Raw genomic sequence first — 71036 nt, 5'->3', positions numbered from 1 at the left:
AATGGCTGTATGTTTTAACTTTGTGAGCTGGTCTGTGCCGAGAGTGAGAGGGAGCTTGCGAATGTGTCTTGGGAGTGGTGGGAGGCAAGGCAAGGGGAGATTCTTAGTGTATGTTTGGCTGTGAAAGCACTGGCAAGGGAAGGTCAGAAACAGCAGGAGCTCTTAGGCCATAGAGCTCTGGTGTGGGAGAAATGGCTGTATGTTTTAACTTTGTGAGGTGGTCTGTGCCGAGAGTGAGAGTGAGCTTGCGAATGTGTCTTGGGAGTGGTGGGAGGCAAGGCAAGGGGAGATTCTTAGTGTCTGTCTGGCTGTGAAAGCACTGGCAAGGGAAGGTCAGAAACAGCAGGAGCTCTAAGCCCTTAGAGCTCTGGTGTGGTAGAAATGGCTGGATGTTTTAACTTTGTGATCTGGTCTGTGCCGAGAGTGAGAGGGAGCTTGCGAATGTGTCTTGGGAGTGGTGGGAGGCAAGGCAAGGGGAGATGCCAGGGGGGTGTCTGGCTGTGAGTGCGGTGGGAAGGGCAGTTGAATACAGCACCAGCTCTCAGGCCTTAGAGCTCTGGTGTGGGAGAAATGGCTGCATGTTTGCACTTTGTGAGCTGGTCTGTGCGAAGAGTGAGAGTGAGCTTGCGAATGTGTATTGAGAGTGCTGGGAGGCAAGGCAAAAGTACATCCGCAGTGTCTGTCTGGGTGTGAAAGTGCTGGCAAGGGAAGGTGAGGACCAGCAAGAGCATTAAGTCCTTAGAAATATCAAGAGGGAAACATGGCTGTATGTTTTAACTTTGTGAGCTGGTCTGTGCCGAGAGTGAGAGTGAGCTTGCGAATGTGTCTTGGGAGTGGTGGGAGGCAAGGCAAGGGGAGATTTTTAGTGTCTGTCTGGCTGTGAAAGCACTGGCAAGGGAAGGTCAGAAACAGCAGGAGCTCTCAGTCCTTAGAGCTCTGGTGTGGGAGAAATGGCTGTATGTTTTAACTTTGTGAGCTGGTCTGTGCCGAGAGTGAGAGGGAACTTGAGAATGTGTCTTGGGAGTGGTGGGAGGCAAGGCAAGGGGAGATTCTTAGTGTATGTTTGGCTGTGAAAGCACTGGCAAGGGAAGGTCAGAAACAGCAGGAGCTCTAAGCCCTTAGAGCTCTGGTGTGGGAGAAATGGCTGTATGTTTTAACTTTGTGATCTGGTCTGTGCCGAGAGTGAGAGGGAGCTTGAGAATGTGTCTTGGGAGTGGTGGGAGGCAAGGCAAGGGGAGATTCTTAGTGTATGTTTGGCTGTGAAAGCACTGGCAAGGGAAGGTCAGAAACAGCAGGAGCTCTAAGCCCTTAGAGCTCTGGTGTGGGAGAAATGGCTGTATGTTTTAACTTTGTGAGCTGGTCTGTGCCGAGAGTGAGAGTGAGCTTGCGAATGTGTCTTGGGAGTGGTGGGAGGCAAGGCAAGGGGAGATGCAGGGGGGTGTCTGGCTGTGAGTGCGGTGGGAAGGGCAGTTGAATACAGCACCAGCTCTCAGGCCTTAGAACTCTGGTTTGGGAGAAATGGCTGCATGTTTGCACTTTGTGAGCTGGTCTGTGCGAATGTGAGAGTGAGCTTGCGAATGTGTATTGAGAGTGCTGGGAGGCAAGGCAAAAGTACATCCGCAGTGTCTGTCTGGGTGTGAAAGTGCTGGCAAGGGAAGGTGAAGACCAGCAAGAGCATTAAGCCCTTAGAAATATTAAGAGGGAAACATGGCTGTATGTTTTAACTTTGTGAGCTGGTCTGTGCCGAGAGTGAGAGTGAGCTTGCGAATGTGTCTTGGGAGTGGTGGGAGGCAAGGCAAGGGGAGATTCTTAGTGTATGTTTGGCTGTGAAAGCACTGGCAAGGGAAGGTCAGAAACAGCAGGAGCTCTTAGGCCTTAGAGCTCTGGTGTGGGAGAAATGGCTGGATGTTTTAACTTTGTGATCTGGTCTGTGCCGAGAGTGAGAGTGAGCTTGCGAATGTGTCTTGGGAGTGGTGGGAGGCAAGGCAAGGGGAGATTCTTAGTGCATGTTTGGCTGTGAAAGCACTGGCAAGGGAAGGTCAGAAACAGCAAGAGCTCTAAGCCCTTAGAGCTCTGGTGTGGGAGAAATGGCTGGATGTTTTAACTTTGTGAGCTGGTCTGTGCCGAGAGTGAGAGTGAGCTTGCGAATGTGTCTTGGGAGTGGTGGGAGGCAAGGCAAGGGGAGATGCCAGGGGGGTGTCTGGCTGTGAGTGCGGTGGGAAGGGCAGTTGAATACAGCACCAGCTCTTAGGCCTTAGAGCTCTGGTGTGGGAGAAATGGCTGCATGTTTGCACTTTGTGAGCTGGTCTGTGCGAAGAGTGAGAGTGAGCTTGCGAATGTGTATTGAGAGTGCTGGGAGGCAAGGCAAAAGTACATCCGCAGTGTCTGTCTGGGTGTGAAAGTGCTGGCAAGGGAAGGTGAGGACCAGCAAGAGCATTAAGCCCTTAGAAATATTAAGAGGGAAACATGGCTTTATGTTTTAACTTTGTGAGCTGGTCTGTGCCGAGAGTGAGAGTGAGCTTGCGAATGTGTCTTGGGAGTGGTGGGAGGCAAGGCAAGGGGAGATTCTTAGTGTATGTTTGGCTGTGAAAGCACTGGCAAGGGAAGGTCAGAAACAGCAGGAGCTCTAAGCCCTTAGAGCTCTGGTGTGGGAGAAATGGCTGTATGTTTTAACTTTGTGAGCTGGTCTGTGCCGAGAGTGAGAGTGAGCTTGAGAATGTGTCTTGGGAGTGGTGGGAGGCAAGGCAAGGGGGGATGCCAGGGGGGTGTCTGGCTGTGAAAGCACTGGCAAGGGAAGGTCAGAAACAGCAAGAGCTCTAAGCCCTTAGATCTCTGGTGTGGGAGAAATGGCTGTATGTTTTAACTTTGTGAGCTGGTCTGTGCGAAGAGTGAGAGTGAGCTTGCGAATGTGTATTGAGAGTGCTGGGAGGCAAGGCAAAAGTACATCCGCAGTGTCTGTCTGGGTGTGAAAGTGCTGGCAAGGGAAGGTGAGGACCAGCAAGAGCATTAAGCCCTTAGAAATATTAAGAGGGAAACATGGCTGTATGTTTTAACTTTGTGAGCTGGTCTGTGCCGCGAGTGAGAGTGAGCTTGCGAATGTGTCTTGGGAGTGGTGGGAGGCAAGGCAAGGGGAGATTCTTAGTGTATGTTTGGCTGTGAAAGCACTGGCAAGGGAAGGTCAGAAACAGCAAGAACTCTAAGCCCTTAGAGCTCTGGTGTGGTAGAAATGGCTGTATGTTTTAACTTTGTGAGCTGGTCTGTGCCGAGAGTGAGAGGGAGCTTGCGAATGTGTCTTGGGAGTGGTGGGAGGCAAGGCAAGGGGAGATTCTTAGTGTATGTTTGGCTGTGAAAGCACTGGCAAGGGAAGGTCAGAAACAGCAGGAGCTCTAAGCCCTTAGAGCTCTGGTGTGGGAGAAATGGCTGTATGTTTTAACTTTGTGAGCTGGTCTGTGCCGAGAGTGAGAGGGAGCTTGCGAATGTGTCTTGGGAGTGGTGGGAGGCAAGGCAAGGGGAGATTCTTAGTGTATGTTTGGCTGTGAAAGCACTGGCAAGGGAAGGTCAGAAACAGCAGGAGCTCTAAGCCCTTAGAGCTCTGGTGTGGGAGAAATGGCTGTATGTTTTAACTTTGTGAGCTGGTCTGTGCCGAGAGTGAGAGTGAGCTTGAGAATGTGTCTTGGGAGTGGTGCGAGGCAAGGCAAGGGGAGATTCTTAGTGTATGTTTGGCTGTGAAAGCACTGGCAAGGGAAGGTCAGAAACAGCAAGAGCTCTAAGCCCTTAGAGCTCTGGTGTGGTAGAAATGGCTGTATGTTTTAACTTTGTGAGGTGGTCTGTGCCGAGACTGAGAGTGAGCTTGAGAATGTGTCTTGGGAGTGGTGGGAGGCAAGGCAAGGGGAGATGCCAGGGGGGTGTCTGGCTGTGAGTGCGGTGGGAAGGGCAGTTGAATACAGCACCAGCTCTTAGGCCTTAGAACTCTGGTGTGGGAGAAATGGCTGCATGTTTGCACTTTGTGAGCTGGTCTGTGCGGAGTGAGAGTGAGCTTGCGAATGTGTATTGACAGTGCTGGGAGGCAAGGCAAAAGTACATCCGCAGTGTCTGTCTGGGTGTGAAAGTGCTGGCAAGGGAAGGTGAGGACCAGCAAGAGCATTAAGTCCTTAGAAATATTAAGAGGGAAACATGGCTGTATGTTTTAACTTTGTGAGCTGGTCTGTGCCGCGAGTGAGAGTGAGCTTGCGAATGTGTCTTGGGAGTGGTGGGAGGCAAGGCAAGGGGAGATTCTTAGTGTATGTTTGGCTGTGAAAGCACTGGCAAGGGAAGGTCAGAAACAGCAGGAGCTCTAAGCCCTTAGAGCTCTGGTGTGGGAGAAATGGCTGTATGTTTTAACTTTGTGATCTGGTCTGTGCCGAGAGTGAGAGTGAGCTTGCGAATGTGTCTTGGGAGTGGTGGGAGGCAAGGCAAGGGGAGATTCTTAGTGTATGTTTGGCTGTGAAAGCACTGGCAAGGGAAGGTCAGAAACAGCAGGAGCTCTAAGCCCTTAGAGCTCTGGTGTGGGAGAAATGGCTGGATGTTTTAACTTTGTGATCTGGTCTGTGCCGAGAGTGAGAGTGAGCTTGCGAATGTGTCTTGGGAGTGGTGGGAGGCAAGGCAAGGGGAGATTCTTAGTGTATGTTTGGCTGTGAAAGCACTGGCAAGGGAAGGTCAGAAACAGCAAGAGCTCTAAGCCCTTAGATCTCTGGTGTGGGAGAAATGGCTGTATGTTTTAACTTTGTGAGCTGGTCTGTGCCGAGAGTGAGAGGGAGCTTGAGAATGTGTCTTGGGAGTGGTGGGAGGCAAGGCAAGGGGAGATTTTTAGTGTCTGTCTTGCTGTGAAAGCACTGGCAAGGGAAGGTCAGAAACAGCAGGAGCTCTAAGCCCTTAGAGCTCTGGTGTGGGAGAAATGGCTGGATGTTTTAACTTTGTGAGCTGGTCTGTGCCGAGAGTGAGAGGGAGCTTGCGAATGTGTCTTGGGAGTGGTGGGAGGCAAGGCAAGGGGAGATGCCAGGGGGGTGTCTGGCTGTGAGTGCGGTGGGAAGGGCAGTTGAATACAGCACCAGCTCTCAGGCCTTAGAGCTCTGGTGTGGGAGAAATGGCTGCATGTTTGCACTTTGTGAGCTGGTCTGTGCGAAGAGTGAGAGTGAGCTTGCAAATGTGTATTGAGAGTGCTGGGAGGCAAGGCAAAAGTACATCCGCAGTGTCTGTCTGGGTGTGAAAGTGCTGGCAAGGGAAGGTGAGGACCAGCAAGAGCATTAAGCCCTTAGAAATATTAAGAGGGAAACATGGCTGTATGTTTTAACTTTGTGAGCTGGTCTGTGCCGAGAGTGAGAGTGAGCTTGCGAATGTGTCTTGGGAGTGGTGGGAGGCAAGGCAAGGGGAGATTCTTAGTGTATGTTTGGCTGTGAAAGCACTGGCAAGGGAAGGTCAGAAACAGCAGGAGCTCTAAGCCCTTAGAGCTCTGGTGTGGGAGAAATGGCTGTATGTTTTAACTTTGTGAGCTGGTCTGTGCCGCGAGTGAGAGTGAGGTTGAGAATGTGTCTTGGGAGTGGTGGGAGGCAAGGCAAGGGGAGATTCTTAGTGTATGTTTGGCTGTGAAAGCACTGGCAAGGGAAGGTCAGAAACAGCAAGAGCTCTAAGCCCTTAGAGCTCTGGTGTGGGAGAAATGGCTGTATGTTTTAACTTTGTGAGCTGGTCTGTGCGAAGAGTGAGAGTGAGCTTGCGAATGTGTATTGAGAGTGCTGGGAGGCAAGGCAAAAGTACATCCGCAGTGTCTGTCTGGGTGTGAAAGTGCTGGCAAGGGAAGGTGAGGACCAGCAAGAGCATGAAGCCCTTAGAAATATTAAGAGGGAAACATGGCTGTATGTTTTAACTTTGTGAGCTGGTCTGTGCCGAGAGTGAGAGTGAGCTTGCGAATGTGTCTTGGGAGTGGTGGGAGGCAAGGCAAGGGGAGATTCTTAGTGTATGTTTGGCTGTGAAAGCACTGGCAAGGGAAGGTCAGAAACAGCAAGAGCTCTTAGGCCTTAGAGCTCTGGTGTGGGAGAAATGGCTGTATGTTTTAACTTTGTGAGCTGGTCTGTGCCGAGAGTGAGAGGGAGCTTGCGAATGTGTCTTGGGAGTGGTGGGAGGCAAGGCAAGGGGAGATTCTTAGTGTATGTTTGGCTGTGAAAGCACTGGCAAGGGAAGGTCAGAAACAGCAGGAGCTCTTAGGCCATAGAGCTCTGGTGTGGGAGAAATGGCTGTATGTTTTAACTTTGTGAGGTGGTCTGTGCCGAGAGTGAGAGTGAGCTTGCGAATGTGTCTTGGGAGTGGTGGGAGGCAAGGCAAGGGGAGATTCTTAGTGTCTGTCTGGCTGTGAAAGCACTGGCAAGGGAAGGTCAGAAACAGCAGGAGCTCTAAGCCCTTAGAGCTCTGGTGTGGTAGAAATGGCTGGATGTTTTAACTTTGTGATCTGGTCTGTGCCGAGAGTGAGAGGGAGCTTGCGAATGTGTCTTGGGAGTGGTGGGAGGCAAGGCAAGGGGAGATGCCAGGGGGGTGTCTGGCTGTGAGTGCGGTGGGAAGGGCAGTTGAATACAGCACCAGCTCTCAGGCCTTAGAGCTCTGGTGTGGGAGAAATGGCTGCATGTTTGCACTTTGTGAGCTGGTCTGTGCGAAGAGTGAGAGTGAGCTTGCGAATGTGTATTGAGAGTGCTGGGAGGCAAGGCAAAAGTACATCCGCAGTGTCTGTCTGGGTGTGAAAGTGCTGGCAAGGGAAGGTGAGGACCAGCAAGAGCATTAAGTCCTTAGAAATATCAAGAGGGAAACATGGCTGTATGTTTTAACTTTGTGAGCTGGTCTGTGCCGAGAGTGAGAGTGAGCTTGCGAATGTGTCTTGGGAGTGGTGGGAGGCAAGGCAAGGGGAGATTTTTAGTGTCTGTCTGGCTGTGAAAGCACTGGCAAGGGAAGGTCAGAAACAGCAGGAGCTCTCAGTCCTTAGAGCTCTGGTGTGGGAGAAATGGCTGTATGTTTTAACTTTGTGAGCTGGTCTGTGCCGAGAGTGAGAGGGAGCTTGAGAATGTGTCTTGGGAGTGGTGGGAGGCAAGGCAAGGGGAGATTCTTAGTGTATGTTTGGCTGTGAAAGCACTGGCAAGGGAAGGTCAGAAACAGCAGGAGCTCTAAGCCCTTAGAGCTCTGGTGTGGTAGAAATGGCTGTATGTTTTAACTTTGTGATCTGGTCTGTGCCGAGAGTGAGAGGGAGCTTGAGAATGTGTCTTGGGAGTGGTGGGAGGCAAGGCAAGGGGAGATTCTTAGTGTATGTTTGGCTGTGAAAGCACTGGCAAGGGAAGGTCAGAAACAGCAGGAGCTCTAAGCCCTTAGAGCTCTGGTGTGGGAGAAATGGCTGTATGTTTTAACTTTGTGAGCTGGTCTGTGCCGAGAGTGAGAGTGAGCTTGCGAATGTGTCTTGGGAGTGGTGGGAGGCAAGTGAAGGGGAGATGCAGGGGGGTGTCTGGCTGTGAGTGCGGTGGGAAGGGCAGTTGAATACAGCACCAGCTCTCAGGCCTTAGAACTCTGGTTTGGGAGAAATGGCTGCATGTTTGCACTTTGTGAGCTGGTCTGTGCGAATGTGAGAGTGAGCTTGCGAATGTGTATTGAGAGTGCTGGGAGGCAAGGCAAAAGTACATCCGCAGTGTCTGTCTGGGTGTGAAAGTGCTGGCAAGGGAAGGTGAGGACCAGCAAGAGCATTAAGCCCTTAGAAATATTAAGAGGGAAACATGGCTGTATGTTTTAACTTTGTGATCTGGTCTGTGCCGAGAGTGAGAGTGAGCTTGCGAATGTGTCTTGGGAGTGGTGGGAGGCAAGGCAAGGGGAGATTCTTAGTGTATGTTTGGCTGTGAAAGCACTGGCAAGGGAAGGTCAGAAACAGCAGGAGCTCTTAGGCCTTAGAGCTCTGGTGTGGGAGAAATGGCTGGATGTTTTAACTTTGTGAGCTGGTCTGTGCCGAGAGTGAGAGTGAGCTTGCGAATGTGTCTTGGGAGTGGTGGGAGGCAAGGCAAGGGGAGATTCTTAGTGCATGTTTGGCTGTGAAAGCACTGGCAAGGGAAGGTCAGAAACAGCAAGAGCTCTAAGCCCTTAGAGCTCTGGTGTGGGAGAAATGGCTGGATGTTTTAACTTTGTGAGCTGGTCTGTGCCGAGAGTGAGAGTGAGCTTGCGAATGTGTCTTGGGAGTGGTGGGAGGCAAGGCAAGGGGAGATGCCAGGGGGGTGTCTGGCTGTGAGTGCGGTGGGAAGGGCAGTTGAATACAGCACCAGCTCTTAGGCCTTAGAGCTCTGGTGTGGGAGAAATGGCTGCATGTTTGCACTTTGTGAGCTGGTCTGTGCGAAGAGTGAGAGTGAGCTTGCGAATGTGTATTGAGAGTGCTGGGAGGCAAGGCAAAAGTACATCCGCAGTGTCTGTCTGGGTGTGAAAGTGCTGGCAAGGGAAGGTGAGGACCAGCAAGAGCATTAAGCCCTTAGAAATATTAAGAGGGAAACATGGCTTTATGTTTTAACTTTGTGAGCTGGTCTGTGCCGAGAGTGAGAGTGAGCTTGCGAATGTGTCTTGGGAGTGGTGGGAGGCAAGGCAAGGGGAGATTCTTAGTGTATGTTTGGCTGTGAAAGCACTGGCAAGGGAAGGTCAGAAACAGCAGGAGCTCTAAGCCCTTAGAGCTCTGGTGTGGGAGAAATGGCTGTATGTTTTAACTTTGTGAGCTGGTCTGTGCCGAGAGTGAGAGTGAGCTTGCGAATGTGTCTTGGGAGTGGTGGGAGGCAAGGCAAGGGGGGATGCCAGGGGGGTGTCTGGCTGTGAAAGCACTGGCAAGGGAAGGTCAGAAACAGCAAGAGCTCTAAGCCCTTAGATCTCTGGTGTGGGAGAAATGGCTGTATGTTTTAACTTTGTGAGCTGGTCTGTGCGAAGAGTGAGAGTGAGCTTGCGAATGTGTATTGAGAGTGCTGGGAGGCAAGGCAAAAGTACATCCGCAGTGTCTGTCTGGGTGTGAAAGTGCTGGCAAGGGAAGGTGAGGACCAGCAAGAGCATTAAGCCCTTAGAAATATTAAGAGGGAAACATGGCTGTATGTTTTAACTTTGTGAGCTGGTCTGTGCCGCGAGTGAGAGTGAGCTTGCGAATGTGTCTTGGGAGTGGTGGGAGGCAAGGCAAGGGGAGATTCTTAGTGTATGTTTGGCTGTGAAAGCACTGGCAAGGGAAGGTCAGAAACAGCAAGAACTCTAAGCCCTTAGAGCTCTGGTGTGGTAGAAATGGCTGTATGTTTTAACTTTGTGAGCTGGTCTGTGCCGAGAGTGAGAGGGAGCTTGCGAATGTGTCTTGGGAGTGGTGGGAGGCAAGGCAAGGGGAGATTCTTAGTGTATGTTTGGCTGTGAAAGCACTGGCAAGGGAAGGTCAGAAACAGCAGGAGCTCTAAGCCCTTAGAGCTCTGGTGTGGGAGAAATGGCTGTATGTTTTAACTTTGTGAGCTGGTCTGTGCCGAGAGTGAGAGGGAGCTTGCGAATGTGTCTTGGGAGTGGTGGGAGGCAAGGCAAGGGGAGATTCTTAGTGTATGTTTGGCTGTGAAAGCACTGGCAAGGGAAGGTCAGAAACAGCAGGAGCTCTAAGCCCTTAGAGCTCTGGTGTGGGAGAAATGGCTGTATGTTTTAACTTTGTGAGCTGGTCTGTGCCGAGAGTGAGAGTGAGCTTGAGAATGTGTCTTGGGAGTGGTGCGAGGCAAGGCAAGGGGAGATTCTTAGTGTATGTTTGGCTGTGAAAGCACTGGCAAGGGAAGGTCAGAAACAGCAAGAGCTCTAAGCCCTTAGAGCTCTGGTGTGGTAGAAATGGCTGTATGTTTTAACTTTGTGAGGTGGTCTGTGCCGAGACTGAGAGTGAGCTTGAGAATGTGTCTTGGGAGTGGTGGGAGGCAAGGCAAGGGGAGATGCCAGGGGGGTGTCTGGCTGTGAGTGCGGTGGGAAGGGCAGTTGAATACAGCACCAGCTCTTAGGCCTTAGAGCTCTGGTGTGGGAGAAATGGCTGCATGTTTGCACTTTGTGAGCTGGTCTGTGCGGAGTGAGAGTGAGCTTGCGAATGTGTATTGACAGTGCTGGGAGGCAAGGCAAAAGTACATCCGCAGTGTCTGTCTGGGTGTGAAAGTGCTGGCAAGGGAAGGTGAGGACCAGCAAGAGCATTAAGTCCTTAGAAATATTAAGAGGGAAACATGGCTGTATGTTTTAACTTTGTGAGCTGGTCTGTGCCGCGAGTGAGAGTGAGCTTGCGAATGTGTCTTGGGAGTGGTGGGAGGCAAGGCAAGGGGAGATTCTTAGTGTATGTTTGGCTGTGAAAGCACTGGCAAGGGAAGGTCAGAAACAGCAGGAGCTCTAAGCCCTTAGAGCTCTGGTGTGGGAGAAATGGCTGTATGTTTTAACTTTGTGATCTGGTCTGTGCCGAGAGTGAGAGTGAGCTTGCGAATGTGTCTTGGGAGTGGTGGGAGGCAAGGCAAGGGGAGATTCTTAGTGTATGTTTGGCTGTGAAAGCACTGGCAAGGGAAGGTCAGAAACAGCAGGAGCTCTAAGCCCTTAGAGCTCTGGTGTGGGAGAAATGGCTGTATGTTTTAACTTTGTGATCTGGTCTGTGCCGAGAGTGAGAGTGAGCTTGCGAATGTGTCTTGGGAGTGGTGGGAGGCAAGGCAAGGGGAGATTCTTAGTGTATGTTTGGCTGTGAAAGCACTGGCAAGGGAAGGTCAGAAACAGCAAGAGCTCTAAGCCCTTAGATCTCTGGTGTGGGAGAAATGGCTGTATGTTTTAACTTTGTGAGCTGGTCTGTGCCGAGAGTGAGAGGGAGCTTGAGAATGTGTCTTGGGAGTGGTGGGAGGCAAGGCAAGGGGAGATTTTTAGTGTCTGTCTTGCTGTGAAAGCACTGGCAAGGGAAGGTCAGAAACAGCAGGAGCTCTAAGCCCTTAGAGCTCTGGTGTGGGAGAAATGGCTGGATGTTTTAACTTTGTGAGCTGGTCTGTGCCGAGAGTGAGAGGGAGCTTGCGAATGTGTCTTGGGAGTGGTGGGAGGCAAGGCAAGGGGAGATGCCAGGGGGGTGTCTGGCTGTGAGTGCGGTGGGAAGGGCAGTTGAATACAGCACCAGCTCTCAGGCCTTAGAGCTCTGGTGTGGGAGAAATGGCTGCATGTTTGCACTTTGTGAGCTGGTCTGTGCGAAGAGTGAGAGTGAGCTTGCAAATGTGTATTGAGAGTGGTGGGAGGCAAGGCAAAAGTACATCCGCAGTGTCTGTCTGGGTGTGAAAGTGCTGGCAAGGGAAGGTGAGGACCAGCAAGAGCATTAAGCCCTTAGAAATATTAAGAGGGAAACATGGCTGTATGTTTTAACTTTGTGAGCTGGTCTGTGCCGAGAGTGAGAGTGAGCTTGCGAATGTGTCTTGGGAGTGGTGGGAGGCAAGGCAAGGGGAGATTCTTAGTGTATGTTTGGCTGTGAAAGCACTGGCAAGGGAAGGTCAGAAACAGCAGGAGCTCTAAGCCCTTAGAGCTCTGGTGTGGGAGAAATGGCTGTATGTTTTAACTTTGTGAGCTGGTCTGTGCCGCGAGTGAGAGTGAGCTTGCGAATGTGTCTTGGGAGTGGTGGGAGGCAAGGCAAGGGGAGATTCTTAGTGTATGTTTGGCTGTGAAAGCACTGGCAAGGGAAGGTCAGAAACAGCAAGAGCTCTAAGCCCTTAGAGCTCTGGTGTGGGAGAAATGGCTGTATGTTTTAACTTTGTGAGCTGGTCTGTGCCGAGAGTGAGAGTGAGCTTGCGAATGTGTCTTGGGAGTGGTGGGAGGCAAGGCAAGGGGAGATTCTTAGTGTATGTTTGGCTGTGAAAGCACTGGCAAGGGAAGGTCAGAAACAGCAGGAGCTCTAAGCCCTTAGAGCTCTGGTGTGGGAGAAATGGCTGTATGTTTTAACTTTGTGAGCTGGTCTGTGCGAAGAGTGAGAGTGAGCTTGCGAATGTGTATTGAGAGTGCTGGGAGGCAAGGCAAAAGTACATCCGCAGTGTCTGTCTGGGTGTGAAAGTGCTGGCAAGGGAAGGTGAGGACCAGCAAGAGCATTAAGCCCTTAGAAATATTAAGAGGGAAACATGGCTGTATGTTTTAACTTTGTGAGCTGGTCTGTGCCGAGAGTGAGAGTGAGCTTGCGAATGTGTCTTGGGAGTGGTGGGAGGCAAGGCAAGGGGAGATTCTTAGTGTATGTTTGGCTGTGAAAGCACTGGCAAGGGAAGGTCAGAAACAGCAAGAACTCTAAGCCCTTAGAGCTCTGGTGTGGTAGAAATGGCTGTATGTTTTAACTTTGTGAGCTGGTCTGTGCCGAGAGTGAGAGGGAGCTTGAGAATGTGTCTTGGGAGTGGTGGGAGGCAAGGCAAGGGGAGATTCTTAGTGTATGTTTGGCTGTGAAAGCACTGGCAAGGGAAGGTCAGAAACAGCAGGAGCTCTAAGCCCTTAGAGCTCTGGTGTGGGAGAAATGGCTGTATGTTTTAACTTTGTGAGGTGGTCTGTGCCGAGAGTGAGAGTGAGCTTGCGAATGTGTCTTGGGAGTGGTGGGAGGCAAGGCAAGGGGAGATTCTTAGTGTATGTTTGGCTGTGAAAGCACTGGCAAGGGAAGGTCAGAAACAGCAGGAGCTCTAAGCCCTTAGAGCTCTGGTGTGGGAGAAATGGCTGTATGTTTTAACTTTGTGAGCTGGTCTGTGCCGAGAGTGAGAGTGAGCTTGCGAATGTGTCTTGGGAGTGGTGGGAGGCAAGGCAAGGGGAGATTCTTAGTGTATGTTTGGCTGTGAAAGCACTGGCAAGGGAAGGTCAGAAACAGCAAGAGCTCTAAGCCCTTAGAGCTCTGGTGTGGTAGAAATGGCTGTATGTTTTAACTTTGTGAGGTGGTCTGTGCCGAGACTGAGAGTGAGCTTGAGAATGTGTCTTGGGAGTGGTGGGAGGCAAGGCAAGGGGAGATGCCAGGGGGGTGTCTGGCTGTGAGTGCGGTGGGAAGGGCAGTTGAATACAGCACCAGCTCTTAGGCCTTAGAGCTCTGGTGTGGGAGAAATGGCTGCATGTTTGCACTTTGTGAGCTGGTCTGTGCGGAGTGAGAGTGAGCTTGCGAATGTGTATTGAGAGTGCTGGGAGGCAAGGCAAAAGTACATCCGCAGTGTCTGTCTGGGTGTGAAAGTGCTGGCAAGGGAAGGTGAGGACCAGCAAGAGCATTAAGTCCTTAGAAATATTAAGAGGGAAACATGGCTGTATGTTTTAACTTTGTGAGCTGGTCTGTGCCGCGAGTGAGAGTGAGCTTGCGAATGTGTCTTGGGAGTGGTGGGAGGCAAGGCAAGGGGAGATTCTTAGTGTATGTTTGGCTGTGAAAACACTGGCAAGGGAAGGTCAGAAACAGCAGGAGCTCTAAGCCCTTAGAGCTCTGGTGTGGGAGAAATGGCTGTATGTTTTAACTTTGTGATCTGGTCTGTGCCGAGAGTGAGAGTGAGCTTGCGAATGTGTCTTGGGAGTGGTGGGAGGCAAGGCAAGGGGAGATTCTTAGTGTATGTTTGGCTGTGAAAGCACTGGCAAGGGAAGGTCAGAAACAGCAAGAGCTCTAAGCCCTTAGATCTCTGGTGTGGGAGAAATGGCTGTATGTTTTAACTTTGTGAGCTGGTCTGTGCCGAGAGTGAGAGTGAGCTTGAGAATGTGTCTTGGGAGTGGTGGGAGGCAAGGCAAGGGGAGATTTTTAGTGTCTGTCTTGCTGTGAAAGCACTGGCAAGGGAAGGTCAGAAACAGCAGGAGCTCTAAGCCCTTAGAGCTCTGGTGTGGGAGAAATGGCTGTATGTTTTAACTTTGTGAGCTGGTCTGTGCCGAGAGTGAGAGGGAGCTTGAGAATGTGTCTTGGGAGTGGTGGGAGGCAAGGCAAGGGGAGATGCCAGGGGGGTGTCTGGCTGTGAGTGCGGTGGGAAGGGCAGTTGAATACAGCACCAGCTCTCAGGCCTTAGAGCTCTGGTGTGGGAGAAATGGCTGCATGTTTGCACTTTGTGAGCTGGTCTGTGCGAAGAGTGAGAGTGAGCTTGCAAATGTGTATTGAGAGTGCTGGGAGGCAAGGCAAAAGTACATCCGCAGTGTCTGTCTGGGTGTGAAAGTGCTGGCAAGGGAAGGTGAGGACCAGCAAGAGCATTAAGCCCTTAGAAATATTAAGAGGGAAACATGGCTGTATGTTTTAACTTTGTGAGCTGGTCTGTGCCGAGAGTGAGAGTGAGCTTGCGAATGTGTCTTGGGAGTGGTGCGAGGCAAGGCAAGGGGAGATTCTTAGTGTATGTTTGGCTGTGAAAGCACTGGCAAGGGAAGGTCAGAAACAGCAGGAGCTCTAAGCCCTTAGAGCTCTGGTGTGGGAGAAATGGCTGTATGTTTTAAATTTGTGAGCTGGTCTGTGCCGCGAGTGAGAGTGAGCTTGCGAATGTGTCTTGGGAGTGGTGGGAGGCAAGGCAAGGGGAGATTCTTAGTGTCTGTCTGGCTGTGAAAGCACTGGCAAGGGAAGGTCAGAAACAGCAAGAGCTCTAAGCCCTTAGAGCTCTGGTGTGGGAGAAATGGCTGTATGTTTTAACTTTGTGAGCTGGTCTGTGCCGAGAGTGAGAGTGAGCTTGCGAATGTGTCTTGGGAGTGGTGGGAGGCAAGGCAAGGGGAGATTCTTAGTGTATGTTTGGCTGTGAAAGCACTGGCAAGGGAAGGTCAGAAACAGCAGGAGCTCTAAGCCCTTAGAGCTCTGGTGTGGTAGAAATGGCTGTATGTTTTAACTTTGTGAGCTGGTCTGTGCCGAGAGTGAGAGTGAGCTTGCGAATGTGTCTTGGGAGTGGTGGGAGGCAAGGCAAGGGGAGATTCTTAGTGTATGTTTGGCTGTGAAAGCACTGGCAAGGGAAGGTCAGAAACAGCAAGAGATCTAAGCCCTTAGAGCTCTGGTGTGGGAGAAATGGCTGGATGTTTTAACTTTGAGAGCTGGTCTGTGCGAAGAGTGAGAATGAGCTTGCAAATGTGTATTGAGAGTGCTGGGAGGCAAGGCAAAAGTACATCCGCAGTGTCTGTCTGGGTGTGAAAGTGCTGGCAAGGGAAGGTGAGGACCAGCAAGAGCATTAAGCCCTTAGAAATATTAAGAGGGAAACATGGCTGTATGTTTTAACTTTGTGAGCTGGTCTGTGCCGAGAGTGAGAGGGAGCTTGCGAATGTGTCTTGGGAGTGGTGGGAGGCAAGGCAAGGGGAGATTCTTAGTGTATGTTTGGCTGTGAAAGCACTGGCAAGGGAAGGTCAGAAACAGCAGGAGCTCTAAGCCCTTAGAGCTCTGGTGTGGGAGAAATGGCTGTATGTTTTAACTTTGTGAGCTGGTCTGTGCCGCGAGTGAGAGTGAGCTTGCGAATGTGTCTTGGGAGTGGTGGGAGGCAAGGCAAGGGGAGATTCTTAGTGTGTGTTTGGCTGTGAAAGCACTGGCAAGGGAAGGTCAGAAACAGCAGGAGCTCTTAGGCCTTAGAGCTCTGGTGTGGGAGAAATGGCTGTATGTTTTAACTTTGTGAGCTGGTCTGTGCCGCGAGTGAGAGTGAGCTTGCGAATGTGTCTTGGGAGTGGTGGGAGGCAAGGCAAGGGGAGATTCTTAGTGTATGTTTGGCTGTGAAAGCACTGGCAAGGGAAGGTCAGAAACAGCAGGAGCTCTAAGCCCTTAGAGCTCTGGTGTGGGAGAAATGGCTGTATGTTTTAACTTTGTGAGCTGGTCTGTGCCGAGAGTGAGAGGGAGCTTGAGAATGTGTCTTGGGAGTGGTGCGAGGCAAGGCAAGGGGAGATTCTTAGTGTATGTTTGGCTGTGAAAGCACTGGCAAGGGAAGGTCAGAAACAGCAAGAGCTCTAAGCCCTTAGAGCTCTGGTGTGGGAGAAATGGCTGTATGTTTTAACTTTGTGAGCTGGTCTGTGCCGAGAGTGAGAGGGAGCTTGCGAATGTGTCTTGGGAGTGGTGGGAGGCAAGGCAAGGGGAGATTTTTAGTGTATGTTTGGCTGTGAAAGCACTGGCAAGGGAAGGTCAGAAACAGCAAGAGCTCTAAGCCCTTAGAGCTCTGGTGTGGGAGAAATGGCTGGATGTTTTAACTTTGTGAGCTGGTCTGTGCCTAGAGTGAGAGGGAGCTTGAGAATGTGTCTTGGGAGTGGTGGGAGGCAAGGCAAGGGGAGATGCCAGGGGGGTGTCTGGCTGTGAGTGCGGTGGGAAGGGCAGTTGAATACAGCACCAGCTCTTAGGCCTTAGAGCTCTGGTGTGGGAGAAATGGCTGCATGTTTGCACTTTGTGAGCTGGTCTGTGCGAATGTGAGAGTGAGCTTTCGAATGTGTATTGAGAGTGCTGGGAGGCAAGGCAAAAGTACATCCGCAGTGTCTGTCTGGGTGTGAAAGTGCTGGCAAGGGAAGGTGAGGACCAGCAAGAGCATTAACCCCTTAGAAATATTAAGAGGGAAACATGGCTGTATGTTTTAACTTTGTGAGCTGGTCTGTGCCGCGAGTGAGAGTGAGCTTGCGAATGTGTCTTGGGAGTGGTGGGAGGCAAGGCAAGGGGAGATTCTTAGTGTATGTTTGGCTGTGAAAGCACTGGCAAGGGAAGGTCAGAAACAGCAGGAGCTCTAAGCCCTTAGAGCTCTGGTGTGGTAGAAATGGCTGTATGTTTTAACTTTGTGAGCTGGTCTGTGCCGAGAGTGAGAGGGAGCTTGAGAATGTGTCTTGGGAGTGGTGGGAGGCAAGGCAAGGGGAGATTTTTAGTGTCTGTCTTGCTGTGAAAGCACTGGCAAGGGAAGGTCAGAAACAGCAGGAGCTCTAAGCCCTTACTAAGCACTTTCACACCCAGACAGACCTGCGGATGTACTTTTGCCTTGCCTCCCAGCACTCTCAATACACATTCGAAAGCTCACTCTCACATTCGCACAGACCAGCTCACAAAGTGCAAACATACAGCCATTTCTCCCACACCAGAGCTCTAAAGCCTAAGAGCTGGTGCTGTATTCAACTGCCCTTCCCACCGCACTCACAGCCAGACACCCCCCTGGCATCTCCCCTTGCCTTGCCTCCCACCACTCCCAAGACACATTCTCAAGCTCCCTCTCACTCTCGGCACAGACCAGCTCACAAAGTTAAAACATACAGCCATTTCTACCACACCAGAGCTCTAAGGGCTTAGAGCTGGTGCTGTTTCTGACCTTCCCTTGCCAGTGCTTTCACAGCCAAACATACACTAAGAATCTTCCCTTTGCCTTGCCTCGCACCACTCCCAAGACACATTCTCAAGCTCCCTCTCACTCTCGGCACAGACCAGCTCACAAAGTTAAAACATACAGCCATTTCTCCCACACCAGAGCTCTAAGGGCTTAGAGCTCCTGCTGTTTCTGACCTTCCCTTGCCAGTGCTTTCACAGCCAAACATACACTAAGAATCTCCCCTTGCCTTGCCTCCCACCACTCCCAAGACACATTCTCAAGCTCCCTCTCACTCTCGGCACAGACCAGCTCACAAAGTTAAAACATACAGCCATTTCTACCACACCAGAGCTCTAAGGGCTTAGAGTTCTTGCTGTTTCTGACCTTCCCTTGCCAGTGCTTTCACAGCCAAACATACACGAAGAATCTCCCCTTGCCTTGCCTCGCACCACTCCCAAGACACATTCTCAAGCTCCCTCTCACTCTCGGCACAGACCACCTCACAAAGTTAAAACATACAGCCATTTCTCCCACACCAGAGCTCTAAGGCCTAAGAGCTGGTGCTGTATTCAACTGCCCTTCCCACCGCACTCACAGCCAGACACCCCCCTGGCATCTCCCCTTGCCTTGCCTCCCACCACTCCCAAGACACATTCGCAAGCTCCCTCTCACTCTCGGCACAGACCAGCTCACAAAGTTAAAACATCCAGCCATTTCTCCCACACCAGAGCTCTAAGGGCTTAGAGCTCCTGCTGTTTCTGACCTTCCCTTGCCAGTGCTTTCACAGCCAAACATACACTAAGAATCTCCCCTTGCCTTGCCTCGCACCACTCCCAAGACACATTCTCAAGCTCCCTCTCACTCTCGGCACAGACCACCTCACAAAGTTAAAACATACAGCCATTTCTCCCACACCAGAGCTCTAAGGGCTTAGAGCTCCTGCTGTTTCTGACCTTCCCTTGCCAGTGCTTTCACAGCCAAACATACACTAAGAATCTCCCCTTGCCTTGCCTCGCACCACTCCCAAGACACATTCGCAAGCTCACTCTCACTCGCGGCACAGACCAGCTCACAAAGTTAAAACATACAGCCATGTTTCCCTCTTGATATTTCTAAGGACTTAATGCTCTTGCTGGTCCTCACCTTCCCTTGCCAGCACTTTCACACCCAGACAGACACTGCGGATGTACTTTTGCCTTGCCTCCCAGCACTCTCAATACACATTCGCAAGCTCACTCTCACTCTTCGCACAGACCAGCTCACAAAGTGCAAACATGCAGCCATTTCTCCCACACCAGAGCTCTAAGGCCTAAGAGCTGGTGCTGTATTCAACTGCCCTTCCCACCGCACTCACAGCCAGACACCCCCCTGGCATCTCCCCTTGCCTTGCCTCCCACCACTCCCAAGACACATTCTCAAGCTCACTCTCACTCTCGGCACAGACCAGCTCACAAAGTTAAAACATACAGCCATTTCTACCACACCAGAGCTCTAAGGCCTAAGAGCTCCTGCTGTTTCTGACCTTCCCTTGCCAGTGCTTTCACAGCCAAACATACACTAAGAATCTCCCCTTGCCTTGCCTCCCACCACTCCCAAGACACATTCTCAAGCTCCCTCTCACTCTCGGCACAGACCAGCTCACAAAGTTAAAACATACAGCCATTTCTCCCACACCAGAGCTCTAAGGGCTTAGAGCTCCTGCTGTTTCTGACCTTCCCTTGCTAGTGCTTTCACAACCAAACATACACTAAGAATCTCCCCTTGCCTTGCCTCCCACCACTCCCAAGACACATTCTCAAGCTCACTCTCACTCTCGGCACAGACCAGCTCACAAAGTTAAAACATACAGCCATTTCTCCCACACCAGAGCTCTAAGGGCTTAGAGCTCCTGCTGTTTCTGACCTTCCCTTGCCAGTGCTTTCACAGCCAAACATACACTAAGAATCTCCCCTTGCCTTGCCTCCCACCACTCCCAAGACACATTCTCAAGCTCCCTCTCACTCTCGCACAGACCAGCTCACAAAGTTAAAACATCCAGCCATTTCTCCCACACCAGAGCTCTAAGGGCTTAGAGCTCCTGCTGTTTCTGACCTTCCCTTGCCAGTGCTTTCATAGCCAAACATACACTAAGAATCTCCCCTTGCCTTGCCTCCCACCACTCCCAAGACACATTCGCAAGCTCACTCTCACTCGCGGCACAGACCAGCTCACAAAGTTAAAACATAAAGCCATGTTTCCCCTCTTAATATTTCTAAGGACTTAATGCTCTTGCTGGTCCTCACCTTCCCTTGCCAGCACTTTCACACCCAGACAGACACTGCGGATGTACTTTTGCCTTGCCTCCCAGCACTCTCAATACACATTCGCAAGCTCACTCTCACTCCGCACAGACCAGCTCACAAAGTGCAAACATGCAGCCATTTCTCCCACACCAGAGTTCTAAGGCCTAAGAGCTGGTGCTGTATTCAACTGCCCTTCCCACCGCACTCACAGCCAGACACCCCCCTGGCATCTCCCCTTGCCTTGCCTCCCACCACTCCCAAGACACATTCTCAAGCTCCCTCTCACTCTCGGCACAGACCAGCTCACAAAGTTAAAACATACAGCCATTTCTCCCACAGCAGAGCTCTAAGGGCTTAGAGCTCTTGCTGTTTCTGACCTTCCCTTGCCAGTGCTTTCACAGCCAAACATACACTAAGAATCTCCCCTTGCCTTGCCTCCCACCACTCCCAAGACACATTCTCAAGCTCCCTCTCACTCTCGGCACAGACCAGCTCACAAAGTTAAAACATACAGCCATTTCTCCCACACCAGAGCTCTAAGGCCTAAGAGCTGGTGCTGTTTCTGACCTTCCCTTGCCAGTGCCTTCACAGCCAAACATACACTAAGAATCTCCCCTTGCCTTGCCTCCCACCACTCCCAAGACACATTCTCAAGCTCACTCTCACTCTCGGCACAGACCAGCTCACAAAGTTAAAACATACAGCCATTTCTCCCACACCAGAGCTCTAAGGCCGAAGAGCTGGTGCTGTTTCTGACCTTCCCTTGCCAGTGCTTTCACAGCCAAACATACACTAAGAATCTCCCCTTGCCTTGCCTCCCACCACTCCCAAGACACATTCGCAAGCTCACTCTCACTCTCGGCACAGACCAGCTCACAAAGTTAAAACATACAGCCATTTCTCCCACACCAGAGCTCTAAGGGCTTAGAGCTCCTGCTGTTTCTGACCTTCCCTTGCCAGTGCTTTCACAGCCAAACATACACTAAGAATCTCCCCTTGCCTTGCCTCCCACCACTCCCAAGACACATTCGCAAGCTCCCTCTCACTCTCGGCACAGACCAGCTCACAAAGTTAAAACATACAGCCATGTTTCCCTCTTGATATTTCTAAGGGCTTAATGCTCTTGCTGGTCCTCACCTTCCCTTGCCAGCACTTTCACACCCAGACAGACACTGCGGATGTACTTTTGCCTTGCCTCCCAGCACTCTCACTACACATTCGCAAGCTCACTCTCACATTCGCGCAGACCAGCTCACAAAGTGCAAACATGCAGCCATTTCTCCCACACCAGAGCTCTAAGGCCTAAGAGCTGGTGCTGTATTCAACTGCCCTTCCCACCGCACTCACAGCCAGACACCCCCCTGGCATCTCCCCTTGCCTTGCCTCCCACCACTCCCAAGACACATTCGCAAGCTCACTCTCACTCTCGGCACAGACCAGCTCACAAAGTTAAAACATCCAGCCATTTCTCCCACACCAGAGCTCTAAGGGCTTAGAGCTCCTGCTGTTTCTGACCTTCCCTTGCCAGTGCTTTCACAGCCAAACATACACTAAGAATCTCCCCTTGCCTTGCCTCGCACCACTCCCAAGACACATTCGCAAGCTCACTCTCACTCTCGGCACAGACCACCTCACAAAGTTAAAACATACAGCCATTTCTCCCACACCAGAGCTCTAAGGGCTTAGAGCTCCTGCTGTTTCTGACCTTCCCTTGCCAGTGCTTTCACAGCCAAACATACACTAAGAATCTCCCCTTGCCTTGCCTCCCACCACTCCCAAGACACATTCGCAAGCTCACTCTCACTCGCGGCACAGACCAGCTCACAAAGTTAAAACATACAGCCATGTTTCCCTCTTAATATTTCTAAGGGCTTAATGCTCTTGCTGGTCCTCACCTTCCCTTGCCAGCACTTTCACACCCAGACAGACACTGCGGATGTACTTTTGCCTTGCCTCCCAGCACTCTCAATACACATTCGCAAGCTCACTCTCACTCCGCACAGACCAGCTCACAAAGTGCAAACATGCAGCCATTTCTCCCACACCAGAGCTCTAAGGCCTGAGAGCTGGTGCTGTATTCAACTGCCCTTCCCACCGCACTCACAGCCAGACACCCCCCTGGCATCTCCCCTTGCCTTGCCTCCCACCACTCCCAAGACACATTCTCAAGCTCCCTCTCACTCTCGGCACAGACCAGCTCACAAAGTTAAAACATACAGCCATTTCTCCCACACCAGAGCTCTAAGGGCTTAGAGCTCTTGCTGTTTCTGACCTTCCCTTGCCAGTGCTTTCACAGCCAAACATACATTAAGAATCTCCCCTTGCCTTGCCTCGCACCACTCCCAAGACACATTCTCAAGCTCACTCTCACTCTCGGCACAGACCAGCTCACAAAGTTAAAACATAGAGCCATTTCTCCCACACCAGAGCTCTAAGGGCTTAGAGCTCTTGCTGTTTCTGACCTTCCCTTGCCAGTGCTTTCACAGCCAAACATACACTAAGAATCTCCCCTTGCCTTGCCTCGCACCACTCCCAAGACACATTCTCAAGCTCCCTCTCACTCTCGGCACAGACCAGCTCACAAAGTTAAAACATCCAGCCATTTCTCCCACACCAGAGCTCTAAGGGCTTAGAGCTCTTGCTGTTTCTGACCTTCCCTTGCCAGTGCTTTCACAGCCAAACATACACTAAGAATCTCCCCTTGCCTTGCCTCCCACCACTCCCAAGACACATTCGCAAGCTCACTCTCACTCTCGGCACAGACCAGCTCACAAAGTTAAAACATACAGCCATGTTTCCCTCTTAATATTTCTAAGGGCTTACTGCTCTTGCTGGTCCTCACCTTCCCTTGCCAGCACTTTCACACCCAGACAGACACTGCGGATGTACTTTTGCCTTGCCTCCCAGCACTCTCAATACACATTCGCAAGCTCACTCTCACTCGCGGCACAGACCAGCTCACAAAGTGCAAACATGCAGCCATTTCTCCCACACCAGAGCTCTAAGGCCTAAGAGCTGGTGCTGTATTCAACTGCCCTTCCCACCGCACTCACAGCCAGACACCCCCCTGGCATCTCCCCTTGCCTTGCCTCCCACCACTCCCAAGACACATTCTCAAGCTCCCTCTCACTCTCGGCACAGACCAGCTCACAAAGTTAAAACATCCAGCCATTTCTCCCACACCAGAGCTCTAAGGGCTTAGAGCTCCTGCTGTTTCTGACCTTCCCTTGCCAGTGCTTTCACAGCCAAACATACACTAAGAATCTCCCCTTGCCTTGCCTCCCACCACTCCCAAGACACATTCTCAAGCTCCCTCTCACTCTCGGCACAGACCACCTCACAAAGTTAAAACATACAGCCATTTCTCCCACACCAGAGCTCTAAGGGCTTAGAGCTCCTGCTGTTTCTGACCTTCCCTTGCCAGTGCTTTCACAGCCAAACATACACTAAGAATCTCCCCTTGCCTTGCCTCGCACCACTCCCAAGACACATTCGCAAGCTCACTCTCACTCGCGGCACAGACCAGCTCACAAAGTTAAAACATACAGCCATGTTTCCCTCTTGATATTTCTAAGGACTTAATGCTCTTGCTGGTCCTCACCTTCCCTTGCCAGCACTTTCACACCCAGACAGACACTGCGGATGTACTTTTGCCTTGCCTCCCAGCACTCTCAATACACATTCGCAAGCTCACTCTCACTCTTCGCACAGACCAGCTCACAAAGTGCAAACATGCAGCCATTTCTCCCACACCAGAGCTCTAAGGCCTAAGAGCTGGTGCTGTATTCAACTGCCCTTCCCACCGCACTCACAGCCAGACACCCCCCCTGGCATCTCCCCTTGCCTTGCCTCCCACCACTCCCAAGACACATTCTCAAGCTCACTCTCACTCTCGGCACAGACCAGCTCACAAAGTTAAAACATACAGCCATTTCTACCACACCAGAGCTCTAAGGCCTAAGAGCTCCTGCTGTTTCTGACCTTCCCTTGCCAGTGCTTTCACAGCCAAACATACACTAAGAATCTCCCCTTGCCTTGCCTCCCACCACTCCCAAGACACATTCTCAAGCTCCCTCTCACTCTCGGCACAGACCAGCTCACAAAGTTAAAACATACAGCCATTTCTCCCACACCAGAGCTCTAAGGGCTTAGAGCTCCTGCTGTTTCTGACCTTCCCTTGCTAGTGCTTTCACAACCAAACATACACTAAGAATCTCCCCTTGCCTTGCCTCCCACCACTCCCAAGACACATTCTCAAGCTCACTCTCACTCTCGGCACAGACCAGCTCACAAAGTTAAAACATACAGCCATTTCTCCCACACCAGAGCTCTAAGGGCTTAGAGCTCTTGCTGTTTCTGACCTTCCCTTGCCAGTGCTTTCACAGCCAAACATACACTAAGAATCTCCCCTTGCCTTGCCTCCCACCACTCCCAAGACACATTCTCAAGCTCACTCTCACTCTCGGCACAGACCAGCTCACAAAGTTAAAACATCCAGCCATTTCTCCCACACCAGAGCTCTAAGGGCTTAGAGCTCTTGCTGTTTCTGACCTTCCCTTGCCAGTGCTTTCACAGCCAAACATACACTAAGAATCTCCCCTTGCCTTGCCTCCCACCACTCCCAAGACACATTCGCAAGCTCACTCTCACTCTCGGCACAGACCAGATCACAAAGTTGAAACATACAGCCATGTTTCCCTCTTAATATTTCTAAGGGCTTAATGCTCTTGCTGGTCCTCACCTTCCCTTGCCAGCACTTTCACACCCAGACAGACACTGCGGATGTACTTTTGCCTTGCCTCCCAGCACTCTCAATACACATTCGAAAGCTCACTCTCACATTCGCACACACCAGCTCACAAAGTGCAAACATACAGCCATTTCTCCCACACCAGAGCTCTAAGGCCTAAGAGCTGGTGCTGTATTCAACTGCCCTTCCCACCGCACTCACAGCCAGACACCCCCCTGGCATCTCCCCTTGCCTTGCCTCCCACCACTCCCAAGACACATTCGCAAGCTCCCTCTCACTCTCGGCACAGACCAGCTCACAAAGTTAAAACATACAGCCATTTCTACCACACCAGAGCTCTAAGGGCTTAGAGCTCCTGCTGTTTCTGACCTTCCCTTGCCAGTGCTTTCACAGCCAAACATACACTAAGAATCTCCCCTTGCCTTGCCTCCCACCACTCCCAAGACACATTCTCAAGCTCCCTCTCACTCTCGGCACAGACCAGCTCACAAAGTTAAAACATACAGCCATTTCTCCCACACCAGAGCTCTAAGGGCTTAGAGCTCCTGCTGTTTCTGACCTTCCCTTGCCAGTGCTTTCACAGCCAAACATACACTAAGAATCTCCCCTTGCCTTGCCTCCCACCACTCCCAAGACACATTCGCAAGCTCACTCTCACTCTCGGCACAGACCAGCTCACAAAGTTAAAACATACAGCCATTTCTCCCACACCAGAGCTCTAAGGGCTTAGAGCTCCTGCTGTTTCTGACCTTCCCTTGCCAGTGCTTTCACAGCCAAACATACACTAAGAATCTCCCCTTGCCTTGCCTCCCACCACTCCCAAGACACATTCGCAAGCTCACTCTCACTCGCGGCACAGACCAGCTCACAAAGTTAAAACATACAGCCATGTTTCCCTCTTGATATTTCTAAGGACTTAATGCTCTTGCTGGTCCTCACCTTCCCTTGCCAGCACTTTCACACCCAGACAGACACTGCGGATGTACTTTTGCCTTGCCTCCCAGCACTCTCAATACACATTCGAAAGCTCACTCTCACATTCGCACAGACCAGCTCACAAAGTGCAAACATACAGCCATTTCTCCCACACCAGAGCTCTAAGGCCTAAGAGCTGGTGCTGTATTCAACTGCCCTTCCCACCGCACTCACAGCCAGACACCCCCCTGGCATCTCCCCTTGCCTTGCCTCCCACCACTCCCAAGACACATTCGCAAGCTCCCTCTCACTCTCGGCACAGACCAGCTCACAAAGTTAAAACATACAGCCATTTCTCCCACACCAGAGCTCTAAGGGCTTAGAGCTCCTGCTGTTTCTGACCTTCCCTTGCCAGTGCTTTCACAGCCAAACATACACTAAGAATCTCCCCTTGCCTTGCCTCCCACCACTCCCAAGACACATTCGCAAGCTCACTCTCACTCTCGGCACAGACCAGCTCACAAAGTTAAAACATACAGCCATTTCTCCCACACCAGAGCTCTAAGGGCTTAGAGCTCTTGCTGTTTCTGACCTTCCCTTGCCAGTGCTTTCACAGCCAAACATACACTAAGAATCTCCCCTTGCCTTGCCTCCCACCACTCCCAAGACACATTCGCAAGCTCACTCTCACTCTCGGCACAGACCAGCTCACAAAGTTAAAACATCCAGCCATTTCTCCCACACCAGAGCTCTAAGGCCTAAGAGCTGGTGCTGTTTCTGACCTTCCCTTGCCAGTGCTTTCACAGCCAAACATACACTAAGAATCTCCCCTTGCCTTGCCTCCCACCACTCCCAAGACACATTCTCAAGCTCCCTCTCACTCTCGGCACAGACCAGCTCACAAAGTTAAAACATACAGCCATTTCTCCCACACCAGAGCTCTAAGGGCTTAGAGCTCTTGCTGTTTCTGACCTTCCCTTGCCAGTGCTTTCACAGCCAAACATACACTAAGAATCTCCCCTTGCCTTGCCTCCCACCACTCCCAAGACACATTCGCAAGCTCACTCTCACTCTCGGCACAGACCAGATCACAAAGTTAAAACATACAGCCATTTCTCCCACACCAGAGCTCTAAGGCCTAAGAGCTCCTGCTTTTTCTGACCTTCCCTTGCCAGTGCTTTCACAGCCAAACATACACTAAGAATCTCCCCTTGCCTTGCCTCCCACCACTCCCAAGACACATTCTCAAGCTCACTCTCACTCTCGGCACAGACCAGCTCACAAAGTTAAAACATACAGCCATGTTTCCCTCTTGATATTTCTAAGGACTTAATGCTCTTGCTGGTCCTCACCTTCCCTTGCCAGCACTTTCACACCCAGACAGACACTGCGGATGTACTTTTGCCTTGCCTCCCAGCACTCCCAAGACACATTCGCAAGCTCACTCTCACTCTCGGCACAGACCAGCTCACAAAGTTAAAACATACAGCCATTTCTCCCACACCAGAGCTCTAAGGGCTTAGAGCTCCTGCTGTTTCTGACCTTCCCTTGCCAGTGGTTTCACACCCAGACAGACACTAAAAATCTCCCCTTGCCTTGCCTCCCACCACTCCCAAGACACATTCTCAAGCTCACTCTCACTCTCGGCACAGACCAGCTCACAAAGTTAAAACATCCAGCCATTTCTCCCACACCAGAGCTCTAAGGCCGAAGAGCTGGTGCTGTTTCTGACCTTCCCTTGCCAGTGCTTTCACAGCCAAACATACACTAAGAATCTCCCCTTGCCTTGCCTCCCACCACTCCCAAGACACATTCTCAAGCTCACTCTCACTCTCGGCACAGACCACCTCACAAAGTTAAAACATACAGCCATTTCTCCCACACCAGAGCTCTAAGGGCTTAGAGCTCCTGCTGTTTCTGACCTTCCCTTGCCAGTGCTTTCACAGCCAAACATACACTAAGAATCTCCCCTTGCCTTGCCTCCCACCACTCCCAAGACACATTCGCAAGCTCACTCTCACTTTCGGCACAGACCAGCTCACAAAGTTAAAACATACAGCCATTTCTCCCACACCAGAGCTCTAAGGGCTTAGAGCTCCTGCTGTTTCTGACCTTCCCTTGCCAGTGCTTTCACAGCCAAACATACACTAAGAATCTCCCCTTGCCTTGCCTCCCACCACTCCCAAGACACATTCGCAAGCTCACTCTCACTCTCGGCACAGACCAGCTCACAAAGTTAAAACATACAGCCATGTTTCCCTCTTGATATTTCTAAGGACTTAATGCTCTTGCTGGTCCTCACCTTCCCCTGCCAGCACTTTCACACCCAGACAGACACTGCGGATGTACTTTTGCCTTGCCTCCCAGCACTCTCAATACACATTCGAAAGCTCACTCTCACTCTGCACAGACCAGCTCACAAAGTGCAAACATGCAGCCATTTCTCCCACACCAGAGCTCTAAGGCCTAAGAGCTGGTGCTGTATTCAACTGCCCTTCCCACCGCACTCACAGCCAGACACCCCCCTGGCATCTCCCCTTGCCTTGCCTCCCACCACTCCCAAGACACATTCGCAAGCTCCCTCTCACTCTCGGCACAGACCAGCTCACAAAGTTAAAACATACAGCCATTTCTACCACACCAGAGCTCCAAGGGCTTAGAGCTCCTGCTGTTTCTGACCTTCCCTTGCCAGTGCTTTCACAGCCAAACATACACTAAGAATCTCCCCTTGCCTTGCCTCCCACCACTCCCAAGACACATTCGCAAGCTCCCTCTCACTCTCGGCACAGACCACCTCACAAAGTTAAAACATACAGCCATTTCTCCCACACCAGAGCTCTAAGGCCTAAGAGCTCCTGCTGTTTCTGACCTTCCCTTGCCAGTGCTTTCACAGCCAAACATACACTAAGAATCTCCCCTTGCCTTGCCTCCCACCACTCCCAAGACACATTCGCAAGCTCACTCTCACTCGCGGCACAGACCAGCTCACAAAGTTAAAACATACAGCCATGTTTCCCTCTTGATATTTCTAAGGGCTTAATGCTCTTGCTGGTCCTCACCTTCCCTTGCCAGCACTTTCACACCCAGACAGACACTGCGGATGTACTTTTGCCTTGCCTCCCAGCACTCTCAATACACATTCGCAAGCTCACTCTCACTCCGCACAGACCAGCTCACAAAGTGCAAACATGCAGCCATTTCTCCCACACCAGAGCTCTAAGGCCTAAGAGCTGGTGCTGTATTCAACTGCCCTTCCCACCGCACTCACAGCCAGACACCCCCCTGGCATCTCCCCTTGCCTTGCCTCCCACCACTCCCAAGACACATTCGCAAGCTCACTCTCACTCTCGGCACAGACCAGCTCACAAAGTTAAAACATACAGCCTTTTCTCCCACACCAGAGCTCTAAGGGCTTAGAGCTGGTGCTGTTTCTGACCTTCCCTTGCCAGTGCTTTCACAGCCAAACATACACTAAGAATCTCCCCTTGCCTTGCCTCCCACCACTCCCAAGACACATTCGCAAGCTCACTCTCACTCTCGGCACAGACCAGCTCACAAAGTTAAAACATACAGCCATTTCTCCCACACCAGAGCTCTAAGGGCTTAGAGCTCCTGCTGTTTCTGACCTTCCCTTGCCAGTGCTTTCACAGCCAAACATACACTAAGAATCTCCCCTTGCCTTGCCTCCCACCACTCCCAAGACACATTCGCAAGCTCACTCTCACTCGCGGCACAGACCAGCTCACAAAGTTAAAACATACAGCCATGTTTCCCTCTTGATATTTCTAAGGGCTTAATGCTCTTGCTGGTCCTCACCTTCCCTTGCCAGCACTTTCACACCCAGACAGACACTGCGGATGTACTTTTGCCTTGCCTCCCAGCACTCTCAATACACATTCGCAAGCTCACTCTCACTCTTCGCACAGACCAGCTCACAAAGTGCAAACATGCAGCCATTTCTCCCACACCAGAGCTCTAAGGCCTAAGAGCTGGTGCTGTATTCAACTGCCCTTCCCACCGCACTCACAGCCAGACACCCCCCTGGCATCTCCCCTTGCCTTGCCTCCCACCACTCCCAAGACACATTCTCAAGCTCCCTCTCACTCTCGGCACAGACCAGCTCACAAAGTTAAAACATACAGCCATTTCTACCACACCAGAGCTCTAAGGGCTTAGAGCTCTTGCTGTTTCTGACCTTCCCTTGCCAGTGCTTTCACAGCCAAACATACACTAAGAATCTCCCCTTGCCTTGCCTCGCACCACTCCCAAGACATATTCGCAAGCTCCCTCTCACTCTCGGCACAGACCAGCTCACAAAGTTAAAACATCCAGCCATTTCTCCCACACCAGAGCTCTAAGGGCTTAGAGCTCCTGCTGTTTCTGACCATCCCTTGCCAGTGCTTTCACAGCCAGACAGACACTAAGAATCTCCCCTTGCCTTGCCTCCCACCACTCCCAAGACACATTCTCAAGCTCACTCCCACTCTCGGCACAGACCAGCTCACAAAGTTAAAACATACAGCCATTTCTCCCACACCAGAGCTCTAAGGCCTAAGAGCTGGTGCTGTTTCTGACCTTCCCTTGCCAGTGCTTTCACAGCCAAACATACACTAAGAATCTCCCCTTGCCTTGCCTCCCACCACTCCCAAGACACATTCGCAAGCTCACTCTCACTCTCGGCACAGACCAGCTCACAAAGTTAAAACATACAGCCATTTCTCCCACACCAGAGCTCTAAGGGCTTAGAGCTCTTGCTGTTTCTGACCTTCCCTTGCCAGTGCTTTCACAGCCAAACATACACTAAGAATCGCCCCTTGCCTTGCCTCCCACCACTCCCAAGACACATTCTCAAGCTCACTCTCACTCTCGGCACAGACCAGATCACAAAGTTAAAACATACAGCCATTTCTCCCACACCAGAGCTCTAAGGCCTAAGAGCTGGTGCTGTTTCTGACCTTCCCTTGCCAGTGCTTTCACAGCCAAACATACACTAAGAATCTCCCCTTGCCTTGCCTCCCACCACTCCCAAGACACATTCGCAAGCTCACTCTCACTCTCGGCACAGACCACCTCACAAAGTTAAAACATACAGCCATTTCTCCCACACCAGATCTCTAAGGCCTAAGAGCTCTTGCTGTTTCTGACCTTCCCTTGCCAGTGCTTTCACAGCCAAACATACACTAAGAATCTCCCCTTGCCTTGCCTCCCACCACTCCCAAGACACATTCGCAAGCTCACTCTCACTCGCGGCACAGACCAGCTCACAAAGTTAAAACATACAGCCATGTTTCCCTCTTAATATTTCTAAGGGCTTAATGCTCTTGCTGGTCCTCACCTTCCCTTGCCAGCACTTTCACACCCAGACAGACACTGCGGATGTACTTTTGCCTTGCCTCCCAGCACTCCCAAGACACATTGTCAAGCTCACTCTCACTCTTCGCACAGACCAGCTCACAAAGTTAAAACATACAGCCATTTCTCCCACACCAGAGCTCTAAGGGCTTAGAGCTCCTGCTGTTTCTGACCTTCCCTTGCCAGTGCTTTCACAGCCAAACATACACTAAGAATCTCCCCTTGCCTTGCCTCCCACCACTCCCAAGACACATTCTCAAGCTCACTCTCACTCTCGGCACAGACCAGCTCACAAAGTTAAAACATACAGCCATTTCTACCACACCAGAGCTCTAAGGGCTTAGAGCTCCTGCTGTTTCTGACCTTCCCTTGCCAGTGCTTTCACACCCAGACAGACACTAAAAATCTCCCCTTGCCTTGCCTCCCACCACTCCCAAGACACATTCGCAAGCTCACTCTCACTCTCGGCACAGACCAGCTCACAAAGTTAAAACATACAGCCATTTCTCCCACACCAGAGCTCTAAGGGCTTAGAGCTCCTGCTGTTTCTGACCTTCCCTTGCCAGTGCTTTCACAGCCAAACATACACTAAGAATCTCCCCTTGCCTTGCCTCCCACCACTCCCAAGACACATTCTCAAGCTCCCTCTCACTCTCGGCACAGACCAGCTCACAAAGTTAAAACATACAGCCATTTCTCCCACACCAGAGCTCTAAGGGCTTAGAGCTCCTGCTGTTTCTGACCTTCCCTTGCCAGTGCTTTCACAGCCAAACATACACTAAGAATCTCCCCTTGCCTTGCCTCCCACCACTCCCAAGACACATTCGCAAGCTCACTCTCACTCTCGGCACAGACCAGCTCACAAAGTTAAAACATACAGCCATTTCTCCCACACCAGAGCTCTAAGGCCTAAGAGCTCCTGCTGTTTCTGACCTTCCCTTGCCAGTGCTTTCACAGCCAAACATACACTAAGAATCTCCCCTTGCCTTGCCTCGCACCACTCCCAAGACACATTCGCAAGCTCACTCTCACTCTCGGCACAGACCAGCTCACAAAGTTAAAACATACAGCCATGTTTCCCTCTTGATATTTCTAAGGACTTAATGCTCTTGCTGGTCCTCACCTTCCCTTGCCAAACCTTTCACACCCAGACAGACACTGCGGATGTACTTTTGCCTTGCCTCCCAGCACTCTCAATACACATTCGCAAGCTCACTCTCACTCTTCGCACAGACCAGCTCACAAAGTGCAAACATGCAGCCATTTCTCCCACACCAGAGTTCTAAGGCCTGAGAGCTGGTGCTGTATTCAACTGCCCTTCCCACCGCACTCACAGCCAGACACCCCCCTGGCATCTCCCCTTGCCTTGCCTCCCACCACTCCCAAGACACATTCGCAAGCTCACTCTCACTCTCGGCACAGACCAGCTCACAAAGTTAAAACATACAGCCATTTCTCCCACACCAGAGCTCTAAGGGCTTAGAGCTGGTGCTGTTTCTGACCTTCCCTTGCCAGTGCTTTCACAGCCAAACATACACTAAGAATCTCCCCTTGCCTTGCCTCCCACCACTCCCAAGACACATTCTCAAGCTCCCTCTCACTCTCGGCACAGACCAGATCACAAAGTTAAAACATACAGCCATTTCTCCCACACCAGAGCTCTAAGGGCTTAGAGCTCCTGCTGTTTCTGACCTTCCCTTGCCAGTGCTTTCACAGCCAAACATACACTAAGAATCTCCCCTTGCCTTGCCTCCCACCACTCCCAAGACACATTCGCAAGCTCCCTCTCACTCTCGGCACAGACCAACTCACAAAGTTAAAACATACAGCCATGTTTCCCTCTTGATATTTCTAAGGACTTAATGCTCTTGCTTGTCCTCACCTTCCCTTGCCAGCACTTTCACACCCAGACAGACACTGCGGATGTACTTTTGCCTTGCCTCCCAGCACTCTCAATACACATTCGCAAGCTCACTCTCACTCTTCGCACAGACCAGCTCACAAAGTGCAAACATGCAGCCATTTCTCCCACACCAGAGCTCTAAGGGCTTAGAGCTGGTGCTGTTTCTGACCTTCCCTTGCCAGTGCTTTCACAGCCAAACATACACTAAGAATCTCCCCTTGCCTTGCCTCCCACCACTCCCAAGACACATTCTCAAGCTCCCTCTCACTCTCGGCACAGACCAGCTCACAAAGTTAAAACATACAGCCATTTCTCCCACACCAGAGCTCTAAGGGCTTAGAGCTCCTGCTGTTTCTGACCTTCCCTTGCCAGTGCTTTCACAGCCAAAAATACACTAAGAATCTCCCCTTGCCTTGCCTCCCACCACTCCCAAGACACATTCGCAAGCTCCCTCTCACTCTCGGCACAGACCAACTCACAAAGTTAAAACATACAGCCATGTTTCCCTCTTGATATTTCTAAGGACTTAATGCTCTTGCTTGTCCTCACCTTCCCTTGCCAGCACTTTCACACCCAGACAGACACTGCGGATGTAGTTTTGCCTTGCCTCCCAGCACTCTCAATACACATTCGCAAGCTCACTCTCACTCTTCGCACAGACCAGCTCACAAAGTGCAAACATGCAGCCATTTCTCCCACACCAGAGCTCTAAGGCCTGAGAGCTGGTGCTGTATTCAACTGCCCTTCCCACCGCAACTAAGAATCTCCCCTTGCCTTGCCTCCCACCACTCCCAAGACACATTCTCAAGCTCACTCTCACTCTCGGCACAGACCAGCTCACAAAGTTAAAACATACAGCCATTTCTCCCACACCAGAGCTCTAAGGGCTTAGAGCTCCTGCTGTTTCTGACCTTCCCTTGCCAGTGCTTTCACAGCCAAACATACACTAAGAATCTCCCCTTGCCTTGCCTCCCACCACTCCCAAGACACATTCGCAAGCTCACTCTCACTCGCGGCACAGACCAGCTCACAAAGTTAAAACATACAGCCATGTTTCCCTCTTGATATTTCTAAGGACTTAATGCTCTTGCTGGTCCTCACCTTCCCTTGCCAGCACTTTCACACCCAGACAGACACTGCGGATGTACTTTTGCCTTGCCTCCCAGCACTCTCAATACACATTCGCAAGCTCCCTCTCACTCTTCGCACAGACCAGCTCACAAAGTGCAAACATGCAGCCATTTCTCCCACACCAGAGCTCTAAGGCCTGAGAGCTGGTGCTGTATTCAACTGCCATTCCAACCGCACTCACAGCCAGACACCCCCCTGGCATCTCCCCTTGCCTTGCCTCCCACCACTCCCAAGACACATTCGCAAGCTCACTCTCACTCTCGGCACAGACCAGCTCACAAAGTTAAAACATACAGCCATTTCTACCACACCAGAGCTCTAAGGGCTTACAGCTCTTGCTGTTTCTGACCTTCGCTTGCCAGTGCTTTCACACCCAGACAGACACTAAAAATCTCCCCTTGCCTTGCCTCCCACCACTCCCAAGACACATTCGCAAGCTCACTCTCACTCTCGGCACAGACCAGCTCGCAAAGTTAAAACATACAGCCATTTCTCCCACACCAGAGCTCTAAGGGCTTAGAGCTCCTGCTGTTTCTGACCTTCCCTTGCCAGTGCTTTCACAGCCAAACATACACTAAGAATCTCCCCTTGCCTTGCCTCCCACCACTCCCAAGACACATTCGCAAGCTCCCTCTCACTCTCGGCACAGACCACCTCACAAAGTTAAAACATACAGCCATTTCTCCCACACCAGAGCTCTAAGGGCTTAGAGCTCCTGCTGTTTCTGACCTTCCCTTGCCAGTGCTTTCACAGCCAAACATACACTAAGAATCTCCCCTTGCCTTGCCTCCCACCACTCCCAAGACACATTCGCAAGCTCCCTCTCACTCTCGGCACAGACCAACTCACAAAGTTAAAACATACAGCCATGTTTCCCTCTTGATATTTCTAAGGACTTAATGCTCTTGCTTGTCCTCACCTTCCCTTGCCAGCACTTTCACACCCAGACAGACACTGCGGATGTACTTTTGCCTTGCCTCCCAGCACTCTCAATACACATTCGCAAGCTCACTCTCACTCTTCGCACAGACCAGCTCACAAAGTGCAAACATGCAGCCATTTCTCCCACACCAGAGCTCTAAGGGCTTAGAGCTGGTGCTGTTTCTGACCTTCCCTTGCCAGTGCTTTCACAGCCAAACATACACTAAGAATCTCCCCTTGCCTTGCCTCCCACCACTCCCAAGACACATTCTCAAGCTCACTCTCACTCTCGGCACAGACCAGCTCACAAAGTTAAAACATACAGCCATTTCTCCCACACCAGAGCTCTAAGGGCTTAGAGCTCCTGCTGTTTCTGACCTTCCCTTGCCAGTGCTTTCACAGCCAAAAATACACTAAGAATCTCCCCTTGCCTTGCCTCCCACCACTCCCAAGACACATTCGCAAGCTCCCTCTCACTCTCGGCACAGACCAACTCACAAAGTTAAAACATACAGCCATGTTTCCCTCTTGATATTTCTAAGGACTTAATGCTCTTGCTTGTCCTCACCTTCCCTTGCCAGCACTTTCACACCCAGACAGACACTGCGGATGTAGTTTTGCCTTGCCTCCCAGCACTCTCAATACACATTCGCAAGCTCACTCTCACTCTTCGCACAGACCAGCTCACAAAGTGCAAACATGCAGCCATTTCTCCCACACCAGAGCTCTAAGGCCTGAGAGCTGGTGCTGTATTCAACTGCCCTTCCCACCGCAACTAAGAATCTCCCCTTGCCTTGCCTCCCACCACTCCCAAGACACATTCTCAAGCTCACTCTCACTCTCGGCACAGACCAGATCACAAAGTTAAAACATACAGCCATTTCTCCCACACCAGAGCTCTAAGGGCTTAGAGCTCCTGCTGTTTCTGACCTTCCCTTGCCAGTGCTTTCACAGCCAAACATACACTAAGAATCTCCCCTTGCCTTGCCTCCCACCACTCCCAAGACACATTCGCAAGCTCACTCTCACTCGCGGCACAGACCAGCTCACAAAGTTAAAACATACAGCCATGTTTCCCTCTTGATATTTCTAAGGACTTAATGCTCTTGCTGGTCCTCACCTTCCCTTGCCAGCACTTTCACACCCAGACAGACACTGCGGATGTACTTTTGCCTTGCCTCCCAGCACTCTCAATACACATTCGCAAGCTCACTCTCACTCTTCGCACAGACCAGCTCACAAAGTGCAAACATGCAGCCATTTCTCCCACACCAGAGCTCTAAGGCCTGAGAGCTGGTGCTGTATTCAACTGCCATTCCAACCGCACTCACAGCCAGACACCCCCCTGGCATCTCCCCTTGCCTTGCCTCCCACCACTCCCAAGACACATTCGCAAGCTCACTCTCACTCTCGGCACAGACCAGCTCACAAAGTTAAAACATACAGCCATTTCTACCACACCAGAGCTCTAAGGGCTTACAGCTCTTGCTGTTTCTGACCTTCGCTTGCCAGTGCTTTCACACCCAGACAGACACTAAAAATCTCCCCTTGCCTTGCCTCCCACCACTCCCAAGACACATTCGCAAGCTCACTCTCACTCTCGGCACAGACCAGCTCGCAAAGTTAAAACATACAGCCATTTCTCCCACACCAGAGCTCTAAGGGCTTAGAGCTCCTGCTGTTTCTGACCTTCCCTTGCCAGTGCTTTCACAGCCAAACATACACTAAGAATCTCCCCTTGCCTTGCCTCCCACCACTCCCAAGACACATTCGCAAGCTCCCTCTCACTCTCGGCACAGACCAGCTCACAAAGTTAAAACATACAGCCATTTCTCCCACACCAGAGCTCTAAGGGCTTAGAGCTCCTGCTGTTTCTGACCTTCCCTTGCCAGTGCTTTCACAGCCAAACATACACTAAGAATCTCCCCTTGCCTTGCCTCCCACCACTACCAAGACACATTCGCAAGCTCACTCTCACTCTCGGCACAGACCAGCTCACAAAGTTAAAACATACAGCCATTTCTCCCACACCAGAGCTCTAAGGCCTAAGAGCTCCTGCTGTTTCTGACCTTCCCTTGCCAGTGCTTTCACAGCCAAACATACACTAAGAATCTCCCCTTGCCTTGCCTCCCACCACTCCCAAGACACATTCGCAAGCTCCCTCTCACTCTCGGCACAGACCAGCTCACAAAGTTAAAACATACAGCCATGTTTCCCTCTTGATATTTCTAAGGACTTAATGCTCTTGCTGGTCCTCACCTTCCCTTGCCAAACCTTTCACACCCAGACAGACACTGCGGATGTACTTTTGCCTTGCCTCCCAGCACTCTCAATACACATTCGCAAGCTCACTCTCACTCTTCGCACAGACCAGCTCACAAAGTGCAAACATGCAGCCATTTCTCCCACACCAGAGTTCTAAGGCCTGAGAGCTGGTGCTGTATTCAACTGCCCTTCCCACCGCACTCACAGCCAGACACCCCCCTGGCATCTCCCCTTGCCTTGCCTCCCACCACTCCCAAGACACATTCGCAAGCTCCCTCTCACTCTCGGCACAGACCAGCTCACAAAGTTAAAACATACAGCCATTTCTCCCACACCAGAGCTCTAAGGGCTTAGAGCTCCTGCTGTTTCTGACCTTCCCTTGCCAGTGCTTTCACAGCCAAACATACACTAAGAATCTCCCCTTGCCTTGCCTCCCACCACTCCCAAGACACATTCTCAAGCTCCCTCTCACTCTCGGCACAGACCAGCTCACAAAGTTAAAACATACAGCCATTTCTCCCACACCAGAGCTCTAAGGGCTTAGAGCTCCTGCTGTTTCTGACCTTCCCTTGCCAGTGCTTTCACAGCCAAACATACACTAAGAATCTCCCCTTGCCTTGCCTCCCACCACTCCCAAGACACATTCGCAAGCTCACTCTCACTCGCGGCACAGACCAGCTCACAAAGTTAAAACATACAGCCATGTTTCCCTCTTGATATTTCTAAGGACTTAATGCTCTTGCTGGTCCTCACCTTCCCTTGCCAGCACTTTCACACCCAGACAGACACTGCGGATGTACTTTTGCCTTGCCTCCCACCACTCTCAATACACATTCGCAAGCTCACTCTCACTCTTCGCACAGACCAGCTCACAAAGTGCAAACATGCAGCCATTTCTCCCACACCAGAGCTCTAAGGCCTGAGAGCTGGTGTTGTATTCAACTGCCATTCCAACCGCACTCACAGCCAGACACCCCCCTGGCATCTCCCCTTGCCTTGCCTCCCACCACTCCCAAGACACATTCTCAAGCTCACTCTCACTCTCGGCACAGACCAGCTCACAAAGTTAAAACATACAGCCATTTCTACCACACCAGAGCTCTAAGGGCTTAGAGCTCCTGCTGTTTCTGACCTTCCCTTGCCAGTGCTTTCACACCCAGACAGACACTAAAAATCTCCCCTTGCCTTGCCTCCCACCACTCCCAAGACACATTCGCAAGCTCACTCTCACTCTCGGCACAGACCAGCTCACAAAGTTAAAACATACAGCCATTTCTCCCACACCAGAGCTCTAAGGGCTTAGAGCTCCTGCTGTTTCTGACCTTCCCTTGCCAGTGCTTTCACAGCCAAACATACACTAAGAATCTCCCCTTGCCTTGCCTCCCACCACTCCCAAGACACATTCGCAAGCTCCCTCTCACTCTCGGCACAGACCAGCTCACAAAGTTAAAACATACAGCCATTTCTACCACACCAGAGCTCTAAGGGCTTAGAGCTCCTGCTGTTTCTGACCTTCCCTTGCCAGTGCTTTCACAGCCAAACATACACTAAGAATCTCCCCTTGCCTTGCCTCCCACCACTCCCAAGACACATTCGCAAGCTCACTCTCACTCTCGGCACAGACCAGCTCACAAAGTTAAAACATACAGCCATGTTTCCCCTTTGATATTTCTAAGGACTTAATGCTCTTGCTGGTCCTCACCTTCCCCTGCCAGCACTTTCACACCCAGACAGACACTGCGGATGTACTTTTGCCTTGCCTCCCAGCACTCTCAATACACATTCGAAAGCTCACTCTCACTCTGCACAGACCAGCTCACAAAGTGCAAACATGCAGCCATTTCTCCCACACCAGAGCTCTAAGGCCTAAGAGCTGGTGCTGTATTCAACTGCCCTTCCCACCGCACTCACAGCCAGACACCCCCCTGGCATCTCCCCTTCACTTGCCTCCCACCACTCCCAAGACACATTCGCAAGCTCCCTCTCACTCTCGGCACAGACCAGCTCACAAAGTTAAAACATACAGCCATTTCTCCCACACCAGAGCTCTAAGGCCTAAGAGCTCCTGCTGTTTCTGACCTTCCCTTGCCAGTGCTTTCACAGCCAAACATACACTAAGAATCTCCCCTTGCCTTGCCTGCCACCACTCCCAAGACACATTCGCAAGCTCACTCTCACTCGCGGCACAGACCAGCTCACAAAGTTAAAACATACAGCCATGTTTCCCTCTTAATATTTCTAAGGGCTTAATGCTCTTGCTGGTCCTCACCTTCCCTTGCCAGCACTTTCACACCCAGACAGACACTGCGGATGTACTTTTGCCTTGCCTCCCAGCACTCTCAATACACATTCGCAAGCTCACTCTCACTCTCGGCACAGACCAGCTCACAAAGTGCAAACATGCAGCCATTTCTCCCACACCAGAGCTCTAAGGGCTTAGAGCTCTTGCTTTTTCTGACCTTCCCTTGCCAGTGCTTTCACAGCCAAACATACACTAAGAATCTCCCCTTGCCTTGCCTCCCACCACTCCCAAGACACATTCGCAAGCTCCCTCTCACTCGTGGCACAGACCAGCTCACAAAGTTAAAACATACAGCCATTTCTCCCACACCAGAGCTCTAAGGGCTTAGAGCTCCTGCTGTTTCTGACCTTCCCTTGCCAGTGCTTTCACAGCCAAACATACACTAAGAATCTCCCCTTGCCTTGCCTCCCACCACTCCCAAGACACATTCTCAAGCTCCCTCTCACTCTCGGCACAGACCAGCTCACAAAGTTAAAACATACAGCCATTTCTCCCACACCAGAGCTCTAAGGGCTTAGAGCTCCTGCTGTTTCTGACCTTCCATTGCCAGTGCTTTCACAGCCAGACAGACACTAAAAATCTCCCCTTGCCTTGCCTCCCACCACTCCCAAGACACATTCGCAAGCTCACTCTCACTCTCGGCACAGACCAGCTCACAAAGTTAAAACATACAGCCATTTCTACCACACCAGAGCTCTAAGGGCTTAGAGCTGGTGCTGTTTCTGACCTTCCCTTGCCAGTGCTTTCACAGCCAAACATACACTAAGAATCTCCCCTTGCCTTGCCTCCCACCACTCCCAAGACACATTCTCAAGCTCCCTCTCACTCTCGGCACAGACCAGCTCACAAAGTTAAAACATACAGCCATTTCTACCACACCAGAGCTCTAAGGGCTTAGAGCTCCTGCTGTTTCTGACCTTCCCTTGCCAGTGCTTTCACAGCCAAACATACACTAAGAATCTCCCCTTGCCTTGCCTCGCACCACTCCCAAGACACATTCGCAAGCTCACTCTCACTCTCGGCACAGACCAGATCACAAAGTTAAAACATACAGCCATTTCTCCCACACCAGAGCTCTAAGGCCTAAGAGCTGGTGCTGTTTCTGACCTTCCCTTGCCAGTGCTTTCACAGCCAAACATACACTAAGAATCTCCCCTTGCCTTGCCTCCCACCACTCCCAAGACACATTCGCAAGCTCACTCTCACTCGCGGCACAGACCAGCTCACAAAGTTAAAACATACAGCCATGTTTCCCTCTTGATATTTCTAAGGACTTAATGCTCTTGCTGGTCCTCACCTTCCCTTGCCAGCACTTTCACACCCAGACAGACACTGCGGATGTACTTTTGCCTTGCCTCCCAGCACTCCCAAGACACATTCGCAAGCTCACTCTCACTCTTCGCACAGACCAGCTCACAAAGTTAAAACATCCAGCCATTTCTCCCACACCAGAGCTCTAAGGGCTTAGAGCTCCTGCTGTTTCTGACCTTCCCTTGCCAGTGCTTTCACACCCAGACAGACACTAAAAATCTCCCCTTGCCTTGCCTCCCACCACTCCCAAGACACATTCTCAAGCTCCCTCTCACTCTCGGCACAGACCAGCTCACAAAGTTAAAACATCCAGCCATTTCTCCCACACCAGAGCTCTAAGGCCGAAGAGCTGGTGCTGTTTCTGACCTTCCCTTGCCAGTGCTTTCACAGCCAAACATACACTAAGAATCTCCCCTTGCCTTGCCTCCCACCACTCCCAAGACACATTCTCAAGCTCACTCTCACTCTCGGCACAGACCACCTCACAAAGTTAAAACATACAGCCATTTCTCCCACACCAGAGCTCTAAGGGCTTAGAGCTCCTGCTGTTTCTGACCTTCCCTTGCCAGTGCTTTCACAGCCAAACATACACTAAGAATCTCCCCTTGCCTTGCCTCCCACCACTCCCAAGACACATTCGCAAGCTCACTCTCACTCTCGGCACAGACCAGCTCACAAAGTTAAAACATACAGCCATTTCTCCCACACCAGAGCTCTAAGGGCTTAGAGCTCCTGCTGTTTCTGACCTTCCCTTGCCAGTGCTTTCACAGCCAAACATACACTAAGAATCTCCCCTTGCCTTGCCTCCCACCACTCCCAAGACACATTCGCAAGCTCACTCTCACTCTCGGCACAGACCAGCTCACAAAGTTAAAACATACAGCCATGTTTCCCTCTTGATATTTCTAAGGACTTAATGCTCTTGCTGGTCCTCACCTTCCCTTGCCAGCACTTTCACACCCACACAGACACTGCGGATGTACTTTTGCCTTGCCTCCCAGCACTCTCAATACACATTCGCAAGATCACTCTCACTCTGCACAGACCAGCTCACAAAGTGCAAACATGCAGCCATTTCTCCCACACCAGAGCTCTAAGGCCTAAGAGCTGGTGCTGTATTCAACTGCCCTTCCCACCGCACTCACAGCCAGACACCCCCCTGGCATCTCCCCTTGCCTTGCCTCCCACCACTCCCAAGACACATTCGCAAGCTCCCTCTCACTCTCGGCACAGACCAGCTCACAAAGTTAAAACATACAGCGATTTCTACCACACCAGAGCTCCAAGGGCTTAGAGCTCCTGCTGTTTCTGACCTTCCCTTGCCAGTGCTTTCACAGCCAAACATACACTAAGAATCTCCCCTTGCCTTGCCTCCCACCACTCCCAAGACACATTCGCAAGCTCCCTCTCACTCTCGGCACAGACCACCTCACAAAGTTAAAACATACAGCCATTTCTCCCACACCAGAGCTCTAAGGCCTAAGAGCTCCTGCTGTTTCTGACCTTCCCTTGCCAGTGCTTTCACAGCCAAACATACACTAAGAATCTCCCCTTGCCTTGCCTCCCACCACTCCCAAGACACATTCGCAAGCTCACTCTCACTCGCGGCACAGACCAGCTCACAAAGTTAAAACATACAGCCATGTTTCCCTCTTGATATTTCTAAGGGCTTAATGCTCTTGCTGGTCCTCACCTTCCCTTGCCAGCACTTTCACACCCAGACAGACACTGCGGATGTACTTTTGCCTTGCCTCCCAGCACTCTCAATACACATTCGCAAGCTCACTCTCACATTCGCACAGACCAGCTCACAAAGTGCAAACATGCAGCCATTTCTCCCACACCAGAGCTCTAAGGCCTAAGAGCTGGTGCTGTATTCAACTGCCCTTCCCACCGCACTCACAGCCAGACACCCCCCTGGCATCTCCCCTTGCCTTGCCTCCCACCACTCCCAAGACACATTCGCAAGCTCACTCTCACTCTCGGCACAGACCAGCTCACAAAGTTAAAACATACAGCCATTTCTCCCACACCAGAGCTCTAAGGGCTTAGAGCTCCTGCTGTTTCTGACCTTCCCTTGCCAGTGCTTTCACAGCCAAACATACACTAAGAATCTCCCCTTGCCTTGCCTCCCACCACTCCCAAGACACATTCGCAAGCTCACTCTCACTCGCGGCACAGACCAGCTCACAAAGTTAAAACATACAGCCATTTCTCCCACACCAGAGCTCTAAGGGCTTAGAGCTCCTGCTGTTTCTGACCTTCCCTTGCCAGTGCTTTCACAGCCAAACATACACTAAGAATCTCCCCTTGCCTTGCCTCCCACCACTCCCAAGACACATTCGCAAGCTCCCTCTCACTCTCGGCACAGACCAGCTCACAAAGTTAAAACATACAGCCATTTCTCCCACACCAGAGCTCTAAGGGCTTAGAGCTCCTGCTGTTTCTGACCTTCCCTTGCCAGTGCTTTCACAGCCAAACATACACTAAGAATCTCCCCTTGCCTTGCCTCCCACCACTCCCAAGACACATTCTCAAGCTCCCTCTCACTCTCGGCACAGACCAGCTCACAAAGTTAAAACATACAGCCATTTCTCCCACACCAGAGCTCTAAGGGCTTAGAGCTCCTGCTGTTTCTGACCTTCCCTTGCCAGTGCTTTCACAGCCAAACATACACTAAGAATCTCCCCTTGCCTTGCCTCCCACCACTCCCAAGACACATTCGCAAGCTCACTCTCACTCGCGGCACAGACCAGCTCACAAAGTTAAAACATACAGCCATGTTTCCCTCTTGATATTTCTAAGGACTTAATGCTCTTGCTGGTCCTCACCTTCCCTTGCCAGCACTTTCACACCCAGACAGACACTGCGGATGTACTTTTGCCTTGCCTCCCACCACTCTCAATACACATTCGCAAGCTCACTCTCACTCTTCGCACAGACCAGCTCACAAAGTGCAAACATGCAGCCATTTCTCCCACACCAGAGCTCTAAGGCCTGAGAGCTGGTGTTGTATTCAACTGCCATTCCAACCGCACTCACAGCCAGACACCCCCCTGGCATCTCCCCTTGCCTTGCCTCCCACCACTCCCAAGACACATTCTCAAGCTCACTCTCACTCTCGGCACAGACCAGCTCACAAAGTTAAAACATACAGCCATTTCTACCACACCAGAGCTCTAAGGGCTTAGAGCTCCTGCTGTTTCTGACCTTCCCTTGCCAGTGCTTTCACACCCAGACAGACACTAAAAATCTCCCCTTGCCTTGCCTCCCACCACTCCCAAGACACATTCGCAAGCTCACTCTCACTCTCGGCACAGACCAGCTCACAAAGTTAAAACATACAGCCATTTCTCCCACACCAGAGCTCTAAGGGCTTAGAGCTCCTGCTGTTTCTGACCTTCCCTTGCCAGTGCTTTCACAGCCAAACATACACTAAGAATCTCCCCTTGCCTTGCCTCCCACCACTCCCAAGACACATTCGCAAGCTCCCTCTCACTCTCGGCACAGACCAGCTCACAAAGTTAAAACATACAGCCATTTCTACCACACCAGAGCTCTAAGGGCTTAGAGCTCCTGCTGTTTCTGACCTTCCCTTGCCAGTGCTTTCACAGCCAAACATACACTAAGAATCTCCCCTTGCCTTGCCTCCCACCACTCCCAAGACACATTCGCAAGCTCACTCTCACTCTCGGCACAGACCAGCTCACAAAGTTAAAACATACAGCCATGTTTCCCTCTTGATATTTCTAAGGACTTAATGCTCTTGCTGGTCCTCACCTTCCCCTGCCAGCACTTTCACACCCAGACAGACACTGCGGATGTACTTTTGCCTTGCCTCCCAGCACTCTCAATACACATTCGAAAGCTCACTCTCACTCTGCACAGACCAGCTCACAAAGTGCAAACATGCAGCCATTTCTCCCACACCAGAGCTCTAAGGCCTAAGAGCTGGTGCTGTATTCAACTGCCCTTCCCACCGCACTCACAGCCAGACACCCCCCTGGCATCTCCCCTTGCCTTGCCTCCCACCACTCCCAAGACACATTCGCAAGCTCCCTCTCACTCTCGGCACAGACCAGCTCACAAAGTTAAAACATACAGCCATTTCTCCCACACCAGAGCTCTAAGGCCTAAGAGCTCCTGCTGTTTCTGACCTTCCCTTGCCAGTGCTTTCACAGCCAAACATACACTAAGAATCTCCCCTTGCCTTGCCTCCCACCACTCCCAAGACACATTCGCAAGCTCACTCTCACTCGCGGCACAGACCAGCTCACAAAGTTAAAACATACAGCCATGTTTCCCTCTTAATATTTCTAAGGGCTTAATGCTCTTGCTGGTCCTCACCTTCCCTTGCCAGCACTTTCACACCCAGACAGACACTGCGGATGTACTTTTGCCTTGCCTCCCAGCACTCTCAATACACATTCGCAAGCTCACTCTCACTCTCGGCACAGACCAGCTCACAAAGTGCAAACATGCAGCCATTTCTCCCACACCAGAGCTCTAAGGGCTTAGAGCTCTTGCTTTTTCTGACCTTCCCTTGCCAGTGCTTTCACAGCCAAACATACACTAAGAATCTCCCCTTGCCTTGCCTCCCACCACTCCCAAGACACATTCGCAAGCTCCCTCTCACTCGTGGCACAGACCAGCTCACAAAGTTAAAACATACAGCCATTTCTCCCACACCAGAGCTCTAAGGGCTTAGAGCTCCTGCTGTTTCTGACCTTCCCTTGCCAGTGCTTTCACAGCCAAACATACACTAAGAATCTCCCCTTGCCTTGCCTCCCACCACTCCCAAGACACATTCTCAAGCTCCCTCTCACTCTCGGCACAGACCAGCTCACAAAGTTAAAACATACAGCCATTTCTCCCACACCAGAGCTCTAAGGGCTTAGAGCTCCTGCTGTTTCTGACCTTCCATTGCCAGTGCTTTCACAGCCAGACAGACACTAAAAATCTCCCCTTGCCTTGCCTCCCCACCACTCCCAAGACACATTCGCAAGCTCACTCTCACTCTCGGCACAGACCAGCTCACAAAGTTAAAACATACAGCCATTCTACCACACCAGAGCTCTAAGGGCTTAGAGCTGGTGCTGTTTCTGACCTTCCCCTTGCCAGTGCTTTCACAGCCAAACATACACTAAGAATCTCCCCTTGCCTTGCCTCCCCACCACTCCCCAAGACACATTCTCAAGCTCCCTCTCACTCTCGGCACAGACCAGCTCACAAAGTTAAAACATACAGCCATTTCTACCACACCAGAGCTCTAAGGGCTTAGAGCTCCTGCTGTTTCTGACCTTCCCTTGCCAGTGCTTTCACAGCCAAACATACACTAAGAATCTCCCCTTGCCTTGCCTCGCACCACTCCCAAGACACATTCGCAAGCTCACTCTCACTCTTCGCACAGACCAGCTCACAAAGTTAAAACATCCAGCCATTTCTCCCACACCAGAGCTCTAAGGGCTTAGAGCTCCTGCTGTTTCTGACCTTCCCTTGCCAGTGCTTTCACACCCAGACAGACACTAAAAATCTCCCCTTGCCTTGCCTCCCACCACTCCCAAGACACATTCTCAAGCTCCCTCTCACTCTCGGCACAGACCAGCTCACAAAGTTAAAACATCCAGCCATTTCTCCCACACCAGAGCTCTAAGGCCGAAGAGCTGGTGCTGTTTCTGACCTTCCCTTGCCAGTGCTTTCACAGCCAAACATACACTAAGAATCTCCCCTTGCCTTGCCTCCCACCACTCCCAAGACACATTCTCAAGCTCACTCTCACTCTCGGCACAGACCACCTCACAAAGTTAAAACATACAGCCATTTCTCCCACACCAGAGCTCTAAGGGCTTAGAGCTCCTGCTGTTTCTGACCTTCCCTTGCCAGTGCTTTCACAGCCAAACATACACTAAGAATCTCCCCTTGCCTTGCCTCCCACCACTCCCAAGACACATTCGCAAGCTCACTCTCACTCTCGGCACAGACCAGCTCACAAAGTTAAAACATACAGCCATTTCTCCCACACCAGAGCTCTAAGGGCTTAGAGCTCCTGCTGTTTCTGACCTTCCCTTGCCAGTGCTTTCACAGCCAAACATACACTAAGAATCTCCCCTTGCCTTGCCTCCCACCACTCCCAAGACACATTCGCAAGCTCACTCTCACTCGCGGCACAGACCAGCTCACAAAGTTAAAACATACAGCCATGTTTCCCTCTTGATATTTCTAAGGACTTAATGCTCTTGCTGGTCCTCACCTTCCCTTGCCAGCACTTTCACACCCACACAGACACTGCGGATGTACTTTTGCCTTGCCTCCCAGCACTCTCAATACACATTCGCAAGATCACTCTCACTCTGCACAGACCAGCTCACAAAGTGCAAACATGCAGCCATTTCTCCCACACCAGAGCTCTAAGGCCTAAGAGCTGGTGCTGTATTCAACTGCCCTTCCCACCGCACTCACAGCCAGACACCCCCCTGGCATCTCCCCTTGCCTTGCCTCCCACCACTCCCAAGACACATTCGCAAGCTCCCTCTCACTCTCGGCACAGACCAGCTCACAAAGTTAAAACATACAGCGATTTCTACCACACCAGAGCTCCAAGGGCTTAGAGCTCCTGCTGTTTCTGACCTTCCCTTGCCAGTGCTTTCACAGCCAAACATACACTAAGAATCTCCCCTTGCCTTGCCTCCCACCACTCCCAAGACACATTCGCAAGCTCCCTCTCACTCTCGGCACAGACCACCTCACAAAGTTAAAACATACAGCCATTTCTCCCACACCAGAGCTCTAAGGCCTAAGAGCTCCTGCTGTTTCTGACCTTCCCTTGCCAGTGCTTTCACAGCCAAACATACACTAAGAATCTCCCCTTGCCTTGCCTCCCACCACTCCCAAGACACATTCGCAAGCTCACTCTCACTCGCGGCACAGACCAGCTCACAAAGTTAAAACATACAGCCATGTTTCCCTCTTGATATTTCTAAGGGCTTAATGCTCTTGCTGGTCCTCACCTTCCCTTGCCAGCACTTTCACACCCAGACAGACACTGCGGATGTACTTTTGCCTTGCCTCCCAGCACTCTCAATACACATTCGCAAGCTCACTCTCACATTCGCACAGACCAGCTCACAAAGTGCAAACATGCAGCCATTTCTCCCACACCAGAGCTCTAAGGCCTAAGAGCTGGTGCTGTATTCAACTGCCCTTCCCACCGCACTCACAGCCAGACACCCCCCTGGCATCTCCCCTTGCCTTGCCTCCCACCACTCCCAAGACACATTCGCAAGCTCACTCTCACTCTCGGCACAGACCAGCTCACAAAGTTAAAACATACAGCCATTTCTCCCACACCAGAGCTCTAAGGGCTTAGAGCTCCTGCTGTTTCTGACCTTCCCTTGCCAGTGCTTTCACAGCCAAACATACACTAAGAATCTCCCCTTGCCTTGCCTCCCACCACTCCCAAGACACATTCGCAAGCTCACTCTCACTCGCGGCACAGACCAGCTCACAAAGTTAAAACATACAGCCATTTCTCCCACACCAGAGCTCTAAGGGCTTAGAGCTCCTGCTGTTTCTGACCTTCCCTTGCCAGTGCTTTCACAGCCAAACATACACTAAGAATCTCCCCTTGCCTTGCCTCCCACCACTCCCAAGACACATTCGCAAGCTCCCTCTCACTCTCGGCACAGACCAGCTCACAAAGTTAAAACATACAGCCATTTCTCCCACACCAGAGCTCTAAGGGCTTAGAGCTCCTGCTGTTTCTGACCTTCCCTTGCCAGTGCTTTCACAGCCAAACATACACTAAGAATCTCCCCTTGCCTTGCCTCCCACCACTCCCAAGACACATTCGCAAGCTCACTCTCACTCGCGGCACAGACCAGCTCACAAAGTTAAAACATACAGCCATGTTTCCCTCTTGATATTTCTAAGGACTTAATGCTCTTGCTGGTCCTCACCTTCCCTTGCCAGCACTTTCACACCCAGACAGACACTGCGGATGTACTTTTGCCTTGCCTCCCACCACTCTCAATACACATTCGCAAGCTCACTCTCACTCTTCGCACAGACCAGCTCACAAAGTGCAAACATGCAGCCATTTCTCCCACACCAGAGCTCTAAGGCCTGAGAGCTGGTGTTGTATTCAACTGCCATTCCAACCGCACTCACAGCCAGACACCCCCCTGGCATCTCCCCTTGCCTTGCCTCCCACCACTCCCAAGACACATTCTCAAGCTCCCTCTCACTCTCGGCACAGACCAGCTCACAAAGTTAAAACATACAGCCATTTCTACCACACCAGAGCTCTAAGGGCTTAGAGCTCCTGCTGTTTCTGACCTTCCCTTGCCAGTGCTTTCACACCCAGACAGACACTAAAAATCTCCCCTTGCCTTGCCTCCCACCACTCCCAAGACACATTCGCAAGCTCACTCTCACTCTCGGCACAGACCAGCTCACAAAGTTAAAACATACAGCCATTTCTCCCACACCAGAGCTCTAAGGGCTTAGAGCTCCTGCTGTTTCTGACCTTCCCTTGCCAGTGCTTTCACAGCCAAACATACACTAAGAATCTCCCCTTGCCTTGCCTCCCACCACTCCCAAGACACATTCGCAAGCTCCCTCTCACTCTCGGCACAGACCAGCTCACAAAGTTAAAACATACAGCCATTTCTACCACACCAGAGCTCTAAGGGCTTAGAGCTCCTGCTGTTTCTGACCTTCCCTTGCCAGTGCTTTCACAGCCAAACATACACTAAGAATCTCCCCTTGCCTTGCCTCCCACCACTCCCAAGACACATTCGCAAGCTCACTCTCACTCTCGGCACAGACCAGCTCACAAAGTTAAAACATACAGCCATGTTTCCCTCTTGATATTTCTAAGGACTTAATGCTCTTGCTGGTCCTCACCTTCCCCTGCCAGCACTTTCACACCCAGACAGACACTGCGGATGTACTTTTGCCTTGCCTCCCAGCACTCTCAATACACATTCGAAAGCTCACTCTCACTCTGCACAGACCAGCTCACAAAGTGCAAACATGCAGCCATTTCTCCCACACCAGAGCTCTAAGGCCTAAGAGCTGGTGCTGTATTCAACTGCCCTTCCCACCGCACTCACAGCCAGACACCCCCCTGGCATCTCCCCTTCACTTGCCTCCCACCACTCCCAAGACACATTCGCAAGCTCCCTCTCACTCTCGGCACAGACCAGCTCACAAAGTTAAAACATACAGCCATTTCTCCCACACCAGAGCTCTAAGGCCTAAGAGCTCCTGCTGTTTCTGACCTTCCCTTGCCAGTGCTTTCACAGCCAAACATACACTAAGAATCTCCCCTTGCCTTGCCTCCCACCACTCCCAAGACACATTCGCAAGCTCACTCTCACTCGCGGCACAGACCAGCTCACAAAGTTAAAACATACAGCCATGTTTCCCTCTTAATATTTCTAAGGGCTTAATGCTCTTGCTGGTCCTCACCTTCCCTTGCCAGCACTTTCACACCCAGACAGACACTGCGGATGTACTTTTGCCTTGCCTCCCAGCACTCTCAATACACATTCGCAAGCTCACTCTCACTCTCGGCACAGACCAGCTCACAAAGTGCAAACATGCAGCCATTTCTCCCACACCAGAGCTCTAAGGGCTTAGAGCTCTTGCTTTTTCTGACCTTCCCTTGCCAGTGCTTTCACAGCCAAACATACACTAAGAATCTCCCCTTGCCTTGCCTCCCACCACTCCCAAGACACATTCGCAAGCTCCCTCTCACTCGTGGCACAGACCAGCTCACAAAGTTAAAACATACAGCCATTTCTCCCACACCAGAGCTCTAAGGGCTTAGAGCTCCTGCTGTTTCTGACCTTCCCTTGCCAGTGCTTTCACAGCCAAACATACACTAAGAATCTCCCCTTGCCTTGCCTCCCACCACTCCCAAGACACATTCTCAAGCTCCCTCTCACTCTCGGCACAGACCAGCTCACAAAGTTAAAACATACAGCCATTTCTCCCACACCAGAGCTCTAAGGGCTTAGAGCTCCTGCTGTTTCTGACCTTCCATTGCCAGTGCTTTCACAGCCAGACAGACACTAAAAATCTCCCCTTGCCTTGCCTCCCACCACTCCCAAGACACATTCGCAAGCTCACTCTCACTCTCGGCACAGACCAGCTCACAAAGTTAAAACATACAGCCATTTCTACCACACCAGAGCTCTAAGGGCTTAGAGCTGGTGCTGTTTCTGACCTTCCCTTGCCAGTGCTTTCACAGCCAAACATACACTAAGAATCTCCCCTTGCCTTGCCTCCCACCACTCCCAAGACACATTCTCAAGCTCCCTCTCACTCTCGGCACAGACCAGCTCACAAAGTTAAAACATACAGCCATTTCTACCACACCAGAGCTCTAAGGGCTTAGAGCTCCTGCTGTTTCTGACCTTCCCTTGCCAGTGCTTTCACACCCAGACAGACACTAAAAATCTCCCCTTGCCTTGCCTCCCACCACTCCCAAGACACATTCGCAAGCTCACTCTCACTCTCGGCACAGACCAGCTCACAAAGTTAAAACATACAGCCATTTCTCCCACACCAGAGCTCTAAGGGCTTAGAGCTCCTGCTGTTTCTGACCTTCCCTTGCCAGTGCTTTCACAGCCAAACATACACTAAGAATCTCCCCTTGCCTTGCCTCCCACCACTCCCAAGACACATTCGCAAGCTCACTCTCACTCGCGGCACAGACCAGCTCACAAAGTTAAAACATACAGCCATGTTTCCCTCTTGATATTTCTAAGGACTTAATGCTCTTGCTGGTCCTCACCTTCCCTTGCCAGCACTTTCACACCCAGACAGACACTGCGGATGTACTTTTGCCTTGCCTCCCACCACTCTCAATACACATTCGCAAGCTCACTCTCACTCTTCGCACAGACCAGCTCACAAAGTGCAAACATGCAGCCATTTCTCCCACACCAGAGCTCTAAGGCCTGAGAGCTGGTGTTGTATTCAACTGCCATTCCAACCGCACTCACAGCCAGACACCCCCCTGGCATCTCCCCTTGCCTTGCCTCCCACCACTCCCAAGACACATTCTCAAGCTCCCTCTCACTCTCGGCACAGACCAGCTCACAAAGTTAAAACATACAGCCATTTCTACCACACCAGAGCTCTAAGGGCTTAGAGCTCCTGCTGTTTCTGACCTTCCCTTGCCAGTGCTTTCACACCCAGACAGACACTAAAAATCTCCCCTTGCCTTGCCTCCCACCACTCCCAAGACACATTCGCAAGCTCACTCTCACTCTCGGCACAGACCAGCTCACAAAGTTAAAACATACAGCCATTTCTCCCACACCAGAGCTCTAAGGGCTTAGAGCTCCTGCTGTTTCTGACCTTCCCTTGCCAGTGCTTTCACAGCCAAACATACACTAAGAATCTCCCCTTGCCTTGCCTCCCACCACTCCCAAGACACATTCGCAAGCTCCCTCTCACTCTCGGCACAGACCAGCTCACAAAGTTAAAACATACAGCCATTTCTACCACACCAGAGCTCTAAGGGCTTAGAGCTCCTGCTGTTTCTGACCTTCCCTTGCCAGTGCTTTCACAGCCAAACATACACTAAGAATCTCCCCTTGCCTTGCCTCCCACCACTCCCAAGACACATTCGCAAGCTCACTCTCACTCTCGGCACAGACCAGCTCACAAAGTTAAAACATACAGCCATGTTTCCCTCTTGATATTTCTAAGGACTTAATGCTCTTGCTGGTCCTCACCTTCCCCTGCCAGCACTTTCACACCCAGACAGACACTGCGGATGTACTTTTGCCTTGCCTCCCAGCACTCTCAATACACATTCGAAAGCTCACTCTCACTCTGCACAGACCAGCTCACAAAGTGCAAACATGCAGCCATTTCTCCCACACCAGAGCTCTAAGGCCTAAGAGCTGGTGCTGTATTCAACTGCCCTTCCCACCGCACTCACAGCCAGACACCCCCCTGGCATCTCCCCTTCACTTGCCTCCCACCACTCCCAAGACACATTCGCAAGCTCCCTCTCACTCTCGGCACAGACCAGCTCACAAAGTTAAAACATACAGCCATTTCTCCCACACCAGAGCTCTAAGGCCTAAGAGCTCCTGCTGTTTCTGACCTTCCCTTGCCAGTGCTTTCACAGCCAAACATACACTAAGAATCTCCCCTTGCCTTGCCTCCCACCACTCCCAAGACACATTCGCAAGCTCACTCTCACTCGCGGCACAGACCAGCTCACAAAGTTAAAACATACAGCCCTGTTTCCCTCTTAATATTTCTAAGGGCTTAATGCTCTTGCTGGTCCTCACCTTCCCTTGCCAGCACTTTCACACCCAGACAGACACTGCGGATGTACTTTTGCCTTGCCTCCCAGCACTCTCAATACACATTCGCAAGCTCACTCTCACTCTCGGCACAGACCAGCTCACAAAGTGCAAACATGCAGCCATTTCTCCCACACCAGAGCTCTAAGGGCTTAGAGCTCTTGCTTTTTCTGACCTTCCCTTGCCAGTGCTTTCACAGCCAAACATACACTAAGAATCTCCCCTTGCCTTGCCTCCCACCACTCCCAAGACACATTCGCAAGCTCCCTCTCACTCGTGGCACAGACCAGCTCACAAAGTTAAAACATACAGCCATTTCTCCCACACCAGAGCTCTAAGGGCTTAGAGCTCCTGCTGTTTCTGACCTTCCCTTGCCAGTGCTTTCACAGCCAAACATACACTAAGAATCTCCCCTTGCCTTGCCTCCCACCACTCCCAAGACACATTCTCAAGCTCCCTCTCACTCTCGGCACAGACCAGCTCACAAAGTTAAAACATACAGCCATTTCTCCCACACCAGAGCTCTAAGGGCTTAGAGCTCCTGCTGTTTCTGACCTTCCATTGCCAGTGCTTTCACACCCAGACAGACACTAAAAATCTCCCCTTGCCTTGCCTCCCACCACTCCCAAGACACATTCGCAAGCTCACTCTCACTCTCGGCACAGACCAGCTCACAAAGTTAAAACATACAGCCATTTCTACCACACCAGAGCTCTAAGGGCTTAGAGCTGGTGCTGTTTCTGACCTTCCCTTGCCAGTGCTTTCACAGCCAAACATACACTAAGAATCTCCCCTTGCCTTGCCTCCCACCACTCCCAAGACACATTCTCAAGCTCCCTCTCACTCTCGGCACAGACCAGCTCACAAAGTTAAAACATACAGCCATTTCTACCACACCAGAGCTCTAAGGGCTTAGAGCTCCTGCTGTTTCTGACCTTCCCTTGCCAGTGCTTTCACAGCCAAACATACACTAAGAATCTCCCCTTGCCTTGCCTCGCACCACTCCCAAGACACATTCGCAAGCTCACTCTCACTCTCGGCACAGACCAGATCACAAAGTTAAAACATACAGCCATTTCTCCCACACCAGAGCTCTAAGGCCTAAGAGCTGGTGCTGTTTCTGACCTTCCCTTGCCAGTGCTTTCACAGCCAAACATACACTAAGAATCTCCCCTTGCCTTGCCTCCCACCACTCCCAAGACACATTCGCAAGCTCACTCTCACTCGCGGCACAGACCAGCTCACAAAGTTAAAACATACAGCCATGTTTCCCTCTTGATATTTCTAAGGACTTAATGCTCTTGCTGGTCCTCACCTTCCCTTGCCAGCACTTTCACACCCAGACAGACACTGCGGATGTACTTTTGCCTTGCCTCCCAGCACTCCCAAGACACATTCGCAAGCTCACTCTCACTCTTCGCACAGACCAGCTCACAAAGTTAAAACATCCAGCCATTTCTCCCACACCAGAGCTCTAAGGGCTTAGAGCTCCTGCTGTTTCTGACCTTCCCTTGCCAGTGCTTTCACACCCAGACAGACACTAAAAATCTCCCCTTGCCTTGCCTCCCACCACTCCCAAGACACATTCTCAAGCTCCCTCTCACTCTCGGCACAGACCAGCTCACAAAGTTAAAACATCCAGCCATTTCTCCCACACCAGAGCTCTAAGGCCGAAGAGCTGGTGCTGTTTCTGACCTTCCCTTGCCAGTGCTTTCACAGCCAAACATACACTAAGAATCTCCCCTTGCCTTGCCTCCCACCACTCCCAAGACACATTCTCAAGCTCACTCTCACTCTCGGCACAGACCAGCTCACAAAGTTAAAACATACAGCCATTTCTCCCACACCAGAGCTCTAAGGGCTTAGAGCTCCTGCTGTTTCTGACCTTCCCTTGCCAGTGCTTTCACAGCCAAACATACACTAAGAATCTCCCCTTGCCTTGCCTCCCACCACTCCCAAGACACATTCGCAAGCTCACTCTCACTCTCGGCACAGACCAGCTCACAAAGTTAAAACATACAGCCATTTCTCCCACACCAGAGCTCTAAGGGCTTAGAGCTCCTGCTGTTTCTGACCTTCCCTTGCCAGTGCTTTCACAGCCAAACATACACTAAGAATCTCCCCTTGCCTTGCCTCCCACCACTCCCAAGACACATTCGCAAGCTCACTCTCACTCTCGGCACAGACCAGCTCACAAAGTTAAAACATACAGCCATGTTTCCCTCTTGATATTTCTAAGGACTTAATGCTCTTGCTGGTCCTCACCTTCCCTTGCCAGCACTTTCACACCCACACAGACACTGCGGATGTACTTTTGCCTTGCCTCCCAGCACTCTCAATACACATTCGCAAGATCACTCTCACTCTGCACAGACCAGCTCACAAAGTGCAAACATGCAGCCATTTCTCCCACACCAGAGCTCTAAGGCCTAAGAGCTGGTGCTGTATTCAACTGCCCTTCCCACCGCACTCACAGCCAGACACCCCCCTGGCATCTCCCCTTGCCTTGCCTCCCACCACTCCCAAGACACATTCGCAAGCTCCCTCTCACTCTCGGCACAGACCAGCTCACAAAGTTAAAACATACAGCGATTTCTACCACACCAGAGCTCCAAGGGCTTAGAGCTCCTGCTGTTTCTGACCTTCCCTTGCCAGTGCTTTCACAGCCAAACATACACTAAGAATCTCCCCTTGCCTTGCCTCCCACCACTCCCAAGACACATTCGCAAGCTCCCTCTCACTCTCGGCACAGACCACCTCACAAAGTTAAAACATACAGCCATTTCTCCCACACCAGAGCTCTAAGGCCTAAGAGCTCCTGCTGTTTCTGACCTTCCCTTGCCAGTGCTTTCACAGCCAAACATACACTAAGAATCTCCCCTTGCCTTGCCTCCCACCACTCCCAAGACACATTCGCAAGCTCACTCTCACTCGCGGCACAGACCAGCTCACAAAGTTAAAACATACAGCCATGTTTCCCTCTTGATATTTCTAAGGGCTTAATGCTCTTGCTGGTCCTCACCTTCCCTTGCCAGCACTTTCACACCCAGACAGACACTGCGGATGTACTTTTGCCTTGCCTCCCAGCACTCTCAATACACATTCGCAAGCTCACTCTCACATTCGCACAGACCAGCTCACAAAGTGCAAACATGCAGCCATTTCTCCCACACCAGAGCTCTAAGGCCTAAGAGCTGGTGCTGTATTCAACTGCCCTTCCCACCGCACTCACAGCCAGACACCCCCCTGGCATCTCCCCTTGCCTTGCCTCCCACCACTCCCAAGACACATTCGCAAGCTCACTCTCACTCTCGGCACAGACCAGCTCACAAAGTTAAAACATACAGCCATTTCTCCCACACCAGAGCTCTAAGGGCTTAGAGCTCCTGCTGTTTCTGACCTTCCCTTGCCAGTGCTTTCACAGCCAAACATACACTAAGAATCTCCCCTTGCCTTGCCTCCCACCACTCCCAAGACACATTCGCAAGCTCACTCTCACTCGCGGCACAGACCAGCTCACAAAGTTAAAACATACAGCCATTTCTCCCACACCAGAGCTCTAAGGGCTTAGAGCTCCTGCTGTTTCTGACCTTCCCTTGCCAGTGCTTTCACAGCCAAACATACACTAAGAATCTCCCCTTGCCTTGCCTCCCACCACTCCCAAGACACATTCGCAAGCTCACTCTCACTCTCGGCACAGACCAGCTCACAAAGTTAAAACATACAGCCATTTCTACCACACCAGAGCTCTAAGGGCTTAGAGCTCCTGCTGTTTCTGACCTTCCCTTGCCAGTGCTTTCACAGCCAAACATACACTAAGAATCTCCCCTTGCCTTGCCTCCCACCACTCCCAAGACACATTCTCAAGCTCACTCTCACTCTCGGCACAGACCAGCTCACAAAGTTAAAACATACAGCCATTTCTCCCACACCAGACCTCTAAGGGCTTAGAGCTCCTGCTGTTTCTGACCTTCCCTTGCCAGTGCTTTCACAGCCAAACATACACTAAGAATCTCCCCTTGCCTTGCCTCCCACCACTCCCAAGACACATTCGCAAGCTCACTCTCACTCGCGGCACAGACCAGCTCACAAAGTTAAAACATACAGCCATGTTTCCCTCTTGATATTTCTAAGGACTTAATGCTCTTGCTGGTCCTCACCTTCCCTTGCCAGCACTTTCACACCCAGACAGACACTGCGGATGTACTTTTGCCTTGCCTCCCAGCACTCTCACTACACATTCGCAAGCTCACTCTCACTCCGCACAGACCAGCTCAAAAAGTGCAAACATGCAGCCATTTCTCCCACACCAGAGCTCTAAGGCCTAAGAGCTGGTGCTGTATTCAACTGCCCTTCCCACCGCACTCACAGTCAGACACCCCCCTGGCATCTCCCCTTGCCTTGCCTCCCACCACTCCCAAGACACATTCGCAAGCTCCCTCTCACTCTCGGCACAGACCAGCTCACAAAGTTAAAACATACAGCCATTTCTACCACACCAGAGCTCTAAGGGCTTAGAGCTGGTGCTGTTTCTGACCTTCCCTTGCCAGTGCTTTCACAGCCAAACATACACTAAGAATCTCCCCTTGCCTTGCCTCCCACCACTCCCAAGACACATTCTCAAGCTCCCTCTCACTCTCGGCACAGACCAGCTCACAAAGTTAAAACATACAGCCATTTCTACCACACCAGAGCTCTAAGGGCTTAGAGCTCCTGCTGTTTCTGACCTTCCCTTGCCAGTGCTTTCACAGCCAAACATACACTAAGAATCTCCCCTTGCCTTGCCTCGCACCACTCCCAAGACACATTCGCAAGCTCACTCTCGGCACAGACCAGATCACAAAGTTAAAACATACAGCCATTTCTCCCACACCAGAGCTCTAAGGCCTAAGAGCTCCTGCTGTTTCTGACCTTCCCTTGCCAGTGCTTTCACAGCCAAACATACACTAAGAATCTCCCCTTGCCTTGCCTCCCACCACTCCCAAGACACATTCGCAAGCTCACTCTCACTCGCGGCACAGACCAGCTCACAAAGTTAAAACATACAGCCATGTTTCCCTCTTGATATTTCTAAGGACTTAATGCTCTTGCTGGTCCTCACCTTCCCTTGCCAGCAGTTTCACACCCAGACAGACACTGCGTATGTACTTTTGCCTTGCCTCCCAGCACTCCCAAGACACATTCGCAAGCTCACTCTCACTCTTCGCACAGACCAGCTCACAAAGTTAAAACATCCAGCCATTTCTCCCACACCAGAGCTCTAAGGGCTTAGAGCTCCTGCTGTTTCTGACCTTCCCTTGCCAGTGCTTTCACACCCAGACAGACACTAAAAATCTCCCCTTGCCTTGCCTCCCACCACTCCCAAGACACATTCTCAAGCTCCCTCTCACTCTCGGCACAGACCAGCTCACAAAGTTAAAACATCCAGCCATTTCTCCCACACCAGAGCTCTAAGGCCGAAGAGCTGGTGCTGTTTCTGACCTTCCCTTGCCAGTGCTTTCACAGCCAAACATACACTAAGAATCTCCCCTTGCCTTGCCTCCCACCATTCCCAAGACACATTCGCAAGCTCCCTCTCACTCTTCGCACAGACCAGCTCACAAAGTTAAAACATACAGTATTAAGAGGGAAACATGGCTGTATGTTTTAACTTTGTGAGCTGGTCTGTGCCGCGAGTGAGAGTGAGCTTGCGAATGTGTCTTGGGAGTGGTGCGAGGCAAGGCAAGGGGAGATTCTTAGTGTATGTTTGGCTGTGAAAGCACTGGCAAGGGAAGGTCAGAAACAGCAGGAACTCTAAGCCCTTAGAGGTCTGGTGTGGGAGAAATGGCTGTATGTTTTAACTTTGTGAGCTGGTCTGTGCCGAGAGTGAGAGTGAGCTTGAGAATGTGTCTTGGGAGTGGTGGGAGGCAAGGCAAGGGGAGATTCTTAGTGTATGTTTGGCTGTGAAAGCACTGGCAAGGGAAGGTCAGAAACAGCAAGAGCTCTAAGCCCTTAGAGCTCTGGTGTGGGAGAAATGGCTGTATGTTTTAACTTTGTGAGCTGGTCTGTGCCGCGAGTGAGAGTGAGCTTGCGAATGTGTCTTGGGAGTGGTGGGAGGCAAGGCAAGGGGAGATTCTTAGTGTATGTTTGGCTGTGAAAGCACTGGCAAGGGAAGGTCAGAAACAGCAGGAGCTCTAAGCCCTTAGAGCTCTGGTGTGGGAGAAATGGCTGTATGTTTTAACTTTGTGAGCTGGTCTGTGCGAAGAGTGAGAGTGAGCTTGACAATGTGTCTTGGGAGTGCTGGGAGGCAAGGCAAAAGTACATCCGCAGTGTCTGTCTGGGTGTGAAAGTGCTGGCAAGGGAAGGTGAGGACCAGCAAGAGCATTAAGCCCTTAGAAATATTAAGAGGGAAACATGGCTGTATGTTTTAACTTTGTGAGCTGCTCTGTGCCGCGAGTGAGAGTGAGCTTGCGAATGTGTCTTGGGAGTGGTGGGAGGCAAGGCAAGGGGAGATTCTTAGTGTATGTTTGGCTGTGAAAGCACTGGCAAGGGAAGGTCAGAAACAGCAAGAGCTCTTAGGCCTTAGAGATCTGGTGTGGGAGAAATGGCTGTATGTTTTAACTTTGTGAGGTGGTCTGTGCCGAGAGTGAGAGTGAGCTTGCGAATGTGTCTTGGGAGTGGTGGGAGGCAAGGCAAGGGGAGATTCTTAGTGTATGTTTGGCTGTGAAAGCACTGGCAAGGGAAGGTCAGAAACAGCAGGAGCTCTAAGCCCTTAGAGCTCTGGTGTGGGAGAAATGGCTGTATGTTTTAACTTTGTGATCTGGTCTGTGCCGAGAGTGAGAGTGAGCTTGAGAATGTGTCTTGGGAGTGCTGGGAGGCAAGGCAAAAGTACATCCGCAGTGTCTGTCTGGGTGTGAAAGTGCTGGCAAGGGAAGGTGAGGACCAGCAAGAGCATTAAGTCCTTAGAAATATCAAGAGGGAAACATGGCTGTATGTTTTAACTTTGTGAGCTGGTCTGTGTCGAGAGTGAGAGTGAGCTTGAGAATGTGTCTTGGGAGTGGTGGGAGGCAAGGCAAGGGGAGATTCTTAGTGTATGTTTGGCTGTGAAAGCACTGGCAAGGGAAGGTCAGAAAAAGCAGGAGCTCTTAGGCCTTAGAGCTCTGGTGTGGGAGAAATGGCTGTATGTTTTAACTTTGTGATCTGGTCTGTGCCGAGAGTGAGAGTGAGCTTGCGAATGTGTCTTGGGAGTGGTGGGAGGCAAGGCAAGGGGAGATTCTTAGTGTATGTTTGGCTGTGAAAGCACTGGCAAGGGAAGGTCAGAAACAGCAAGAGCTCTAAGCCCTTAGAGCTCTGGTGTGGGAGAAATGGCTGTATGTTTTAACTTTGTGAGCTGGTCTGTGCCGAGAGTGAGAGGGAGCTTGAGAATGTGTCTTGGCAGTGGTGGGAGGCAAGGCAAGGGGAGATGCCAGGGGGGTGTCTGGCTGTGAGTGCGGTGGGAAGGGCAGTTGAATACAGCACCAGCTCTTAGGCCTTAGAGCTCTGGTGTGGGAGAAATGGCTGCATGTTTGCACTTTGTGAGCTGGTCTGCGCGAATGTGAGAGTGAGCTTGCGAATGTGTAGTGAGAGTGCTGGGAGGCAAGGCAAAAGTACATCCGCAGTGTCTGTCTGGGTGTGAAAGTGCTGGCAAGGGAAGGTGAGGACCAGCAAGAGCATTAAGCCCTTAGAAATATTAAGAGGGAAACATGGCTGTATGTTTTAACTTTGTGAGCTGGTCTGTGCCGAGAGTGAGAGTGAGCTTGCGAATGTGTCTTGGGAGTGGTGGGAGGCAAGGCAAGGGGAGATTCTTAGTGTATGTTTGGCTGTGAAAGCACTGGCAAGGGAAGGTCAGAAACAGCAGGAGCTCTAAGCCCTTAGAGCTCTGGTGTGGGAGAAATGGCTGTATGTTTTAACTTTGTGATCTGGTCTGTGCCGAGAGTGAGAGGGAGCTTGAGAATGTGTCTTGGGAGTGGTGGGAGGCAAGGCAAGGGGAGATTCTTAGTGTATGTTTGGCTGTGAAAGCACTGGCAAGGGAAGGTCAGAAACAGCACCAGCTCTTAGGCCTTAGAGCTCTGGTGTGGGAGAAATGGCTGGATGTTTTAACTTTGTGAGCTGGTCTGTGCCGAGAGTGAGAGTGAGCTTGCGAATGTGTCTTGGGAGTGGTGGGAGGCAAGGCAAGGGGAGATTCTTAGTGTATGTTTGGCTGTGAAAGCACTGGCAAGGGAAGGTCAGAAACAGCAAGAGCTCTAAGCCCTTAGAGCTCTGGTGTGGGAGAAATGGCTGTATGTTTTAACTTTGTGAGCTGGTCTGTGCCGAGAGTGAGAGTGAGCTTGCGAATGTGTCTTGGGAGTGGTGGGAGGCAAGGCAAGGGGAGATTCTTAGTGTATGTTTGGCTGTGAAAGCACTGGCAAGGGAAGGTCAGAAACAGCAGGAGCTCTAAGCCCTTAGAGCTCTGGTGTGGGAGAAATGGCTGTATGTTTTAACTTTGTGAGCTGGTCTGTGCCGAGAGTGAGAGGGAGCTTGAGAATGTGTCTTGGGAGTGGTGGGAGGCAAGGCAAGGGGAGATGCCAGGGGGGTGTCTGGCTGTGAGTGCGGTGGGAAGGGCAGTTGAATACAGCACCAGCTCTTAGGCCTTAGAGCTCTGGTGTGGGAGAAATGGCTGTATGTTTGCACTTTGTGAGCTGGTCTGTGCGAATGTGAGAGTGAGCTTTCGAATGTGTATTGAGAGTGCTGGGAGGCAAGGCAAAAGTACATCCGCAGTGTCTGTCTGGGTGTGAAAGTGCTGGCAAGGGAAGGTGAGGACCAGCAAGAGCATTAAGTCCTTAGAAATATCAAGAGGGAAACATGGCTCTATGTTTTAACTTTGTGAGCTGGTCTGTGCCGCGAGTGAGAGTGAGCTTGCGAATGTGTCTTGGGAGTGGTGGGAGGCAAGGCAAGGGGAGATTCTTAGTGTATGTTTGGCTGTGAAAGCACTGGCAAGGGAAGGTCAGAAACAGCAGGAGCTCTAAGCCCTTAGAGCTCTGGTGTGGGAGAAATGGCTGTATGTTTTAACTTTGTGAGCTGGTCTGTGCCGAGAGTGAGAGTGAGCTTGCGAATGTGTCTTGGGAGTGGTGGGAGGCAAGGCAAGGGGAGATTCTTAGTGTATGTTTGGCTGTGAAAGCACTGGCAAGGGAAGGTCAGAAACAGCAGGAGCTCTAAGCCCTTAGAGCTCTGGTGTGGGAGAAATGGCTGTATGTTTTAACTTTGTGAGCTGGTCTGTGCCGAGAGTGAGAGGGAGCTTGCGAATGTGTCTTGGGAGTGGTGGGAGGCAAGGCAAGGGGAGATTCTTAGTGTATGTTTGGCTGTGAAAGCACTGGCAAGGGAAGGTCAGAAACAGCAGGAGCTCTAAGCCCTTAGAGCTCTGGTGTGGTAGAAATGGCTGTATGTTTTAACTTTGTGAGCTGGTCTGTGCCGAGAGTGAGAGGGAGCTTGCGAATGTGTCTTGGGAGTGGTGGGAGGCAAGGCAAGGGGAGATGCCAGGGGGGTGTCTGGCTGTGAGTGCGGTGGGAAGGGCAGTTGAATACAGCACCAGCTCTAAGCCCTTAGAGCTCTGGTGTGGGAGAAATGGCTGTATGTTTGCACTTTGTGAGCTGGTGTGTGCGAATGTGAGAGTGAGCTTTCGAATGTGTATTGAGAGTGCTGGGAGGCAAGGCAAAAGTACATCCGCAGTGTCTGTCTGGGTGTGAAAGTGCTGGCAAGGGAAGGTGAGGACCAGCAAGAGCATTAAGCCCTTAGAAATATTAAGAGGGAAACATGGCTGTATGTTTCAACTTTGTGATCTGGTCTGTGCCGAGAGTGAGAGTGAGCTTGCGAATGTGTCTTGGGAGTGGTGGGAGGCAAGGCAAGGGGAGATTCTTAGTGTATGTTTGGCTGTGAAAGCACTGGCAAGGGAAGGTCAGAAACAGCAAGAGCTCTAAGCCCTTAGAGCTCTGGTGTGGGAGAAATGGCTGTATGTTTTAACTTTGTGAGCTGGTCTGTGCGAAGAGTGAGAGTGAGCTTGCGAATGTGTAGTGAGAGTGCTGGGAGGCAAGGCAAAAGTACATCCGCAGTGTCTGTCTGGGTGTGAAAGTGCTGGCAAGGGAAGGTGAGGACCAGCAAGAGCATTAAGCCCTTAGAAATATTAAGAGGGAAACATGGCTGTATGTTTTAACTTTGTGAGCTGGTCTGTGCCGCGAGTGAGAGTGAGCTTGCGAATGTGTCTTGGGAGTGGTGGGAGGCAAGGCAAGGGGAGATTCTTAGTGTATGTTTGGCTGTGAAAGCACTGGCAAGGGAAGGTCAGAAACAGCAAGAGCTCTTAGGCCTTAGAGATCTGGTGTGGGAGAAATGGCTGTATGTTTTAACTTTGTGATCTGGTCTGTGCCGAGAGTGAGAGTGAGCTTGCGAATGTGTCTTGGGAGTGGTGGGAGGCAAGGCAAGGGGAGATTCTTAGTGTATGTTTGGCTGTGAAAGCACTGGCAAGGGAAGGTCAGAAACAGCACCAGCTCTTCGGCCTTAGAGCTCTGGTGTGGGAGAAATGGCTGTATGTTTTAACTTTGTGAGCTGGTCTGTGCCGAGAGTGAGAGGGAGCTTGAGAATGTGTCTTGGGAGTGGTGGGAGGCAAGGCAAGGGGAGATTTTTAGTGTCTGTCTGGGTGTGAAAGCACTGGCAAGGGAAGGTCAGAAACAGCAGGAGCTCTAAGCCCTTAGAGCTCTGGTGTGGGAGAAATGGCTGTATGTTTTAACTTTGTGATCTGGTCTGTGCCGAGAGTGAGAGGGAGCTTGAGAATGTGTCTTGGGAGTGGTGGGAGGCAAGGCAAGGGGAGATGCCAGGGGGGTGTCTGGCTGTGAGTGCGGTGGGAAGGGCAGTTGAATACAGCACCAGCTCTCAGGCCTTAGAGCTCTGGTGTGGGAGAAATGGCTGCATGTTTGCACTTTGTGAGCTGGTCTGTGCGAAGAGTGAGAGTGAGCTTGCGAATGTGTATTGAGAGTGCTGGGAGGCAAGGCAAAAGTACATCCGCAGTGTCTGTCTGGGTGTGAAAGTGCTGGCAAGGGAAGGTGAGGACCAGCAAGAGCATTAAGCCCTTAGAAATATTAAGAGGGAAACATGGCTGTATGTTTTAACTTTGTGAGCTGGTCTGTGCGAAGAGTGAGAGTGAGCTTGCGAATGTGTCTTGGGAGTGGTGGGAGGCAAGGCAAGGGGAGATTCTTAGTGTATGTTTGGCTGTGAAAGCACTGGCAAGGGAAGGTCAGAAACAGCACCAGCTCTTAGGCCTTAGAGCTCTGGTGTGGGAGAAATGGCTGTATGTTTTAACTTTGTGAGCTGGTCTGTGCCGAGAGTGAGAGGGAGCTTGCGAATGTGTCTTGGGAGTGGTGCGAGGCAAGGCAAGGGGAGATTCTTAGTGTACGTTTGGCTGTGAAAGCACTGGCAAGGGAAGGTCAGAAACAGCAGGAGCTCTAAGCCCTTAGAGCTCTGGTGTGGGAGAAATGGCTGTATGTTTTAACTTTGTGAGCTGGTCTGTGCCGAGAGTGAGAGGGAGCTTGAGAAAGTGTCTTGGGAGTGGTGGGAGGCAAGGCAAGGGGAGATGCCAGGGGGGTGTCTGGCTGTGAGTGCGGTGGGAAGGGCAGTTGAATAGAGCACCAGCTCTTCGGCCTTAGAGCTCTGGTGTGGGAGAAATGGCTGCATGTTTGCACTTTGTGAGCTGGTCTGTGCGAAGAGTGAGAGTGAGCTTGCGAATGTGTATTGAGAGTGCTGGGAGGCAAGGCAAAAGTACATCCGCAGTGTCTGTCTGGGTGTGAAAGTGCTGGCAAGGGAAGGTGAGGACCAGCAAGAGCATTAAGCCCTTAGAAATATTAAGAGGGAAACATGGCTGTATGTTTTAACTTTGTGAGCTGGTCTGTGCGAAGAGTGAGAGGGAGCTTGCGAATGTGTCTTGGGAGTGGTGGGAGGCAAGGCAAGGGGAGATTCTTAGTGTATGTTTGGCTGTGAAAGCACTGGCAAGGGAAGGTCAGAAACAGCAGGAGCTCTAAGCCCTTAGAGCTCTGGTGTGGGAGAAATGGCTGTATGTTTTAACTTTGTGAGCTGGTCTGTGCCGAGAGTGAGAGGGAGCTTGAGAATGTGTCTTGGGAGTGGTGGGAGGCAAGGCAAGGGGAGATTCTTAGTGTATGTTTGGCTGTGAAAGCACTGGCAAGGGAAGGTCAGAAACAGCAAGAGCTCTAAGCCCTTAGAGCTCTGGTGTGGTAGAAATGGCTGTATGTTTTAACTTTGTGAGCTGGTCTGTGCCGCGAGTGAGAGTGAGCTTGCGAATGTGTCTTGGGAGTGGTGGGAGGCAAGGCAAGGGGAGATTCTTAGTGTATGTTTGGCTGTGAAAGCACTGGCAAGGGAAGGTCAGAAACAGCAAGAGCTCTTAGGCCTTAGAGATCTGGTGTGGGAGAAATGGCTGTATGTTTTAACTTTGTGAGCTGGTCTGTGCCGAGAGTGAGAGGGAGCTTGAGAATGTGTCTTGGGAGTGGTGGGAGGCAAGGCAAGGGGAGATTCTTAGTGTATGTTTGGCTGTGAAAGCACTGGCAAGGGAAGGTCAGAAACAGCACCAGCTCTTAGGCCTTAGAGCTCTGGTGTGGGAGAAATGGCTGTATGTTTTAACTTTGTGAGCTGGTCTGTGCCGAGAGTGAGAGTGAGCTTGAGAATGTGTCTTGGGAGTGGTGGGAGGCAAGGCAACGGGAGATTTTTAGTGTCTGTCTGGCTGTGAAAGCACTGGCAAGGGATGGTCAGAAACAGCAGGAGCTCTAAGCCCTTAGAGCTCTGGTGTGGGAGAAATGGCTGTATGTTTTAACTTTGTGAGCTGGTCTGTGCCGAGAGTGAGAGGGAGCTTGCGAATGTGTCTTGGGAGTGGTGGGAGGCAAGGCAAGGGGAGATTCTTAGTGTATGTTTGGCTGTGAAAGCACTGGCAAGGGAAGGTCAGAAACAGCAAGAGCTCTAAGCCCTTAGAGCTCTGGTGTGGTAGAAATGGCTGTATGTTTTAACTTTGTGAGCTGGTCTGTGCCGAGAGTGAGAGGGAGCTTGCGAATGTGTCTTGGGAGTGGTGGGAGGCAAGGCAAGGGGAGATGCCAGGGGGGTGTCTGGCTGTGAGTGCGGTGGGAAGGGCAGTTGAATACAGCACCACCTCTTAGGCCTTAGAGCTCTGGTGTGGGAGAAATGGCTGCATGTTTGCACTTTGTGAGCTGGTCTGTGCGGAGTGAGAGTGAGCTTGCGAATGTGTATTGAGAGTGCTGGGAGGCAAGGCAAAAGTACATCCGCAGTGTCTGTCTGGGTGTGAAAGTGCTGGCAAGGGAAGGTGAGGACCAGCAAGAGCATTAAGCCCTTAGAAATATCAAGAGGGAAACATGGCTGTATGTTTTAACTTTGTTAGCTGGTCTGTGCCGCGAGTGAGAGTGAGCTTGCGAATGTGTCTTGGGAGTGGTGGGAGGCAAGGCAAGGGGAGATTCTTAGTGTATGTTTGGCTGTGAAAGCACTGGCAAGGGAAGGTCAGAAACAGCAGGAGCTCTAAGCCCTTAGAGTTCTGGTGTGGGAGAAATGGCTGTATGTTTTAACTTTGTGAGGTGGTCTGTGCCGAGAGTGAGAGGGAGCTTGAGAATGTGTCTTGGGAGTGGTGGGAGGCAAGGCAAGGGGAGATTTTTAGTGTCTGTCTGGGTGTGAAAGCACTGGCAAGGGAAGGTCAGAAACAGCAGGAGCTCTAAGCCCTTAGAGCTCTGGTGTGGGAGAAATGGCTGTATGTTTTAACTTTGTGAGCTGGTCTGTGCCGAGAGTGAGAGGGAGCTTGCGAATGTGTCTTGGGAGTGGTGGGAGGCAAGGCAAGGGGAGATGCCAGGGGGGTGTCTGGCTGTGAGTGCGGTAGGAAGGGCAGTTGAATACAGCACCAGCTCTTAGGCCTTAGAGCTCTGGTGTGGGAGAAATGGCTGCATGTTTGCACTTTGTGAGCTGGTCTGTGCGGAGTGAGAGTGAGCTTGCGAATGTGTAGTGAGAGTGCTGGGAGGCAAGGCAAAAGTACATCCGCAGTGTCTGTCTGGGTGTGAAAGTGCTGGCAAGGGAAGGTGAGGACCAGCAAGAGCATTAAGTCCTTAGAAATATCAAGAGGGAAACATGGCTGTATGTTTTAACTTTGTGAGCTGGTCTGTGCCGCGAGTGAGAGTGAGCTTGCGAATGTGTCTTGGGAGTGGTGGGAGGCAAGGCAAGGGGAGATTCTTAGTGTATGTTTGGCTGTGAAAGCACTGGCAAGGGAAGGTCAGAAACAGCAAGAGCTCTAAGCCCTTAGAGCTCTGGTGTGGGAGAAATGGCTGTATGTTTTAACTTTGTGAGCTGGTCTGTGCCGAGAGTGAGAGTGAGCTTGCGAATGTGTCTTGGGAGTGGTGGGAGGCAAGGCAAGGGGAGATTCTTGGTGTATGTTTGGCTGTGAAAGCACTGGCAAGGGAAGGTCAGAAACAGCACCAGCTCTTCGGCCTTAGAGCTCTGGTGTGGGAGAAATGGCTGTATGTTTTAACTTTGTGAGCTGGTCTGTGCCGAGAGTGAGAGGGAGCTTGAGAATGTGTCTTGGGAGTGGTGGGAGGCAAGGCAAGGGGAGATTCTTAGTGTATGTTTGGCTGTGAAAGCACTGGCAAGGGAAGGTCAGAAACAGCAGGAGCTCTAAGCCCTTAGAGCTCTGGTGTGGGAGAAAAGGCTGTATGTTTTAACTTTGTGAGCTGGTCTGTGCCGAGAGTGAGAGGGAGCTTGAGAATGTGTCTTGGGAGTGGTGGGAGGCAAGGCAAGGGGAGATGCCAGGGGGGTGTCTGGCTGTGAGTGCGGTTGGAAGGGCAGTTGAATACAGCACCAGCTCTTAGGCCTTAGAGCTCTGGTGTGGGAGAAATGGCTGCATGTTTGCACTTTGTGAGCTGGTCTGTGCGAAGAGTGAGAGTGAGCTTGCGAATGTGTAGTGAGAGTGCTGGGAGGCAAGGCAAAAGTACATCCGCAGTGTCTGTCTGGGTGTGAAAGTGCTGGCAAGGGAAGGTGAGGACCAGCAAGAGCATTAAGCCCTTAGAAATATTAAGAGGGAAACATGGCTGTATGTTTTAACTTTGTGAGCTGGTCTGTGCCGCGAGTGAGAGTGAGCTTGCGAATGTGTCTTGGGAGTGGTGGGAGGCAAGGCAAGGGGAGATTCTTAGTGTATGTTTGGCTGTGAAAGCACTGGCAAGGGAAGGTCAGAAACAGCAGGAGCTCTAAGCCCTAAGAGCTCTGGTGTGGGAGAAATGGCTGTATGTTTTAACTTTGTGAGCTGGTCTGTGCCGAGAGTGAGAGTGAGCTTGCGAATGTGTCTTGGGAGTGGTGGGAGGCAAGGCAAGGGGAGATGCCAGGGGGGTGTCTGGCTGTGAGTGCGGTGGGAAGGGCAGTTGAATACAGCACCAGCTCTTAGGCCTTAGAGCTCTGGTGTGGGAGAAATGGCTGCATGTTTGCACTTTGTGAGCTGGTCTGTGCGGAGTGAGAGTGAGCTTGTGAATGTGTAGTGAGAGTGCTGGGAGGCAAGGCAAAAGTACATCCGCAGTGTCTGTCTGGGTGTGAAAGTGCTGGCAAGGGAAGGTGAGGACCAGCAAGAGCATTAAGTCCTTAGAAATATCAAGAGGGAAACATGGCTCTATGTTTTAACTTTGTGAGCTGGTCTGTGCCGCGAGTGAGAGTGAGCTTGCGAATGTGTCTTGGGAGTGGTGGCAGGCAAGGCAAGGGGAGATTCTTAGTGTATGTTTGGCTGTGAAAGCACTGGCAAGGGAAGGTCAGAAACAGCAAGAGCTCTAAGCCCTTAGAGCTCTGGTGTGGGAGAAATGGCTGTATGTTTTAACTTTGTGAGCTGGTCTGTGCGAAGAGTGAGAGTGAGCTTGCGAATGTGTATTGAGAGTGCTGGGAGGCAAGGCAAAAGTACATCCGCAGTGTCTGTCTGGGTGTGAAAGTGCTGGCAAGGGAAGGTGAGGACCAGCAAGAGCATTAAGCCCTTAGAAATATTAAGAGGGAAACATGGCTGTATGTTTTAACTTTGTGAGCTGCTCTGTGCCGCGAGTGAGAGTGAGCTTGCGAATGTGTCTTGGGAGTGGTGGGAGGCAAGGCAAGGGGAGATTCTTAGTGTATGTTTGGCTGTGAAAGCACTGGCAAGGGAAGGTCAGAAACAGCACCAGCTCTAAGCCCTTAGAGCTCTGGTGTGGGAGAAATGGCTGGATGTTTTAACTTTGTGAGCTGGTCTGTGCGAAGAGTGAGAGTGAGCTTGAGAATGTGTCTTGGGAGTGGTGGCAGGCAAGGCAAGGGGAGATTCTTAGTGTATGTTTGGCTGTGAAAGCACTGGCAAGGGAAGGTCAGAAACAGCACCAGCTCTTCGGCCTTAGAGCTCTGGTGTGGGAGAAATGGCTGTATGTTTTAACTTTGTGAGCTGGTCTGTGCCGAGAGTGAGAGTGAGCTTGCGAATGTGTCTTGGGAGTGGTGGGAGGCAAGGCAAGGGGAGATGCCAGGGGGGTGTCTGGCTGTGAGTGCGGTGGGAAGGGCAGTTGAATACAGCACCAGCTCTTAGGCCTTAGAGCTCTGGTGTGGGAGAAATGGCTGCATGTTTGCACTTTGTGAGCTGGTCTGTGCGGAGTGAGAGTGAGCTTGTGAATGTGTAGTGAGAGTGCTGGGAGGCAAGGCAAAAGTACATCCGCAGTGTCTGTCTGGGTGTGAAAGTGCTGGCAAGGGAAGGTGAGGACCAGCAAGAGCATTAAGTCCTTAGAAATATCAAGAGGGAAACATGGCTCTATGTTTTAACTTTGTGAGCTGGTCTGTGCCGCGAGTGAGAGTGAGCTTGCGAATGTGTCTTGGGAGTGGTGGCAGGCAAGGCAAGGGGAGATTCTTAGTGTATGTTTGGCTGTGAAAGCACTGGCAAGGGAAGGTCAGAAAAAGCAAGAGCTCTAAGCCCTTAGAGCTCTGGTGTGGGAGAAATGGCTGTATGTTTTAACTTTGTGAGCTGGTCTGTGCGAAGAGTGAGAGTGAGCTTGCGAATGTGTAGTGAGAGTGCTGGGAGGCAAGGCAAAAGTACATCCGCAGTGTCTGTCTGGGTGTGAAAGTGCTGGCAAGGGAAGGTGAGGACCAGCAAGAGCATTAAGCCCTTAGAAATATTAAGAGGGAAACATGGCTGTATGTTTTAACTTTGTGAGCTGGTCTGTGCCGCGAGTGAGAGTGAGCTTGCGAATGTGTCTTGGGAGTGGTGGGAGGCAAGGCAAGGGGAGATTCTTAGTGTATGTTTGGCTGTGAAAGCACTGGCAAGGGAAGGTCAGAAACAGCAAGAGCTCTTAGGCCTTAGAGATCTGGTGTGGGAGAAATGGCTGTATGTTTTAACTTTGTGATCTGGTCTGTGCCGAGAGTGAGAGGGAGCTTGAGAATGTGTCTTGGGAGTGGTGGGAGGCAAGGCAAGGGGAGATTCTTAGTGTATGTTTGGCTGTGAAAGCACTGGCAAGGGAAGGTCAGAAACAGCAGGAGCTCTAAGCCCTTAGAGCTCTGGTGTGGGAGAAATGGCTGTATGTTTTAACTTTGTGAGCTGGTCTGTGCCGAGAGTGAGAGGGAGCTTGAGAATGTGTCTTGGGAGTGGTGGGAGGCAAGGCAAGGGGAGATGCCAGGGGGGTGTCTGGCTGTGAGTGCGGTGGGAAGGGCAGTTGAATACAGCACCAGCTCTTAGGCCTTAGAGCTCTGGTGTGGGAGAAATGGCTGCATGTTTGCACTTTGTGAGCTGGTCTGTGCGGAGTGAGAGTGAGCTTGCGAATGTGTATTGAGAGTGCTGGGAGGCAAGGCAAAAGTACATCCGCAGTGTCTGTCTGGGTGTGAAAGTGCTGGCAAGGGAAGGTGAGGACCAGCAAGAGCATTAAGTCCTTAGAAATATCAAGAGGGAAACATGGCTCTATGTTTTAACTTTGTGAGCTGGTCTGTGCCGCGAGTGAGAGTGAGCTTGCGAATGTGTCTTGGGAGTGGTGGCAGGCAAGGCAAGGGGAGATTCTTAGTGTATGTTTGGCTGTGAAAGCACTGGCAAGGGAAGGTCAGAAACAGCAAGAGCTCTAAGCCCTTAGAGCTCTGGTGTGGGAGAAATGGCTGTATGTTTTAACTTTGTGAGCTGGTCTGTGCGAAGAGTGAGAGTGAGCTTGCGAATGTGTATTGAGAGTGCTGGGAGGCAAGGCAAAAGTACATCCGCAGTGTCTGTCTGGGTGTGAAAGTGCTGGCAAGGGAAGGTGAGGACCAGCAAGAGCTTTAAGCCCTTAGAAATATTAAGAGGGAAA

Source organism: Pelecanus crispus, chromosome 2, assembly GCF_030463565.1.
Source record: "Pelecanus crispus isolate bPelCri1 chromosome 2, bPelCri1.pri, whole genome shotgun sequence".
Classification (NCBI taxonomy): Eukaryota; Metazoa; Chordata; class Aves; order Pelecaniformes; family Pelecanidae; genus Pelecanus; species Pelecanus crispus.
Note: the sequence above shows the minus strand (reverse complement) of the source record.